Source organism: Nicotiana tabacum, chromosome 19, assembly GCF_000715075.1.
Source record: "Nicotiana tabacum cultivar K326 chromosome 19, ASM71507v2, whole genome shotgun sequence".
Taxonomy (NCBI): Eukaryota; Viridiplantae; Streptophyta; class Magnoliopsida; order Solanales; family Solanaceae; genus Nicotiana; species Nicotiana tabacum.
The window spans coordinates 126909327-126981415 of record NC_134098.1 but is presented as its reverse complement, the minus strand read 5'-3'; the positions used below and the strand labels follow the sequence as shown (position 1 = coordinate 126981415).

General features: G+C 37.6%; 2 protein-coding genes across 2 annotated transcripts; one reads left to right on the top strand and one right to left on the bottom strand.

Moving 5' to 3' along the window:
• Positions 1–32843: 32843 nt before the first annotated feature.
• LOC107818094 (uncharacterized) lies at positions 32844–37528 on the top strand. Its single transcript, XM_016644029.2, has 8 exons — positions 32844–33021; positions 33912–33998; positions 34476–34671; positions 34794–34948; positions 35190–35333; positions 35468–35568; positions 35659–35812; positions 37168–37528. Exons 2-8 carry the CDS (start codon positions 33927–33929, stop codon positions 37249–37251), a joined length of 906 nt encoding a protein of 301 aa, XP_016499515.2. The 5' UTR covers positions 32844–33021; positions 33912–33926; the 3' UTR covers positions 37252–37528.
• Positions 37529–38827: 1299 nt separating this feature from the next.
• On the bottom strand, positions 38828–44260 carry LOC107818093 (cyprosin-like). Its single transcript, NM_001326015.1, is given in 14 exon segments — positions 38828–39015; positions 39209–39297; positions 39988–40107; positions 40193–40346; positions 40840–40904; positions 40975–41088; positions 41204–41268; positions 41768–41807; positions 41948–42116; positions 42225–42337; positions 42433–42527; positions 42681–42741; positions 42825–43188; positions 44188–44260. Coding segments are annotated over 13 exon segments (1521 nt in total). The 5' UTR covers positions 43176–43188; positions 44188–44260; the 3' UTR covers positions 38828–38930.
• Positions 44261–72089: the final 27829 nt, after the last annotated feature.

The window sequence follows — 72089 nt, the reverse complement described above, 5'->3', positions numbered from 1 at the left end:
AGGTGTATCCACGAGAACTCACAAAAGGACCCATGAAGTCAATACCCCACACATCAAAGATATCAATCTCCAAAATGGTAGTGAGAGGCATTTCATTCTTCTTCGAGATTCCACTGGTCCGTTGACATTCATCACATCTTTTCACCATATCACTTACATCTTTGTAAAGAGTGGGCTAATAGAAACCATAACTTAGCACTTTGGTCGTCATTCTTGCTCCGACATGGTAACCACCATAAGGCGAAAAATGTCAAGCCTCAAGAATAACATTTTGTTCCGGTGCACATCTTCTAATTACCCCATCCGTGCAAATCCGGAAAAGGTATGGCTCATCCCAATAATAATCTTAATAATCCTGTTTGAGCTTCTTCCTTTAATTTGAAGAGAACTCATCTGGGATGATTCCACACACAAGGAAGTTTGCTAGATTCGTGAACCATGGCACCTACTTAATTGAAATAGCCAAGAGTTGCTCGTCGTGGAAGGAGTCATTGATTTCAAGGACATCATACGGCCTCCCCTCCACCTCCAAACGAGACAAGTGGTCCGCCACCTGATTTTTACTCCCTTTTCGATCTTGGATGTCAATATCAAACTCTTGCAATAATAGCACCTATCTCATTAACTGAGATTTTGAATCTTTCTTGCTCATTAGTGAAGTGCCTCATGATCTGTATGAACAATAACCTTTGCACCCATCAAGTATGGGCAGAACTTCTCAATTGCAAACACGACGACAAGGAGCTCTTTCTCTGTAATGGTGTAATTGACTTGGGCCTCATTCATGGTTTTACTAGAATAGTAGACCGAATGAAAAACCTTGTTGATGCGTTTCCCCAAAACTTCTCCAACCGCTACATCACTAGTATCGCACATGAGCTCAAAAGGAATACTCCAATTAGGAGCGGTGATAATGGGAGTGGTTGTCAACTTGATCTTTAGCAATTCAAAGGCTCTCATGCAATCATCATTGAAGTGAAACTTAGCATCTTTATCTAAAAGCTTTCACAACGGGTTCACCACTTTAGAAAAATCCATTATGAAACACCGGTAAAACCTCGCATGACCCAAGAAATTTCGCACGCCTTTCACTGAAGTTGGAGGTGGAAGTTTAGAAATTACCTCTATCTTTGCCTTGTCGACTTCTATGCCATTCTTTGAAATTTTTTGGCCAAGGATAATGCCTTTCTCGATCATGAAATGGCCTTTCTCCCAATTTAGCACCAAGTTCATTTCTTCACACCTTACCAATACTCTATCCAAATTTTCCAAGCAATCATCAAAGGAATCCCCGACTACTGAGAAGTCATTCATGAAGACTTCAAGTTAGTCCTCTACCATATCCGTAAAGATCACCATCATACACCTTTTAAAAGTTGTCGGTGCATTGCATAAGCCAAATGGCATCCGCTTGAAAGAGAAAGTGCCATAGGGACATGTGAAAGTTATTTTCTCTTGATCATCCGGAGCAATAAGGGTTTGGTTGTAGCCCGAATATCCATCTAGAAAGTAATAGAAAGCACGGCCGGCCAACCTATCAAGTATTTTGTCAAGGAAGGAAAGTGGAAAATGGTCTTTCCACTTGACTTTGTTTAGCTAGCAATAGTCCATGCACACTCTCCACCAGGTCACCGTTCTTGTGGGAATCAACTCTTTCTTGTCATTGGTGACCACCGTCATGCCCCCCTTCTTTGGGACACATTGCACCAGAAAAGTCCACGAACTATCGGAAATGGGGTAGACAACCCCGGCATCCAACCATTTGATAATCTCCTTTTTGACCACGTCTTGCATAGCTTCATTGAGTCTCCTTTGATGTTCAATAGATGGTTTGGCATCTTCCTCCAATTTAATCTTGTGCATGCAAAATGCGGGGATTATTCCCCAATAGCCTTCTTCCTCTTGTAGAGCACCGACAATGTGGAGTCAACATGTACGTTAGTCAAACAAGAGGAAAGAATAACCGGTAAAGTAGAACAAGGGCCGAAAAATTCATACCTAAGATGTGGAGGCAATGGCTTTAACTCCAAGGTAGGAGGCTCTTCAATTGAAGGCTTTGTAGGAGGAGTTTTCCTATTCTCAAGATCCAAGGAAAGTTTTCGGGGTGCATAGTTGTATGACCCCATTTCTTGCAAAGAATTCACACATTCCATAAAGTCATCCATCTCGTCATTGTCAAAGTTGAGCAAGAAGGCCTCTAACTTATCACCCACATTAATCGTGGCACTTGTATCATCAATAATTACATCGGTCACCAAGTCCACGAAAGAACACAGTTCATTGTTAATTGGTTGCCGCATAGATTTGCACACATGGAACATCCCATTTTCATCACCTACCCAGAAAGTGAGTTCTCCGGCTTCCATGACAACAAGAGCCTTCCCCGTAGCAAGGAAAGGTCTTCCAAGAATAATCGACACCTCATAGTCCACTTCACAATCAAGAATAACAAAATATGCCGGAAGAATAAACTTATCAACTCGAACCAATGCATCTTCAATAACTCCCAGTGGTCTTTTCATTGTACTATCGGACATTTGTAATCTCATAGATGTGGGTCTTAGTTACCCAATTCACAAGGTCTTAAAAATCGAATAGGGTATCAAATTGATACTTGCTCCAAGATCACAAAGAGCTTTAGCAAACTCGTCACTTCCAATGGTACAAGGGATTGTGAAAGCACCGGGATCTTCCAATTTAGGAGCCATCGAATGCACAATCGCACTCACTTGATGAGTGACTTTGATATTTTCAAAATTCATCGACCGCTTCTTTGTCACCAAGTCCTTCATAAACTTTGCATAACCGGGAATTTGCTCCAAGGCTTCAATTAATGGAACATTTATCGAGAGACTCTTCATCATGTCAATGAACTTTTTGAATTGATTCTCGCCATTTTGCTTGGCGATCCTTTGAGGATATGGAGGGGTGGCTTAGGCAATGATGCCTTAGCCTTTTGCACTACCAGTTCCGGTATGTCAATAACATGATCCCTAGACGGGTTCACTTCCTCTTGAGTGTCATTAATATCAATTTACAATTCATCATTTGCTTGCACCACATTGTTCGGGATCTCTTCTTCTTCTACCACTTGTTCATCATTCACAAGTTGTCTTTGACTTGAGGTGGGTGCATTACCACCTCTTCCACTTCTTGTAGTAACGTCCATGACATGCCCCGTATTTTTCCCACCCTTTGGGTTCACCATCGTGTCACTTGGTAGTTCCCCCTTAGGACTAGAATTTAAAGCTTAAGAGATTTTTCCCATTTGCACTTCTAAATTGCGGATCGATGTGTTGTGTGAAGCAAGTTAGGCATCGGAATCCGCATTCTTCTCCATCATTTGCTTGAACATGTTCTCAATATGGCCTATTTCATTGTTGGAAGAAATAGGACCATGGGAAGGATAAGGAGGTGGGTTGCTCGGTTGTTGATACATTGGGGCCTTTGAATTCCGACCCCCGATTTTCTTGATTGTTACTCCACCCGCCTTGATTTATGCCTCCCCAATTACCTTGGTTATTGTTGTTATGCCAATTCCCTTGATTATTACTTCCACTCCAATTGCCTTGATTGTTGTTGTTATTCCAATTGCTTTGATTGTTTCCACCACTCCAATTACCTTGGTTGTGAGAATTCCAATTGCCCTGATTATTTTGAGGTCTCCATTGTTGTTGGCTAGGGCCTTGGAAGTTGTTTCTTTACCATTGAAATTTGTTCAAATATTGGACCTCTTCTTCTTGGTCATTGTAAGAGTCATCTTGATCAAATCCACTATCATTTTGCACAAAAGTTTCCACTCTTCATTGCACTTGTGGACTTCTTGTTCTTTGCTTATTCACCATCATACTTACTCCCTCCATTGCATTGACTTGCCTCGGGTTTTGCAATTGTTGAAGTCGAGCCTTTGCCAATTGGTTTATGGTGGTGGTCAACTCGGCTATGGCTTGTCCATGGTCATGCAACTCTTTGTGAAGAAGAATCACATTGGGATCACCTTGTGGAACATTAGCCTGAGATTGCTACGCTGATAACGTATCCGCCATCTCATCCAAGATATCACATGCCTCCTCATAAGGCATCGTCATATAGTTCCCACCGGCAAGTTGATTCACTATATATTGGTTGGTTGTATTGATCCCCCGATAGAAAGTTTGTTGAATTATGTTCTCCGTCATATCATTGTTGGGGCACTCTTTCACCATTGTTCTATACCTTTCCCATATCTCGTGTAGTGGTTCATTAGGATCTTGGTTGAATGCTAGAATTTCATGCCGAAGAATAGCCATGTGCCCGGGAGAAAAGTACTTAGAAATAAATTTCTCCGCTAATTCATCCCAAGTATGAATGGACTGATTTGACAAACGTTCCAACCAATCTAAAGCTTTCCCCCATAAAGAGATGCGAAAAATCCTTAGCCTCAAAGCATCCTCAGAGACATTTGTTTGTTTACTCCCCCAACACATATCTACGAACCCCTTCAAGTGTTTGTATGCATTTTGACCCGGTGCATCGGTAAAGAACCCTCGTTTCTCGAGCAAAGTGAGCATTACGTTGGGTATTTGAAAGTTGCCTGCCCTAATATGGGGAGGGACTATTGCACTTGCGTACCCTTCATTCAGCAACACCCGGTGTGAAGCTGCTCATGGTGGAGGTTCAAGCTGCTCTTGAACCTCGTCTATTGGCTTGAGGTTCAAGAGGGACATCATCCATTTGATCATCCTCAACGTCCACATCCCCCAAAGTTATGTTTACGAGCTCATTGTTTGCCATGATTGCACCTACAATAATTCAACATGTTAGGTACAAGAAAGGAAAAGAAGATATTCCCAAAAACACACCTAAATATATAGCTAACACCGTTTTTAGCTCCCTGGCAACGACACCAAAAATTGATCTTATCCAATTTAACACCTCGATTCAAGGTTATGAAATAGTCGATTGCAATAATAGTACCCAATAAGAGTCGGGACATTTCCACAGGGAGCTATATATTGGAGTTAGGAGTATATATATTTTAGCATGTGAGTTTGACTATCTTAATTTACTCTTCCACAAATTTGGGTTGTTTCTATGTCTAATTTAAAACTAAGATTGCAAAGTTAAGAAATAAAACTAAGAGAATTGTTTTTGTTATTTTTCAAGTTTTGTAAAAAGCCTAGGGCTATGACCATCACCTAGGTGTTTGCCTTATGGGATATAGACCTTAATGCTTGTTTTGTTGATCGGGGATATTATAGCTATCAACTCTCAATTACACACTCAATACCTCTCGGTTAAAGAGTGGTTTTTCCCAATTTGGCTTTCTCAAGTCCAAATGGGTATTGCACACAATGGTTGATAAAAGCTCAAGTCGGGTTATTACTATCTCTAGGTTGAACCCTTTAATCGGGATTATCAATCTCTCGATTGACCCAATTTATTATTAGCCAAGTTGTCCTAGACTAAGTCTCTCTTTCTCAAGTAGAGACTAAGTCAAATAGGCATGAACTAATATTTGTAACCATTAATTCCACAAATTAAAGCATGAACAAGGCTAAATAATAAACACTCAACCATAAACAAGCATCAAATTAAACACCATAAGGTTTACATACTAGGGTTGGGTCACAACCCTCATAAAAATCTAGATATTTATGCTTGAAATTGAAGAAATAGAAGAAGAAATAATAAATAAACTCATATTGTGAAATCAAAATGATAAAATCTATGTTAAAATATCCCAAAATATGGAAAACTACTAAAAGAAGTAAAAAGAAGTGGCTACTGTAGCTGCTCATGTCAAAAGGTTGACTTAAAATTGGGAAACTCGTCTATTTATACAGGGATGGAAATTTCTGACAAAAATGCCCTTTTGGACGTTCTGCGGCTGCACAATTTCATGTGTGGTCTACATATTTCTTCAATCTTGTCAGGAAATGAAGGTCTGCAGCTGCATAATTCTGATATGCAGCCGCAAGGCATCCTTTCTGAGGTCCGCACTTGTCACGCCCCAAAACCGAGGAGCACGACCGACGCTCAACCGAGTGAACCCGACCGAGCAAGCCTGTTAGATTTTCTTCTACCCAAACTCATCCACGAATGGAGATAATACGTATTTCCATTAATTAGACAAAAAGGTGTTCATGTCTACAATACCAATTCATTGCCAATAGTTTTATCATTTTTAACGTCTTAAATAGAACAAGTAATACAACCACAACATAACGTAATTTGTCTTTCCCAGCACCAATACACAACCCACAATATGTCTACGGAGCCTCTATAGATAAAGAAGAGTACAATGATAATGCCGGCAATAAGGCCCCGGCTATACCTCAAAACGAATACACAAAGTACAAAAGATACATGACTCCGGGGTGAAGTGAGGCTCACCAAGTCAGCTAAGAAAAATGTGTACTCCTATCACTGATCAATATCTCATGCTGTGAAATCAACTGCATCCATTTAAAGATGCAGCGCCCCCGGCAAAAGGGACATTAGTACTGTCGAATAGCACTAGTATGTATAACTAAACACCCTCTCAATAGAATGACAAATAATACAAACAAAATTATCATAATATCAATGAAAGACTTAATCAACATCAAATGCCAATTTAGGATCAAGACAGTGTTCAAATTAATTTCCATATCTCATATTGGGAGATTTTTAGTATCGATATACCATTGTCTACAATACCATTATTCATAAAATCAATACCACCGTACTCTCAGCACGGAGTCCGATCACGACCCGATCGGCTAGGTTATCCATTAGGGACATTGACCACAATCACAATTTCAAATTATAATTTCCAGCACAATCACCACCATGTGTGCAGCATGATTTCCGATCACGACCCGACCGGTTAGGCTGTCTTATTCGAGACATCAACCTTTTTATATCAATCATCACATTTCATATTACTTTCACATCTTTTATTTCATTGGCATTAATGGCCATAATTATAAGATCATTCTTGGCATGTTGGCCATGTTTAGTGTTTCATGCTCACCTTTTCAATTTCAAATATCATCACTATCATCAACAATGAGTACAATTCAAATCAGGGTATATAGTACACATGTGAGCAATTTAGAGTCTAAAGCACATAGAGATATTTCACAAAATTTGGCATAATAGCCTTCGTTTGAACTTGACTTGAAGTCGAAACATTATTAATGCACAACCCATATTTTAACACATCCTCAATTGATAACATAACATAAATAAAGCATTTGGAATTCTTGTTGAACATATATCTTTCAACACAGTCTTACTCGGAATAGCCAATTTTATAATGAACCACTCGGGACTTACATAATTCACATAAATATCGTGGGATCCAATTCTAAGAGAAGAGTTTAGCCAACATACCTTAATCGAGCTTCCTTAAACTCTAAAACGTTCCAGAATTCTTAGCAACCGCAATCTATTTTAAAAATATAACAAATTGAACCAAAATTAGGAAGATGATTATGGTTCTAGCTCATTTAAGTATTTTATCAAACACTAGGTGTGCATTAAGGTTTCAAGGTCCTTTTATGGAGGATATCATCATCCCACAACCCAATATTTACCATTTTTAGCTCAACAATCTTCCTACACCCTTTGATAACACATGCATATAAAATAAACAACTCTCATGCCAAAAATATTATCTTGTTAATTACCCATTTTCTAGACAAAATTCGAAATTGAGGGTTAGGGTGTAGAATCTTACCTCTAGGATGAAGACCTAGTGAGTTTTCCTTCTTAATCTTCCAAAACTTGAGCAAGAATTAAAGTACAATTATTGAAGAACACCTTCTCACTCTAGGGAACTCTCTCTCACTTTAAAATGTCACATTATAGCTCAAAAATGTGCCAAAGAGTGTATTTAACGAAGTAGGGTCGAGTTTTAAAAATCCAAAAATAGAGCTCCGGAACAAGGTCTGCGATCGCATAGTCAATATACGGACCGCATATCGGTCGCATAATTGCTAATCAAAATGACCAAAAATCTGTCTGTGTCTGCGGTCACTATGCGGTCTGCATAACTATTTTGTGGTTGCATAATACACCGCAGAACAATTATGCGGTCGTATAGTCGACCGCATAATTGCTTCCAGTATGACCCTCTCCTGCCTCACTTCTACGGCCATTATGCGGCCCGCGGAGTGATTCTGCGGTCGCATAATGGACCGCAAAAATGCACTTTTCTGCCAAAAATTTTTCTTTACTTTTCGGTGCATAGTTCAACCCAAAAGGTCCGAGCGTTCTACAATCTACAAACACGTGAGCCTAATCCTGCACCATGAAATATTATTTTTCCTTTGTAAAATTTTACGGGGCCTTACAATACTTTTACATCTGCGGCCACAACTAGGTCTTCTGCGGTTCGCACTTTTACACCTGCGACTGCAAGGCGCTTCTTCTACATCCTCACAATTCTTGTGCGGTTCACACTTCTGAGGGACTTGAAGTGCACATTCTATGAACTTTGTTCCTAGCTATCATTTGCGGCCGCACAATTCATGTGCGGACCGCACTTTGCACAAAGGTCTGCTGGCATTTCCTTCATTATCTGCAGCCGCATATGATATTCTGCGGTCCGCACTTGTGAGCTTCTGTGCCTTTTATGGCCTTGAGTTTAGATTACTTCTTTTTGAGTTGGATTTCATCTCGGAAGTCCATCTTCCAATATTCCTACAATTTAGCACATTTCATCAATTTTCGGGAACACATTTAAACGCTTTTGGACTAAAATAAAAGCTAAAAGTCGTTAATAAGTAGTCAAAATCCCACTTATCAGTTTTGGAAACCCAAACTAGCTTGGGTCCCTTTTTGTTTGAAAAGGATAAATCAGATCCCTTCTTGCCCAGAAGGGAAGAGGATTAAAAGCTACTTTCTTGTTTACCTTAATCCACTTAGTATGGACAGGAGGATTAACATTTGGCTTCTCTTCCTTCTTCACATTTTTTGCAATACCAAAGGTGTTTCTAAACTGAGCATGAATTAAGGCAGGACAGGTGTCTCTAAAACGTCCTACTCTTCCACAATGAGTGCACATTTTATTATCAGAAATTCCTACATACTTTGGATCAAACTTAGGAACAGGTTTTCTGTAGCCAATTCCAGATTTATTAGTGCTACAGTTTTCATTCAACCAATTCAAGGCATCAAAAGATCTATGTCATTTGCTTAGTCTAGAGAGTTCAAAATTAGCCTTTTCTAGGTTCTCATGTAGGACTTTATTTCTACATTCAGCTTTACAAAAATTATCATTAGTAATTTTTAATTCCTTTTCAAGCTTATCCTGCATATCACCCATTTTGCCTTTGCCATATGTATCAGGAGACTTCTCATTCTCAGAATTTAATTCAAGAACCTGGTTCTTAAGGTCTTTGACTTGTTTCTCTAAACTGGCTTTGTCGGATTCAAGCTCTTTGATGTCAAGTTTGACACAAGAAAGATTACTGATTAACACATCATTTCCATTACTCATTTTATCCATTTCATTCATTAAGGTCACAATTATGGCCATCAATTGCTTTTTGGATATAACATGAATATTTTCTTTCAAGTCAGATATACTTACCTGGTTTGTCTCATCTTAAATTTCTGAATCACTCATGGCCATTATTCTTATCACTTCTTCCTCTATTTTTTATTCTTCAATCGCCACCAGAGCCACTTCGATGTCTTTATTTTCAAAGTTAGTTTCCAATGTCCTCCATATATCATGAGTAGAGATGCAAGAGGACACTCTGAAGAGGGTGTTTCTAGATAGACTTCTGTAGAGCAAGTCCTTTGCTTTGGCATTTTTCTGAACTAGCTGACAATCTTCCTCATCGTATTTCTCTTCTCTTTTGTTGCACGTGTTACCTTCATCATCCAATTTGGTTGGGAGAATTGGTCCATGACTAACGATTACCCATAGATCAAGGTCAGTCGCCTGAAGAAATGTTTCCATACATAGCTTCTATTCATCATAGTGGAGTTCATCAAACAGAGGAGGTCTTCCAATGTGCATCCCAAGTTGTACTGGAGGTTCTGTCTTCACATCTTGATGTTCATCGATCACAACATAGAGACTAATAGCCTCATCCTCCTTTTCTTTCTCTTGATCACTCCCACTATCCTCATATTCTACCAAGAATGCATGTTTCATAGCTTCAGTAAATCCTTTGCCTAGGATTTTTCCTTTGTTGGAACCCTTCTCTCTCATCTTCTCCCATTTTTCTTTTTCAGCTCGTTCTTTCCTCCGCTCGATTTCCCACATTGGGTAGTCCTTTACCATGTGATCTAGCTTGCCATACTCGTAGCACCCATCATAGTTAGCTTTGTCGATCTGTTTGTGCTTACTACTGGTCTCTCTTTTAGATGCATTTTTGGAATTCTTCATGAACTTCTTGAATTTGGCAAATATTGCTAGATCAGGATCATCATAGTCAGATTCATCATCCTCAGATACTTTAAGGACCAAGGCCTTATCCTTCTTTGGTTCTTCTTTACGCAGTTCCATCTTTCTCAATTCATGAGTTTTTAAGTTTCCAACCAACTCATCAAGTGAGATTTTATCTAATTCCTTGGCTTCCTGGATTGCAGTGACTTTTGATTCCCATGAAGATGGAAGGATTCTTAGGACTTTACTAACCAACTCTTCTGAGGTAAAACCATTTCCAAGTAATTTTAGTTTATTGGTTATTACAGTGAACCTAATCATCATATCATGGACGAGCTCAGGCTCCTTCATGGAGAAAAGCTCATAGTTTCTCATGAGTAGTTCAATTCTTGATCTCTTAACTTGATTTCTTCTTTCATGATCAGTTTGGAGTGCATCCCAAATCTGCTTCGCATTAGAGCACACAGAAATTCTATTGTACTCATCAGGACCAAGTCCACGTATAAGGATTTTCTTAGCCTTTGCATTCTTCTCCATCATTCTGAAATCTGCTGCAACAAATTCGGAGGGGTCCTTAGTAATTGTTTCACTTTGTACATTTTGTTTAGTAGGAATCAAAGGACCTTAGTTTACTATGGTCCATAGTTCAAAGACTTCAGCTATCAAGAAATCTTCCATTCTTGCTTTCCACCAACTGTAATATTTTCTATTGAACATGGGTGGTTTGGTAGTTGATTGTCCTTCGTTAATTCTAGGTGGAGCACTCATCTTTCTTCCAAGATCTATCTAGGTGTTAGCCGTGTAAATGAGAGAACCTGCTTTGATACCAATTGTTAATTTGAGTGCCCATATGAATTACTAAGAAATTGGTTCTTTACTGTGTTCCTTAAGCGAAAAGTAAACAAGCAATAAAATGAACACAGTGATTTTTACGTGAAAAATCACTCGGCTCAAAAGGTGCAAAAATCACGACCTACCAAGTAGGATTTTCATCTCTAACTCCACTAAAATAATGAGCCAAAAATATATCAATTACAATGTTGTAATTAAATACTCTCCAGTACTCCTACTACTCCTATTTGATCCACAAGTAACTCTAACTTGTAAAACTAAACACTCACTCTAATTCACTAATTGTTTATAACACTTGATTACAACTCAATTTCCTAAAATACATTTACTAGACTAACTCGGGAAGAGTACAAGACTCGACACGAGGGAACCACTTTATGACTCTATTGTTGATGTGTAAAAGGATAGTTCAGAAGTCCAAACTCAATCCTATTTAAAACACGACTTGAGATCTTCTAGGAGTCATATTCATAGTCAGCTTCCTCTTTGATAGGACTTCTATTGTTTCAAGGATTCCACAAGCTTTGGGACTTTTGTCTCTGACGGACTTATCCATATCTTCTTGAGCAACGACCTTTATCACTTACAGCAGCCATCTTCCACCAAACTCGGACCTGGTAACTTTGAGATAATTAAAGTTACACTGTCTTGTACAAACATACAAGTATCAATCATGAGGAGTTGATCCTTTTAACCTGAGAAACTGGTTCTTCACAACAGTTAAGCAGCTACATTGAGGACCAGAATCTTTGAGTAATTAGTTATATTTTGTTAATCATCAAAACTTCAATACTCAACAGAAACATATAAGTTTCACAAAACTAAACGATTCCTAGGAATTACTGGACCTAAAGTAAATCTACTAGCATAAATAAAAATTGCATGTTATATGGGATTACTATGTGTTTGTCACACATTTTGATTGATTTGATTCGCAACTATTCCATAAATTTCACAATCTAGTGGGCTACCATTTTTATAGGTAGTCCGGTGTACTAAGTTACCGTTATGCGTGGGGTCTGAAGAAGGGCCGGATCACAATCATATATAGGTAATTAAAAGAAAATAAGAAATCCGGATAATTAAACCCCAACAGGATCAGATGATTCTGCATATGGCCGTCCACAGCCTCTCTTGCTAATGTAGATTATTTGTTTGATTTTAAAGCGATCAGAGGCAAAGCGTTGGTAAAACGTGTCCTAGAGAAGTAATTTATAGATCAAACACTTAAAAGTTTAAACAACACATGGCACTAGATACTTCAATTCGGGTTAATGATTCTTTACATACCTTCTTTTTGGTGATTAGACTGCATTATATCAAAATACAAAAAACGTAATACTATTTGTTAATTATTTCATGCCGTGTTATGCAAAAAAATATACATCACAAACGTACTTAAGTATCACATGTTAATAAATCTAAAGCTCCACTAATATTCTCACTTAATGGGTATCATTAAAAAATTTACAAACCGGTGCCAAGTGGATTTAAAATAGAAGCATTATCCTTTTGAAAAGGCAATCTTAATACGGAATCCAAAATTTTAAAAAAAGAAACATCATAATACCATGCAGGCACCAAGTCACGTTCAGCCTCGCGAGCAATAGTTTTATTAATTGTAAGAGTATGATTTCATTTAGCGCGAGGAATCTAAAAGAATAAATAATTAATGATTTTAATTAGCGTGAGGAATTTAAAAGAATAATAATTAATTATTTTAATTAGCGTGAGGAACCTAAAAGAACAATAATTATATCAAACGTGAAAACGTATAGTTGTATTTTTGGAGCATATATGTGTATTATTATTATTATTATTATATTCTTTTAGGGCAAAACCAACGTGTTAAGCCGGAAACAAGAGATACTTGGTGAACTTAACAGCATATATGTCGACATTCCTAATTTGCTATCCTTTTTTCTTTGAGAAATATCATTATTCATTAGTCCGACATACACTCATGATCCTTTTACTGCATTAGGAAACCCTATGCAATTTGCTAATGGGTGTAGAGGGAATAATGACTAGGCTTCCCATTCTCTTATTTCTCCCTCAATTTCTGGGACAGACGTTTAACCTACCATGATATTTTGTGACTATAACAGAATATATTGTGAAATATGAAATTTAAAGGTAAATTATTTTTAGAGGGAGTGTTTGGAGATGATGCTTTCTTCTGGAGGCCTTGAATTCGAATGAAGAACTAAATTTGTGATCAAAATTTATTCATTCATCATATGTTTAATTAAAATCAGTCATGTGTGTCTCAATTCCTCTTAGATTAGATATGTTTAATTAATAACTAGTTCAAATCCTTCTTTTAGACAAACATTGTGAGAAGTTAAAGCCAATTTACTTTGCAGGAAAGAATCTGCAGGTACAGTGAAAGAAAAACAATAGGTACAAAGGGTGTGTTTGGTACGAAGAAAAATATTTTCCTGAAAATATTTTTTAATTTTCTCATATTTGGTTGGATTAAATGTTTTGGAATTTGGAGAAAAATATTTTCCCAATCAATATGAGCATAAATTTCAACGTTGTTTTGCGTAAAAAAGTAAAGCAGCACATTAGTTCCTTGCGGTTTGTGTGAATTTTTAAAAGAATAATTAAATTGTTGAAGAAAATAGAGACATGAAAATGTTGGATATTTGGAGGGGGAGGTGGGGGAGCAAAAAACCGTGGGGACTTGGGGGAAGGAGATGAGGAGAGTAGCATAAAAAATATTTTCCTAAAAAAATATTTTCTATTCTCTAACCAAACACTAGAAAATATTTTTCGGAAAAAATTTTTCACTCACCAACCAAACAAGAAAAAATAAGTGATAAAATTACTCATTTCCCATGAAAACATTTTCCTTCCTCCCAAACACACCCAAAGTAGCCACCATTTAAGGTGAAGCAATGTTATAGTGCCCTATGTTTTAGTTGCTCTTTGCTTCTCCTTTTATCTTTCTTTTGAACTTACGGAATATTATTGGTCAAGTAGAGAGTGGAGGCTGGGCAAAATCTTTTAAATTGTTTTTTTTTTCTTTTTTAAATTGGTTTAGATCGTATTGCTGCTGTGTATATTTTTCGCTTAATTTTTCTTTTTATCATTCGTTCCTTCCCAATCCCCCCATAGGGTTATCATCCCTTGCCAACAGCCCAAACAGAGAAGGTACGCCAACCAAAAGTTCAAATCAATTGTAGTATTTCAAGTTGTTAGTAATATTATAAGGAAAAAAAAAGGAACAAAGCCTCATCTATAGTCTATATATATCAGAAAGAAAAAAAAAGAATTTAATCTTGTCTTCATAATATTGACAAAAGGGAGAAAATGATAGTTAAATATTGCACCAATGATTTGGCGTGATCAATGGACGGGTGAAAACTTTGGAGATCGGAGTTCAAATATGAGAAGCTATAAATAAAAATAAAATAAAAAATAGGTTGTCCTTTTCCTTTAACTTTATTCAATTTGCTAAAGAACCCAAATTCTTACTCAACGAAAATTCTAAATGAATCTTGAAAACCCCACCAAGGAAAAAGTGCAAACCAACTCCTGAAACTTACATAGTGGACTGGAAAAGTGAAAATTGGTGGGGTTCAAATCTTGAACAAGAAAGCACAAGAAAGAAAGAAGAGACACTTCATAAATGGGATCAGCAGAAATTGGCCATCCTTTCTGAATAGAAATCACAGCTGTATAAGAGAAAATGGAGAAATCTAAAGAACAAGCCTAGAGCACTAAAAGTCTAAAGTATATAATACTTGTAGAGGTATCTTATAGCCTATCTTAGGTTTAAAAATTAGACAACGTTAAATTTGTGTATGGTTCTAAGGACATGTGATACAATTTGATACAAATCGTATGGAGAAATAGAAATATATATATTCTTAACTATGAGAATGTGAATAGTGAGAAAAAGAATAAATAAGATAAAGTAAAACAAGCACAAGGAGATGTCTTTCAATATGAGAAGTGACCTTTTGTTACAGTGTTTTTCGTCCCTCAATACTTACAAGGATTTCCCATTTTATAATAGAGGGATCATAATAAAATAAAGCATATAGTGGAGGACCCATGATGAATTGTCTCTTCATCGATTACCGCCAAAATTCTCTCCCTTAGTGCGATTGTAACGGCTCTTGTCTGTGAGCTCGATACTGGCTCGAACTTGTTGTTGGGTCGAGCCCACGGTTTTGGCTTGAGCTCGACCTTCGGGGTGGGCGTAGCGCATTTCCGACCTCGAAGCAATGCCTTGCAGCTCGATTTGGTCACGGGCTCGATAAAAGTATCGAGCCGACTCCTCGATCAACCTTAGGCCTCGAGGCTCGTTTATACTATCTTCGGAACTCGATCGAACGTAGGAAGGCCGAAATCTATTTCGACCGTATACAGATAGTCCCATCGTTTCTCAGGAAGGATGTGGTGAGAATCGATATAATTTTTGACGGTTCGATCGGGTTATAAGCTAACATTTTCACAGGGCTCGATCATGACGTATGTGATAGATGTCCCATCGATTTAGTCTTTTAAGGTATTTAATGCATGTCAGACGGTTGTCGGCCACCTCTGATATTGAACCGCCACGATGCAAGCCTATAAATAACTTCTCCATCTAACATTTACCACTTTTACGTCTTCACTCTTCCAAATTTTCTTACCCTTTCTCTCTATTTCGCCGCTTGTAGAGCCATCTATACCAGCGTTTGGTGCCATCAACTTTTCATTTTCATTTTCCTTTCTTTCTCTCATATCATTGGCCAAAATTTCAAAAATTGTACCTCAGAAGGAGAAAGCTTCTTCTTCATGGCCGTCCGGCGACAAGGCGCCGGTGAAGCCGCCTACCTATGAGTATGTTCCCGGCCCGTGTACCTTGAAGATCGATTTTAAGGTTGAGAATCCTTCATCTATTCCGGGTCGATGTGAGCATGTGTCGATGTACATGTGCTCGATAATGGAGGGTAATCTCGTGGCGGTGAGGAAAGACTGCAACTGGGGTTCCTAGGTTGTGTTGTAAATTCCCTCCCCCGAATAGAGCGTCATCACCCATGTTGAGGGATTTTTAAGTGTTTACTCCTACGCCTTCACGTTAGGTCCTGTCGACCCGGTGATCATTGATTTTTGCAAAAGATATCAGGTCACCCTTGGTCAAATTCATCCCTCTCTATGGCGTATAGTGACCTTACTTCGCTTCTTTTCCAACAAGGCCGGGGGGCTGGATTTTTCCCTGAATCACCTCATATGATTGTATTGGCCTCAAATCTTTCAAGGACTAATCTGGCTTCATCGTCGGGCATCGATGGCTTTGATGTCGAGTATCGACGAAGACAAGGAACAGGGTTGGATGGGCTGTTATATCCGGGTGAGGACCCGTGACCTCATTCCGTAAGAGAAGATACCATTCCCCGAGGAATGTAATTTCGACCGTAAGTGATTTTCATAAGACGTTGCTTTCCGTATCTTTTTCCAATTTTATCTGATGTCTTACTCCGATATACAGCTGCCTCTTGGATGCTACAAGTGGTACTCGACCTCGAGGATTGGGTTCGGAAGTTAGCCTCAACTTCCTCTTATGCTGAACACGCTTGGCGTGATTTGGCAAAAGGTAGATGGGAGGCCAAGAATCATGGTAAGGGTTACTTCTCGTGTTCTTCGAAATATTTTTTATGCTCCATTCGTTACCGATTTCCTTTCATGCAGGTATAACCAAGGATGTCGTTTTGAGGCCTTCGAGTGGTGAAGAAGGAACCAAGTCCCCGGTCCCGGAACTGGGGAAAGATAAGAAGCGAAAAGCTGTCTCTCAGCTAGAGGACCCCAAGCCCAAAACTCGAAGGGTGAGGAGGAAGGTAATCGCTCTTTCGATAGACTCGGTCCAACAACTGAGAGAAGAAGAAGAAGAAGAAGAAGAAGAATAAGAAAAAGATGATGCCTCGGCTTTGGTGATCCGATCTGCGAAAGCTATCGAGGTTGCCAGAGCTTCTGAGCTGATGGCAGCTGTACCGGTCGGGGTCGGATCCGGTACCCCGAGACTCGATCAGAGCATCCCGAACGATTCGCTTGGGACTATGACAGTGGGTCATTTGCCTTCTCTTCCTACCTTTTCTGAGGAGGCGTTAAAGGAAACTCGAGAATTGAAGACCCCCGATATGGGCGGAGGCTCTAGTGTAGGGGACCCTTTTCGGGATTGCTTTACTGGAGTCGATGATGCCTCCGACATTGGTGACGCTTCTCTTCTCCTATAAGAGGCCCAATATTTCATTTCTCGGGTAATGATTTTACTATACTTAGTTTCTTCGTTCTTTTCCAAACTTGACTTGTGTTCTTTCCCTACTGTGTAGGCCATTAGTAGGTTTTGAGTCGACCTCAGCCAGTATGAGGTCGAGCTGTAAAAGGCCTCGGGGGAGAGATATGCCCTGCGGCTTCTTTGCAGCCAAAAGGACGAGGCTATAAAGGACCTCCAATCAGATCTGGCTAAGGCTCGTGAAGAGGAGTCCGAATTAGATAAGCATGTGAGCCTCGTTCTGTTAGAGTATGGGTTTGACTCAACTGTGGAGGTTAACCCTTCGTTATCTCAGCTGCAATAAAAGGTTGAAAAGATCGGGTTACTTCGGGAAGAAGTTGATCAAATCAAGGCTGAATGTAATCGGTGAAAGGAGACTATCGACCATGTGGCTGCGGAAAAAGAAACCATTTTGGCCAAATTATTATCGGCCGATGTTCAGCTTCGAAGCGTCAAGCAAAAGGGTTTGGCTCAGGCTAAGAGGATCAAGGAGCTTGAAACACGGCTTGCTGAGGCCAAGGCAGAGGTTGAGTCGTCGAAAGTCATGGCGGACAAGTCCATTGCCATGTATCGGGCAGATGCCGAAGCTGCTCAGATGGAGGCACGAGAGGCGGCGGATACTGCCGACACTCGAGCACATTGGATTGCTGAACTTGCTAAGTGTCAGTCTCGGAGGGAGACCCTCGAGGAAATACACGCTCGAGGTTTCGACCTTGCTGAAGAGATAAAAAAGGCTAAAGAGCTCGAAGCTGAAGCTGAAGCTGAAGCCTTGGCTTCTGATGGCGATGATGATGATGATGATGGTAGCAAGAGTGGATCCGAGAATGGGGGGAGCCCGATAGAGAAGAAATAGCTCATGAGGATGACCAGGAAGCTTAGTCCTTAGTTTTTTCGTTTGTAATCAATCATGTAGATAATTTTGTATATAGACAACTTTGCCGACTTGCTTCTGTTTTGTGAAGTCTTTATACATGCCTTATAAATGTTTTCACAAAGATTTAAACAACTCAATCAAAAATTGGATTTCGTAGCCTCTATAATCGGGCTAGCGCTTATTCAAATTTGAAGTGATGTAGCCCTTATAGGCTTATTAGTCGAGTGAATGATTCGACTCGGTATAAAGTGGCCCGTAGGCGTAGTGGTCGAGTGAGTGCTTGCTCGAACTCGAAATGAAAGTAGCATGTGGGCTTAGTAGTCGAGTGAATGATTCGACTCGGGATAAAGTGTCCCGTAGGTGTAGTGGTTGAGTGAGTGCTTGCTCGAACTCGAAATGAAAGTAGCCCGTAGGCTTAGTAGTCAAGTGAATGATTCGAAGTCGAAGTAATGTGGCCCGTAGGCGTAATGGTCGAGTGAGTGTTTGCTCGAACTCGAAATAAAAGTAGCCCGTAGGCTTAGTAGTCGAGTGAATGATTCGAACTTGAAGTAAAAGTAGCCAGTAGGCTTAGTAGTCGAGCTTATCTTAATTCTGATTGCATAATAAATCTCAAAATAGAGTCAAGTGAATGATTCGACCCGGTATAAAGTGTCCCGTAGGCGTAGTGGTCGAGTGAGTGCCTGCTCGAACTCGAAATGAAAGTAGCCCATGGGCTTAGTAGTCGAGTGAATGATTCGAACTCGAAGTAATGTAGCCCGTAGGTGTAATGGTCGAGTGAGTGCTTGCTCGAACTCGAAATGAAAGTAGCCCGTGGGCTTAGTAGTCGAGTGAATGATTCGAACTCGAAGTAATGTAGCCCGTAGGCATAATGGTCGAGTGAGTGCTTGCTCGAACTTGAAATGAAAGTAGCCCGTAGGCTTAGTAGTCGAGTGAATGATTCGAACTCGAAGTAATGTAGCCCGTAGGCGTAATGGTCGAGTGAGTGCTTGCTCGAACTCCTAATAAAAGTAGCCCATAGGCTTAGTGGTCGAATTTATCTTAACTCTGTTTGTGTAATAAATCTCCAAATAGATGAGTTTTTCTTGGATATAAGATGTCGGTGAAGAGGAGAACTTTCTTTGCAAGTCACTATACATGTGTTCATGTTTTGCGCCTGGGTTCGGGCCAACTACATGAGCATGGTTCGTTTTGACCATTTGGCTCTTACAACTTTCCCTATTGGAACCTCGTTGTTGCGAAATAACTTTCTTGCATCAGAACTTGATATATTTGAAGGCTAATGCCCTCCCAGTATTCGAGGTCAATTGTAAAGAGGCCTCAGATACTGTTGTAAGTGTAGCACGATCTTTGGTTGCCTCGTTAAAAATCTTGCCGAAAAACCCATTTGGGATAAAACCGGTCTAAGGGAAAAAGAGTGAAACGCATGCTTTCAGATCTATGGCTTCGTATCGAAGGTTCCATCTTAGCTCTTGATCGGATTTCTGCAGGGGCCAATTTTGAAATGTAAATGAATATGGAAGGGTTATACCTTAGCAGTAGTATCGTTTTAGATGTGACACATGCCAATTGCTTGATAGATGTTTGCCGTTTATAATGCCGAGCTTGTATGATCCCTTTCAGGCGTTCTTGAGAACCTAATATAGTCCTTCCCAATTCGGTCCTACTTTTCCTTCGTTTGGATTTCGGGTATTAATGGTGACTTTCCTTAGCACTAAGTCCCCAGGCTTGAAATGGCGGAGCTTGGTTCTTCGATTAAAATACCTTTCGATTCGTTATTTTTGGGCGGCCAATTGGACGAGGGCAGTTTTTCATCTTTCGTCTGATAATTCGAGGCTGGTGTTCATAGCCTCGTTATTTGATTCGTTCGTCATGTATCGAAATCTAGTACTGGGTTCGTCAACCTCGACTGGTATCAATGCTTCGGACCCATATACTAAGGAGAACGGGGTCGCCCCCGTACTGGATTTTGACGTCGTTCAATATGCCCAAAGGACTTCGGGTTAGATTTCTCTCCACTTTCCTTTAGCGTCATACAGTCTCTTCTTTAGGTTCTGAATGATGGTTTTGTTCGTTGATTCGGCATGTCCGTTCCCACTGGGGTGATACGGTGTTGATAATATCCTTCTTATTTTTTGATCTTCGAAGAATTTCATCACTTTGCTGCCCACAAATTATTTCCCATTGTCACATACTATTTCGGCGGGTATCCCGAATCAGCATATGATATGATCTCAAATAAAGTCTATAACTGCTTTCTCTCTTATTTTCTCGAACACATATGCTTCAACCCATTTAGAGAAATAGTCAGTCATAAATAAGATGAATTTGGCTTTACCTGGGGTCGATGGGAGAGGGACGATGATATCCATTCCCCACTTCATGAATGGCCATGGGGATAGGACCGAGTGAAGTTGCTCTCCGGGTTAATGGATCATGGGTGCAAACCTTTGACATTTGTCACATTTTCGAACAAATCCCTTCGCATATTTGCCCATATCGATCCAATAATACCCTGCCCTGATTATTTTTCGGACTAATGGATCGGCCCCGGAGTGATTCCCACAAGTACCCTCGTGTACCTCGCGTAAGTTGTAATCGGCATCTCCTGGACCCAAGCATACTGCCAATGGTCCATCGAATGTACTTCAGTATAACATTCCATCTGAAGCCACCGTGAATGGAGCAACTTTAGATTATCGGGGTTAATCTCGATTCTCCGATTTGACACCATGAAGCCGAGGAACTTGCCCAAACCGACCCCAAAAGCAAATTTTTCGGGGTTGAGCTTCATGTTGTATTTTCTCAAAAACTCGAACGTTTCCTGCAAATGGGTCAGATGGTCCTCTGCGCGCAGGGACTTAACTAGCATGTCATCAATATTAACTTTCATTGATTTACCTATTTGTTCTTCGAATATTTTATTTACTAGGCATTGGTAAGTAGCCCCCGCATTTTTTAGCCCGAAGGGCATCACATTATAACAATATGTTCCATATTTGGTGACAAATGAAGTCTTTTCCTGGTCCTCCGGGTTCATCCGGATTTGATTATACCCAAAATAGGCATCGATAAAAGTGAGGATCTCGTGACCGGCCGTGGCGTCGATCATGCGATCGATGTTAGGTAGCGAAAACAAATCTTTGAGGCATGCTTTGTTTAAATCCTTATAGTCCACGCACATTCTAAGTTTGTTTCCTTTTTTAGGCACTACAACTATATTGGCTAACTATTCAGGATATTTCACCTCCCGAATGGACCCTATCTTGAGAAGTTTGGTTACCTCGTCTTTCACGAATGCGTGTTTTACCTCGGACTGGGGTCTTGTCTTTTGCTTCACCGGTCTTAACTTAGGGTCCAAGCTTAGCCGATGCGTCGTTATATCCGGTAGAATCCCTGTTATATCTAAATGGGACCAGGCAAAATAATCAATGTTATCGATAAAAAATCGAACAAGTTTCTTCCTGAGTTCGGGGCCCAACCCCGTTCCCAGGTATAAATTTCGTTCGGGCCAGTGCTCAATTAGTGTGACTTGCTCCAGTTCCTCAATTGTTGATTTGGTGGCATCGGATTCATCGGGAATCATGAAGGATCGGGGGACCCTCTGGTCATCATCTTCTTCGATCATCTGGTTAACCGGTTGGGGCGAAACCGATGTCTGTGATTGCTATTTGGTGTCTCGTTCTCCTTCTGAGCCCGATCCCTTTATTGGCGAAGGCGAGGATATCGGTTTAGCTTCCTCGACGACGAACATTTCTTTTGCGGCTAGTTGATCTACGTACACTGTTTGTACTCCTCTCGATCTTGGGAATTTGAGGACCTGGTGTAGGGTCGAAGGTACAGCTCTCATGTTGTGGATCCATGGCCTTTCGAAAAGGGCATTGTACCTCATGTCACCTTCGAACACGTGAAACTTCATTTCCTGGATGGTTCCGGCCACGTTTATTGGTAGAATTATCTCACCTTTGGTGGTTTCACATACCATATTGAATCCGTTCAGAACCAGGGTTGCAGGTACGATCTGGTCCCGCAGGCCGAGTTGCTCTACGACCTTCAATCTGATGATGTTGGTTGAGCTACCTGGATCAATCAACACACGCTTAATTTTAGTTTTATTCATGAGTACGGATATTACCAGCACATCGTTATGAGGTTGTACGACCCCTTCTGCATCTTTATCATAGAAGGACAGATTTCTATGGGTGTGTAATCCTGAGTTCGAGATCGCTTTTCTCTCACAATCGATGTTTTAGTGCGTTTAAGCACTGGTCCCTGAGGGATATAGGCACCACCGATGATCATGTGAATGACGTGCTGTGGCTCTTCCTGCTCGTTTTGATTGCCGAAATCCCTGTTTTTAAAATGGTTCCTCGCCCTATCGCTCAGAAATTCCCGAATGTGGCCTTTGTTAAATAACCGGGCTACTTCCTATCTTAGTTGCCTGCAATCTTCCGTTCTGTGGCCATGAGTGCCATGATATTCGCACATTTTATTGGGATTCCTTTGGGCAGGATCGGTCTACATGGGCCGAGGCCATTTAGTGTCTTTGATGCGTCCGATAGCCGACACGATGGCGGATGCACCAACGCTGAAGTTATATTCCGATAACCGAGATGCTTCTATAGGATCGGCATATTTATCAAACCACTCTTGCTCATAAGTCCCCGAGAATTTTTCCCTCGATCAATCCTTCAATTGTTCTGAGTGGTATTGCGTGTTGAACCGTTGTTCATCCGATCTGCGATGTACAGTTGATATCGGTCTCTGTTCGACCTTTTCTCTCTGTTGATCTCTCTTTGGTTTTTAGTAGTTGTACTGTTCTGATGCATGGATCCAGACGGACCTCTCAACTGGTCATCTTCGACCCTAATTTTCGACTGATATCGGTTGTGTATATCTGCCCCAGTTATCGCTGGATACTCGATCAGATTTTGCTTCAGACGATGTGATGCTATCGAACTTTTGCTCGTTCAACCCTTGGGTGAAAGATTGGACGGCCCAATCATCTGTGACCGGTGGCAATTCCATGCGTTTCATTTGAAATCGGGATACGAATTCCCTCAGCATTTCATTACCCCTTTGCTTTACTTTGAAGAGGTCTGATTTCCTTATTGCAACCTTTATGGCACCAGCATGTACCTTTACGAACGAATCTGCTAACATGGCAAAAGAATCGATAGAATTTGGCGGCAGATTATGATACCAAATCATCGCTCCTTTCGAGAGGGTCTCCCCGAACTTTTTAAACAACACGGATTCGATCTCATCGTTCTCCAAATCGTTACCCTTAATGGTATATGTGTAAAAGGTGACGTGTTCGTTAGGATCGGTCGTACCGTTATATTTGGGAATTTCGAGCATACGGAATATTTTGGGGATTGGTTTTGGGGCCGCACTCGAGGGAAAAGACTTTTGTGTGAATTTTTTCGAATCCAGCCCTTTTATCATTGGTGGAGCACCCGGGATTTGATCGACCCTGGCATTGTATGTTTTCACTCTCTTGTCGTTGGCTTCGACTCATTTTGTGAGTTCCTCGAGCAATTTAGTAATTTCGGGAGTGATCCCCGATTCTTGCTCGTTTGATTTCACTATGGCGGGCTCCGTTCTGGGGGTGATTTCTCGAAGCGGATTGGGATCTGGCCTGCTTTGTATATGAGTTTGGCTCTGCAACTGAGTTATCACTACTTGTTGGGCTTGTAACATCTCGAAGATCATACGTAAGCTGACTCCGATTCCCCCCACATTATGGTGTCTCGAGCTACGGATCGAGTACCGCCATGAATGCTTTTTTTCGGTTCGGAACGTTGGTTCACCACAAAAGCAACTTGCGAATTGACATCTAACGATACTTCAACTCGAATTTCGGGTACTTTGATTCGAGCTTCAGTGCCATCGTCAAGTGGCCTTCCGGCCCCGGGTATCAAGTTGTTGGTTTCATCTTGAAGGCCGGCTTCGTGGTCGATTGGTAAAGCCATTGCTGATTCGAAGTTGTAAACTGGTGTGTACTGTAGATTTATATCAAACAATCACTGTTATCCTTAGCCCCACTGTGGGCGCCAAACTGTTTACCCGAAAAATCAGATAACGTTAAATTTGTGTATGGTTCTAAGGATATGTGATACAATTTGATACAAATCGTATGGAGAAATAGAAATATATATATTCTTAACTATGAGAATGGGAATAGTGAGCAAAAAGAATGAATAAGATAAAGTAAAACAAGCACAAGGAGATGTCTTTCAATATGAGAAGTGACCTTTTGTTATAGTGTTTTTCGTCCCTCTATGCTTACAAGGATTCCCCTTTTATAATAGAGGTATCCTACTTTATTTATAATAAAATAAAGCATATAGTGGAGGACACATGATGAATTGTCTCTTCCTCGATTACCGCAAAGATTTTCTCCCTTAGTGCGGTTGTAACGGCTCTTGTCTGTGAGCTCGAACTGGCTCGAACTTATTGTTGGGTCGAGCCCTCTGTTTTGGCTTGAGTTCGACCTTCGGGGTGGGCGTAGCGCATTTCCGACCTCGAAGCAATGCCTTGCGGTTCGATTTGGTCACGGGCTCGATAAAAGTATTGAGCCGACTCATCGATCAACCTTAGGTCTCGAGGCTCGTTTATACTGCCTTCGAAACTCGATCGAACGTAGGAAGGCCGAAATCTATTTCGACCGTACATAAAGATATATATTAGTACAGATATTTCACCTTCTCTGTTTTTTTTCCCCCAACTTTCTGTGGGCTTAAAGAAATTTTTTCATGAAACTGTTTTCCAAAAGCATATACCAAAACATTGATTAAGGACACAAAATTTTCTCTAATCTTGCTTTATCTTCTGTGATTAGCTGGACTCATGATTATACGCCTTTCCACAGATTCTTGAATCTGATTTTATGGAACAACAGGATTCTAAATATTAACAAATAATTCAAGAGAAATACCTTCCATCATTTCATACAAAACCCCTAGTTCCTAGAAGAGCGGTAAAAAAAAATTATGCTCTGATCTGTCATTCGGTTAGTAAAAGAAAGAAGAGTAGGGGCCAAAGATGAATATTTATTAAAATCCATGCATGCTACCTGGATATCTATAAAAATTTAGAGCTAAGGCATCTTGAACCTAACCCAAATTGTACCATTCTAAAATCTAAATTCGTGGAAAGAATAATCCCATAATTATAGGACAAAAAAGGAATATAAAAAGATCTTGGCAAGACACTCTTAAGTCTTGAGGGCACCAAGTCCAAATACAAATGGCGCCTATAATGTCACTTCACTTGAAACATTGGTGGAAATTGCACGTTTACTTATATCAAGTGATCAAATTCTCCATGATTTTACTAACTCAATTTTTTTTTGGTATCAACCACTTTAGTGAATTCAATACAACTCTAGTGATTTTATTCAATCATATCTTTCAGTTTTAATTTCTTTCAATTTGATCTCCTTATATCACACTGTTCAGCTAATTAGTACTATTTAATACCATCATATATATATATATATATATAGTATACTATAGTGCGATTTGATTTAACAAAAATATGAATATCATAACAAAATGAATCTTCGAAAACCTAATGTCTTCTCCTTAAGTGATATTGAGGAGAAATACATTTGGGGACTTTGCAAAAACTACTAACCCTTAATCCCAATTAAGTTGTGGCCCATATGAATTTTCATTGTCAATGTCACTCCATTTAGGCATATTGTTTCAATCTAATATTATAAAATAAATAAATAAGTTTCTATTGCACTAGAATATTTGGGGAAATTGAAGCATGTTCAAGAATTGCAGCAAGAAATGACCACCCTTCATCTTGGAAGGAAGTCTATTAGCTATTGGATTCAAAAAATTCAAAGGGGCATGCAACTTGTAATATTCCCCTTTTTCTTTTTCCCTGTCAGGAAGTTTCCTTTGGTCTCATGCTACTAAATAATTAGAAAGCTTACAATCTGCCCAAACCGTACCATTATTATATTGCTGTAATGTCTCCTCTAAAAAAAAAATCAACAGTACTTTCAGGCAAAGTGCAAACTGCAAAGTGATGTCAGAGTATTCAGTATTCTCACTACCTATTCTGCTTTATTTGAACGAAATTAAGAAGAAGAAGAAGAAGAAGAAGAAAATATGAAGAAATGCTCGCCAAATTCCCATAATGAACCAGTATGAAAAGTAAAAAGAAAAGTAGGATTATTGAACTTTCAAGTTTATTTTGCTGGTAGTTACTATCTTATCCTAGAGGAGGAAGCAGTTTAAGAGAAAACTGAATTAAGGCATGAATTTTCGAACATAAACAAAATATTGACATTCATTTATTCATTGTTTTCTGTTATTTTGCAGGTTCAATTTCTAAATAAGCTTTATTAGTTAAACTTACATGCACCTGGTATTTGCACAAGACTTGGTTAATTTTAACTTTAAGAGGATCATCAGTCATGAGTTGGTATGAGAATATACATATTACAGTGATTAAAAATAGTTAAATACTTGAAAGTTTATGTAAATGATACATGCATTTGTTGTTTTGGTCGTATAATTAAGTTCTTCAACATAGAGCAAGTAGTTCTCAATTCTTATGATACTGCAAAAGGGAGGCTTAAACTATTTATCTTTATTAATTAAAGTCTTCGTCATTTTGTTATTATATGCAGTTTCAAATTAATGCTATGGCTAATAATAGAGAATTAAACATCAACAAGTTTTATGAGTATATCAATTATAAGAAAACCAAGAAGATCGGAAGAAGTATATAAGAAGATCAGACTAATTATGAAGAAGAAGACAAGAAATAATAAGGTTTTGAATATATATAAACAAATCTTGACTACATTATTCATCATATATTAATTATTTGCAAATTCACATACGTACAAAGCAAACTTAGTTGATCACTAACTAAACAAAAAAGAAATAAATTACAATAAGCTAGCCTTATGGAACATAATGAATGGGTTGGATATATGAGTAGTAGTGGATATTTGATGTTTATGGAGGAAATCAAATATAATAATCTTTTTCTTCTTCTTCTTCTTCTTTTTCGTGCTTCTTGGGAATTAGCTTTCAGGGTTGCTCCACTTGGCAGTCCTGTTAGAGATGAAAATAGAAGCCTTGTTATCAATACCTGGCTCTGCTACCCATTTCCCTCTGTCTTCATCACTTGGCCATACTTTGTATGCCTTCACAAAGTCGTCCCTTGAGTAATTATCTTGATCTCCCCTTCTACTGTTTTTCGACCCCTTCGATTTGAAAAGGCCGAAGAATGAAAATCCAGACTTCTTCTTCCCTGCCATAGCTTCTATTTAATTAGCTTGTTGAAGATCAAGAAAATGAAGAACTTTAAGCTAGCTAATAGTAGTACTCCTACTTATTAGTGCAGCTTGTTTGAAGTGTGTGTTTGTTGGTTTGCAAATAGGAGTGAAGGCTCTATTGAATTTATAGTTGTAAGGGGGTTTGATCTAAGGGTGTAGAATTTTGAGGCATTAATCTACCGTTCATTCCGATTAATGGTGGTGATTAAATGAAGTGAAATTACAGACCAAAATACTCGCTGTTAAAATAACTCGGACAAAAGAACAAGTCATGAGAACCGCTGCTTCCAAAAGCTGACCAAACATCCTTAATGGGGTACCCATGGTTTTTTTCTTTCTTTTTGGATACCACAAAATCCAAATTTGAGGAAGTTGTGGGTCAGGGCTAGAGCTATATGGTTCGAAAGGCCCATATAAAATCACTTTTTTAAAATTATACGGGGTAAATAGAGTAAAATATTTTTGTTTGCTTACATATCAATTGCAAAATCTCCGGAAGCTTTAGCTTAACATCAAAGTTGGTTCAAAAGTCTCTTTAAATTAAAATTTCAAAAAGTCTCTTTAGATAATTTTTTTCATTTTATGCATATATATTAAAGGTGTATTTAATTTTTTTATATTTTGATATCTTTAGAGAACATCATAGCTCCGCTATTCCTTTTCACTTTCTTTTTCAACCTTGAAACAAATCATTGACGACCCCTCTTTTTCGAATTTTCCCCGCTCGGAAATACACCTTCAAAAAGATTCTTGCTTTTGTGGGCGTTTTTACCGGTATGCAGTGAAGTTGAAGTCAAAGTTGCTCGACAAATTCAATGTTCTTTACCCTATTAAAGGCTGCATCTTCCTTTTACATACTGCAAAATGCCTAACCCTTGCTTCCCAAGTTTTGGTTTTCTTCTTTCTACTCATTATATTATAATAAGAGAAAAATATAAAGAAAAAGTTTAAAAAGAACCTTTTAGTAGGCGTTGGACATAAAAAAAAAATGTGAGACGTGAAAGAAGTAGTTTTTGAAGTTAAGTTGGTATGGATATGCATTTCACTTTAGAAAACATTGCAGTTTTGTAAAAGAAAAATATTATTTACTTGAAAAAGAGGTAAAAATTACTTTTTAAAATTTAAAAATCATCTTCATTTTTTTTAAACTCTTCTAAAATTTAATGAAATGTATAACCAAATAATATTTTGAAGATTAGTTTCGAAAAAAAGCAAAAAATATGTATGGACAAATAGGTCCTTAATATTATTTTACCTGTTACGTTGCTTCCTACATAACTTTCTTCTCGCTCTTTCACTATTCATGACTCCTCTTCTGTTGATTGTACCTTATTGTCCTCCTTCCAGGGAAAAAAAGAAGAAGAAGGTGTGGATCTTATTTACCAATTATAAATGCTAGTATCATCAATCATTATAATAGTGGTTTTCTACCAGGAAAAAAGTGTGGAAGTATAAGATAAAAAATATTAGTAACCAAGGTAGGTTTTCTGTACCTGACTATACAAGTTTTACTTATATGTCAATACACGAATATAAACAAATTACTAGTTTCAGCAAAAGATAATGTCTCCACTAAAAAGAGTTCTCGATTTATATCTCTATCTGGGAAAATTCTAGAATGGACTTCAGAGATGTACCAAGTACAATTCACTTCAGCTCATTAAGTGCCAAAAAGGTTTTTCACGAAGTGATACACTTTAACATAATCCAGTAAGGTTTAATTTTAATTATAAGTTGTAAAGACAGGCACATCTGGAAGAACTATATCATTCAATCATTTAAGCAAATGTAACAATCACAAGAACAACAGTCGACAACTTTTGCAAATTTTACCGAAGTCCTCAATTTATAATTTTTTGCCTTTTCTAGTCAATAATGTACCTAACTAAGTAGATGATACATACGATTACTTTGACAAGTTATATTATTCAGTCGCAATCTTCTTTCCAGATAATTGTGAATTAGTGAGTGTCAATAATAATATACTTGTGAAAGGGAAGAAAACAAGGGATATATAACAATTAAAAACTAAAGGCAAAACTCCAAAGAGGGAAAAATAGTCAAAAAGGAACTTTAGGGAACCTTTTGAATGTTTGAACTTTGAATACATACATTGCATTGGCTGATAAGAACCCTTCTAATTATTGGAAATCTAGAAATAAAGCTTAAACACATCTTAAGAACCCTACAAACACTAATTGCTTGCAAGCTGTCTAGCTTTAAGGATTCTTCTTTAACCCTAAACGTTTATTATCATGTCCTGTCCATCACCACCATAATTCCCCCTTAATTGTACTTCAAACTATATACGGACCCCTTTTTCTTCATTTCACTTTCTTTTCGAATGTTGTTTCCATATTAGACAAGTAGCTAGCTGTGTTTTCTTGCTGTCTTCACTTTATAACTTTGATGTAATTAAAATTTTATTTTCTTGAGAAAAAAGACAGAATAATCTTTTAAATAATCAATGTCATGTACGTTAAAAGTGGAGTTTTGTTAGGATATAAATAAAGATGGGCGTGAAAGGTTGAACAAGAGCTTCGTTATGTGACACGAGTTGATAATTAGTTCTTTTATTAGTTGGAAATTGAGAATGCAAGAAGTGTGTGTAGGTGAAAAACCATGTTCTCTCTTTGAATTTTAATCTTTTATTTCGTCAAATAATTAACCTTCGAATATATAGTTAAGTCGGTAGTGGAAGCTCCTCGTTCGTTCTAATAATGGTGCTTAAGAATTCAAATGACAATAAATTAATCCTCTAGTTTCATCCTCTATTCTCTAATCGGTTTTGTTGAAGCTTGATTTGTGTTTTCAGGGCGGAGCCAACATGTCGTCGTACCGCTTCGGCCGAACCCAGTAGCTTTGGTTCAAGCCCTATATTTATTTTCAAAAATCCATTAAGTATGTATAAATTATTAATTTAAAACTCAGTAACTTAAAAGAATTAAAATTTTGAACCCATAAGATTTAAATTTTGGCTCCGCCTCTACGTTTCCTATTGCTCATTTAGTAATGAATGAGCTTAAGAAATGCTTTTCATAAGAAGAACAGCTCGTTTATTAATTTAAATTGAAAAAGACGCCAAATTTTCATATATTACTTGTGGAAAATTAAGGATTAGTGTTGCTACAGAAGAGGTTTAAAAAGGGGTCCATAATCCTTTCATGGGATTTCATATACACCCTACTTTGGTCATGTTCATATCTACAAATATTTATTTAATCTTAAAAGCTGATACTTTTTCATATTATGGTAGATAACGAGTAGAGTTGTGCCTCATAAGCTACATCAAATCTTACTCCTAAAGAAAAAAGTGGATACACAAATATCCCTTTTGCATGCAAATGCCAATATATTTTTGGACCACCACAAACATAATGAGGATTCGACATCAACCATAGGCTTAATTAAAGCTTTTTCTAGTTTAAGCACTTCAATTTAATAAAATTTTATCAAGAATCATGGAACTTTTGCATATCAATGGTAATTAGCATGTTTGGCATGAGTTACGTGCATTAACTTGAAATTTTATTTTCTAGATGGGCATCCTACCAACTTAATTTTGATTAGTCTAGTTAAAATTATCAATTGCCATTGATGCCACACTTTATTTGATTCTTGAAAGTTAATTTTCTTCCTATTATTTATTGTAGAATATAATTAGTTGAGATCGCATTAACGATAAATTACATTATAAATGATTGTAAAGTTACTTGTCTTTAAATATAAAAAAGGATATATTTCCTAACTCGCGATTTTTTTGTAACATACGGAAATCGACATGTTTATTTTATAATATATGCAATGAGCATGTAGTTTCACTCAAAATATCTTTTCGGATAATATTAGAATATAAATTACATCTAGAAACTTCAACGTTCTTCTTTAGCATGTATTTAAAATACCTTGATCAAGTGAACTGAACAAGGAAACAATGAAAGATAACTAGTAAAATAATATTCTACTGATCATAAATAAGGAAATTGAACCAAAAGATAATAACAATGTAAAAAGCAAGTAGTGGTCCATTCAAACTGTTATTAAACTGTATTTGTAAAATAATTCTGGAGAAGATAAAATAACATATAAATAGAAATGTAAAAGTGACAGAATTTAATCCGAGCCCACTGAATTCACAGTGTTTCCTTAAGGAATTTAATCCCCTCATATTACCCAAGGTTTTGGATTATTTCTTCCCATGATAGAACGTATTACACACTGGTGTAGCGATACTTCAAACACCAGTGTTTCAGCGAACACAAAGATCAGTAGCAAATCACACTCACTGTTGCTTTTTTTTTGTAGTCAAAATAATGCAGAAGAAAGGAGGAGAAGTCAGAAATTCGTATGGAAAATCTGAGAGAATGGACTGGTATTTTATAGCCAATATTGAGCTCAAACTGAAGAAGTGCAACTCTTCAAAACTTAAGAGGTGCAACTCTTCAAATCCGAAGAGGTGCAAACTGTTTCTTCAAATCTGAAGAGGTGCAAACTGTTCTTCAAATCCGAAGAGGTGCAAACTCTTTCGGCCATATTGTAAATGTCTTTTACAAAAAGCGAAGAACATATACTATTCCGTTGGATTTAATATTAATATCCCGTTTACAAAAAATCGGATATTTAATAACATTTCTGTTAAATTTTACTATTAACAAATAAATTTTGTCCAAAAAATTAATCAATCAATCATTTGACCGAATCCGAGCGAGCGAGCGAGCGAGGATTGCCTTCTTCCTAACTCTTTAAGAGCTAGAAGAAGTGCAATTGTATATATACCCATTAAAATCTTTTCCTCTTCCAATATTAATGTCCCTTTGTCAAGGAGTAAAACTCAAATATTTTCAAATTCCCTCAATTTCCCATTCACCCTCTTTTAAGTTACATTTAAGCTTAAAAACCCAATAATTTTAAGCTACATTTAAGCTTAAAAACCTAACACAAACAACACTTTCAAATTTTATAAATGTAAAGTTCGATTCTCATTACACATTTCCCTTCTCTTCCCCTTGGCACTTTCCAAATTAAAAAGAAAAATGAAAAACAATGCTTTCACTGTTCTTGTTTTTTTTTTTTTTTGGATGTTTTCCGGGTATTCTTTCCGGTATTGATGCGGGTCAAAATGGATTGAACTTGAACCGCCCCAAAAATATCTCAGCCATGAGACCAACAACGTGGCAAAATCTCAAGGCACCAGTGAGACGATTGGTCACTCTGAGGGTAGCTTATCAAAACCCTAGACTAGATCCTCGCTCTTTCTCTTTCGATCAGACCAATCTGAATCCTGAGTTACCCACAATTGTGGAGCTAACAAGTGATTATTCTCAACTACAAAACCGATTTTCTTTCATCAGGTACCGATTTCTTCGTTATTCGTGCTTATTCGCCTTCGGTTTTGATTCGTAGACGTTAAAAATAGGCGCAAATTCTTAGTTTTTTAAATTTATCAGAGACCTAAACCTAATAAACCATTAAAAGGTTAGGCCGTTTAATGAAGATCTTTTACGTATTTGTTCAATTTGTACCATGTACCAGCATATTGCTACTGTATGGACTTTTGTTACCGTGTTAGGTTTCTGGTGTATTATTGGAATCTTACAATTTATAGGAATATTTTGTTATGCAATGTTCTGTTGGCGGATTTTGATTGTTTAATGAATTTGGTGGTCTCTTCCATCCAACAACAACAACAACAACCCAGTATAATACCATTAGTGGGGTCTGGACAGGCAGTGTGTATGCAGACCTTACCCCTACCATGAGGTAGAGAGCCTGTTTCTAATAGACCCTCAGCATCCTTTCCTCCAAGAACAACCCACCTTGCTCTTGGGGTGACTCGAACTCATAACCTCTTGGTTGGAAGTGGATGGTTGGAAGTGGAGGTTGATTACCATCATATGCAACCCCTCTTGTCAAAGGTGGTCTCTTCCATCCAATTGATTTATTATGTCTTCAGTGAAAATGATTTAGCCAGGAAACCATTTTCTGAAATTACTGTTTCAGTTGGCAAAGAGTTGAGCTTACTTGTCAAGGAAACGTATCTATTCAACTATATGCCATTCGAAAATGGTTTCGTCATAACATTCTATGCCATAATGAAGCATCCTATGTTATAGACTGCATGTAATGTTCTTGGTTTAGTTTTGCTCCTCTCTCACTTTGTTTACTTATGTGCAACAATTTCTTTCTTTGTACACTAGTTGTGCTGGTAAGTAACTTTGTTGTTTGCTTTCTGTGTGAATAGCGTTATCGTGTAGATATGGATGATAGATGGTTCAATGGTCGGCCAGAACTGCGCATGAGAGATAAACGCCAGCAAGAAATGGAACAGGTAATAACTAGAATACAGATTATACCTACTTGCTTGTTTGGCTTATTCCTCTATTCAACATAATGAGGGATCTTACCAGTTAAAAGTAACTATCTACTTAATATATAGCATGGATATCTCATTTTATTTCCCCCCTATTGCTTTTTTCCTTTTACTTTCTCTTCGATCTAACTTAGTAACTCATTTAGGATGACTTCTACCATATGAAGATGCTTTTGTAATTAGGATAACTCATATTAATGCAGTTCAAGCCTTTTCCTTTTTCCTTTTCTTTGGTTTTTAAAAAAGAGAAGTAAGATAAAATATCATATGTACTTTTGTAGTCAGCTTAATAAGGAACTAAGGATGCTTAAGAATTTCAGTTTATTGCGATTCTGCTATGGTCTCACATGACTTATGAAGTTTTACTACATGGACTAATCTTGATCATCAGCTGCTTTAATTAATAAAGCTGTGTCTCAACTTTTCGAAACATAGGCAGACGAGGCTTCTGTTCTAGAGGATCTCGCTGAAGATTTTCGCCTTCCTATTAATCATAGACCAACAGAAAACGTAGACCTGGAAAATGTCGAGCAAGCATCTTTAGAAACACAGTTGCCATCCTCTAATATTGGATTCAGGCTTCTTCAGAAGATGGGTTGGAAAGGGAAGGGTCTTGGGAAAAATGAGCAAGGTAAGGTTACATGTGCAAAGTTGCTTGACATATTGACTCTTCTATCTTTTTAAGTTACAATTACTGCAATGTGTCAATGCACATTAAGTAGTTTTGATTAATTTCTTCCTTTTGGAGACTAGGAATTACTGAGCCAATAAAATCGGGGATGCGAGACCCAAAGTTGGGGATTGGAAAACAAGAGGAAGATGATTATTTTACAGCAGAAGAAAATATTCAAAGACGAAAGCTTGATATTGAGCGTGAGGAGACTGAGGAACTTGCTAAAAAGCGGGAGGTATGCCTTTAACATTTTAGGTAGTTGGTAAATGTGTTGCACTAGACCATTTGAGTTTGATACTTTACTTTTCCTGAAACATACATCTAATAACAGAAGGCAGCATATAGCATATATGTGTGTCTTTTGACGGGAATGGTATATAAGGGAATACCAACTTTGGAAGATCTTGAGAATTTCGTGCAGTTTTTATTACCTGGTGGCTTCTACTGCCTGCTTCCTGCACATTATGAAAATCCAGGTTTTAGCAGAACGCGAGCACAAAATTGAAACGGAGGTGAAGGAAATACGCAAGGTTTTCTTTTGTGAGCTATGCAACAAGCAATATAAATTAGCAATGGAGTTTGAAGCCCACTTAAGTTCATATGATCATAACCACAGAAAGGTAAGTGTTTTCTTAAATCTCCAAATATTTTTCAGTTCTTTGATATTATCTTCATCATTATCCCTCAGAAAAGCTTATTATCTTCATTGCACTCTTCCTTTGTGCCTCATCTAAACCTTCGATTACTATTCTAGCGCTTCAAGGAAATGAGAGAAATGCATGGAAGTAGCCGTGACGATAGGCAGAAAAGGGAACAGCAACGTCAAGAGAGGGAGATGGCAAAATTCGCCCAAATGTGTGATATTTCCCTTTCTGCATTTATTTTATGCCGTGGTGGTATGCATTTTCTTGCTGATGAACTGTCTTTGCTTTCACTGATTACTAGGGCTGCCAATAAGAAGCAGGAAGAATTGCAAACCCCGGAGGAAGCAGGAAACATTCCAGCCCCCTCCATGGTTAGAACTGCAACTGCTCTCGCCGATCAAGATCAGAGGAAGACTTTGAAGTTCGGATTTTCTGCCAAAGGAGGCTCATCAAAGGTATTTGCAAGTTAGATTACTGATTATTTCAGCTATTTTTGGGTCACTTTATATTTCCTTTTTTTGCTTTTGAACTAAGTGCAAGGAGATATAATATGCTTATAATGCCTAATTAGAAATGCTGAGAGAGACACAAGATTCTTCATGACTTTGTAGTTCATTTTGTGGTCTGAACTCCAATTCCTTCACTATTTCAGGACACTGAGTATAACAATAAGTACATGAGTCCTAGAGATCAAAATAGAAAACACCTATGTGTGTGTGTGTGTGTGTGTGTGTGTAGAGAGAGAGAGAGAGAGAGAGAGAGAGAGAGAGAGAGAGAGCAGGGTCAGGGTTGTTTGTGTGTGTGTGTATTCAAAGCACGTCTTCCTTGAAGTGACATTTAATGTAGGTCTGTCTGACTGGACAAACTTTGTGGTAACGTCGCATTAAATGTCACTTCCACAATGCTTTTTCAAATTTCAGTTTGCATAAGCAACATGGACAGATAGTTACTCTACATCCCTTCTCTCATTACTTCATCATACTATGCTACTTCAAGAAGCATATATGAAACCATCACAGAGGTACCTCCCATGGAAGTTTTAGGACCAACCTTTCCTTAACTGATAAATATTTCTAGGTCTGACTCTTAATTTCCATGCTGAATCAAATAGGATCATGGTTGGGACAAAGGGAGTGCCACAAGTTTTTGTATTCGGGAAGTTATTCTCTATTCTTTCTGAGTTAGCTTCTAAAGCTTGGATATATAGTGAGATTCATAGGTGTAAAAAGTACGAAGGGATACATGCTGTTATGTTTTATGGAAAATTTTACATATAACTGGGGACCACCCAATGTTGTCACATCCTACAGAACTATTATGTGACTCGCACAGGATTTTTCTAGTGGATCATGATTGACACTCATGGGGATTACCTTCAATGAAAAAGATAAGTTATGCTAGTATAATATGAAAAGTATACAGTCCTTGTTTCACAGACCTCTTAGATATGTGGAACGCAGTTGGAGATATACTGTCTGGTTAACTGTCTTGGGGTGTATAGGTTGCCTCTCCCGCTGTCCCCAAAGCATACTTGGAGAGAGGAGAGAAGATGATGGCATCTAATTATCATTTTTTTTTGGCAATTGCATCTAATTATCATTAATGTGAATAGACATGCTTCAAATGCAAATAAGTAGTCATTTACCTGCTTCTGGACTGGGAAGGAGAACAAGTGAATTTCCTTATTTTTCTCCTTTTAGTTCTCTGCGAAGTGATTTGGTTGATCTATATTTATTTTTAAAATGATTTGATGATCTATAGCTGATCCTGCACTTCTTCCCCCCCTGCACTTCTCTCCCCCCTCCATTAGGTGACGACCTTGGTTAACAAAGCTGCAAAGAAGCCAAAAGTAACTGTTGCATCCGTCTTCAGCAATGAGAGTGACGAGGAGTGACTGCATCTACACAAGATTGGTGTTAGTGAGAAGACCAAAGTATGAAAGATATTGAACCTGAACGAATTTTTCTGCTGTTGTGTGAGGCACTGGCTTTGTATAATGTCGACTTGTACATTGTAATCCTTTTGAGCATTTATTTGGTGACTATGAGAGGGAGATATTTGTCCCCCTGAGCGGACATGATAGATAGTTAGAATACCATGTACTTTATTTTGTTTTATTTTTAACATGTTAGACGAGAGATTATGAGCCAAAAATTATGTTTTACATCGAATTTCTGATTCTGCTTTTGGCTTTGTAGCAGCTAGGATGCAAACACCCCACCTAGCTTTCCCTTTTTGATTCTGCCATTGTGGGCAACGTGAATATTACAGTAAGGGAAAAGAGGCTTGACAAATCAGTGACTTCGAGTGGATGAAGTAGGACTCGGGACTATAATTAATTCTCAAAGGGAAGGAGAGGTGTGCGATTGTAATTTTGAGATTAACATCCCCACTTTGTTGGCCTTTTTTTCTTCTATTTCGTTTACTTTTGCTTGCTCTATACGTTTTTCTGAAATTTTCTTCCATAATATCCCAAAAATTTTGCCTTCCCTAAAACAAAATTCAAGTTAGAGTTTTAAACTATTCAAGGAGATTATTGTTTGAGGAAGGTTACTGGTAATTAGAAGGGACAAAATGGATGATAAAGAAATTATTAACAAGGAACTTTTCTCCTTTAAATAATTGAACTTGTCTAAGGTATTATTTCCGCACTAAAAGTATTCTGCAATGTTTTATGAACCGTTGGACTAAATTAGACTTGAAAACTGTTGGGTTATCTAACATCTAATCCTGAATACAAACACTGAACAAGGATTAGTCTGGCAATCAATATATCCCCTCGTTATATCCTATCGATAGGGATTAGACCAAACAACTCCTCAATGAATGCTGTTAACTGTCATTTAATTGATCGCTCTCCCTTGTTTCAGTTTCACAAGAACTAGTCTCTTGTAGAATATGTACCACAGTCCATGACATTTTGCATAGCTGGCCGGTGTATGTTTCATCCCAAATTAGAATATAGTAAGCGTTTGTACAATATTTGGTCGAAGTTGAAAAACAAGTATTTAAAGTTGAAGTTTAATGAAAATATTTTGGAAGTTATTATTCTGCTTTCTTAGTTTTGACCATCCCAAAAACTTAAACCTATGATTTCAAACAATTATACAAACAATCTCATACCACATTCGACTTAATAATCTATTCAAAGTATTTACTCTTTGAACTCCAAACGAACGTTTGGATTATCCTTACGATGAGATACCATCAGTATATCATATCCTGATAAGAGAACAGACTATATAGTTCTATCTTTTTAGGCCAAATTGTTCAAAATATCAGCTAATCCCGTGCACTAGTTAGAAATTGAAACAAGGGAAGAGTTGTGTATCTTGCGTTTTATCAATTCTACTTGTCATTGGAGCAAGTCATGACAACTGCGACTGAGCATATAGCATTTAGACATGCACAATAGTCGGTAAGTAGCACTTGAAGTAGTCAACAGAAAGAAGATTAGTATGCCATATTATGGTCAGATACAACACAATAACATAGCAGTATCATTCATCTCTTTACAATACTTCCATCAATCTATGAAGTAACTAGTGGCGTAGTAATTACAAAGAAAGGCTATTACACTGCTTCAGCAAAACCCAGTCGGGAATTACCATAGTCAAAGACAGTGTGATATACCCCCATGAATACATCTCCGAGAATCCTGCAAGTAGATATATGCACATATGAATATCACTTTAGGATAGGAGTAGCATATATAGCTACATGAAAACGTAGTAGAAAGTGTTGTGTTTGTTTTTACTAACACAGCTCTGTATCTTTGCTTAGAGTAATGTTTTAGTACGGGAGTAGTACGCATTCACTCTTTGTTGCTTGTAAGCACAGGGATAACTTACCAAAGAGGACCACGAGGTGGTGGCACATCCAAAGCAGCAAATCCACTGATGCAAATTGTAGCAATCCCTTCTCCAGTTTTAAGAATATACTGTCAACAAAAGGTTTTAGTTAACAGGTGTATTAAAGGCATTTCATAACAAATGTTACACAGCAAGTTCATTTACAGCACTTGGTCTTGATCAGATTTGTCTACTTAATGTCTAGTAAAGTTGCTTATTTATTTTTCCATAAGAAAAAAGTTGCTCATTTAATTTCATGTCTTAGATGGAGTCGCCTCGTGTTAGGGTGGTGAAGTCTCTCTACTTTTGCAGTAGTTTCACTCATGTTCCTGGTTCAATCCTATCCTGAAAATTTATGTTACATGCTTTTGGGATGAACCCAATTGTCTTATTCCTGTAATATAAAAATACAAGTTCTTGTTTCTCTCCTATTTGCAATCTTGTTCTCTCATATTCCAATGTGTTATTGCTAGCATATCCATCAAAATATTAGAATATTTCCCTTTTTTTTTTAATCTTCAGAATTGGGGGTATAATTACTAGTAGCATTTTAGGGATTAGTAAGTTTGAAGCAAATTACAGACTTTGATGGTGATACTAAAATCTTTTGTAAACATCAGATAGTTCAGAACTTCAATTCTCTAGTTGCTTTCGAATTCACTGAAACTCATATGACTAAAATGGGGTGTAATATTTAGGTTGGATACCACAGATGTGCATGTTGATGTATCTCGAGTACTCGGTGTAAGAACATAAACTGAAAGCAAGAGGAATGCAACCTGTTCTGGGGTGAGCACATAAGCTTTATCTTTAATAGTGAATGTAATATTTGGCATGGCTGAGATCATACTGCAGTCGATTACAGATTCTCCCATTGGACTTGGTAATTTCTCACAAAGCTGTATAACACCAAAGCTTTGATATTAGGATGATGTGATGTACTACTTATTGGCTTCTAACAGCAGATTAAGTTGTGACATTTACCTGATTCACATATTCTAGTACTCTCTCCTTTGTTTCCTTCTGTTTGAGCTGGTTCTGCATCCAAACAACTGCCATCTCACAGGCAGTGCACAATGGTGCTTCACCAACAGAACTTCCTTCAGTTTCCCTTTCAACTACAGTTCTGATATTAGAGCTGCAAGGAATTTGGTTAAAAAATTAGTGAAATCACATTTGACATAGCAATTAAAGGACTAAACAGTTAATATGGAGCCTATACAGTAAAACAACATTCTCAAAACTTTATACTGATTGTACTAAAGATAATCCTGTTGGATTGCAAATACAAAGAGCCGCAAGTGCCACCTTTCACGCCAAAACAGATGTTGCTCAGTATTCAAAAATCGAACAGAGACAGTGCGGAAATCAGACAAGACGTTGAGTGCCTAAATAAAAATAATTCAAGAACTCAGAAATCTCCTGTTATATTGGCATCTGCAACAATTTCAGCAGTACTCTTTTTCTTCTTTTGGATTCGAAGCCATAACAGCAAATTCCAATTATGGGAAGAAATTTTATCTCCTAAACAACTTTGCTAAGGACTCCTCAATGATATGACCTTCAATGACACGTCAAGTCAAGTGCGTTGTCACAAGAAGAGCAAATAATTCCAAAGGGGGAGGTGATACCTGACATGTTGAGCTCCATTAAAATAACATAGACCTGCTTGTGAACAAACTTGATCAGGTTTCACCTGCAAATTACAATAACATCTTATGCACACTGAAATGTGAAATTAAGAATAAGAGGGAAAGAGAACATACCCCTGATACTAGTAAATTCCAGATCATCTCTCCATACTGGGAAACGATAGTTTTACATTCCATGCTAACTATTCCTTCTGCTCCAATGGCATGGTTGATTTGTGTCACAACAGTCTGGAGTTGATTTGTCATAAGTAATTTTAAAGTATTGTTTGAAATAAAGAGATAGTCCAACAATCCAAAATTCTTACGGGAATCAAATGAGTAAAATAAAGAGAATAGAACATACTGTTGGACCAGCAAGAAGAGATGTTCCAGAATCCACAATAGCAGCACAACCACCTGCACAAACACCTGAAATGGAAAAGGCAAAATGGTCAGAACTTAAAATACTCATTCTCTCGATAAGAGTCCTGTAAATTTTCCTCTAAATATAGATGATATACCTCATTTCAGAATGACAGTATGTTTGTGGCCTAGTGGGAAGGGGGGGGGGTAGGATTACATATATCTCTACATGTCTGTGTATAACTCTTTTTTTTTCTTTTTTGAGAATGATCTGTGTATCTCATGAAAACTGGATAACAATAACTACCTACCTTAAAAGCTACAGAGCTAGAAAGAAACAGATGCTTTATTGCATATTAGGAAACTTTCCACATGTATTGCAGTAGATGACTAAGTGGGCAATATATAGTTTCCAATATACAAACTGAGGGAAATATCCAATCTTGTATGTGATATGCTACTCTCTATTAGCAGTTGTTTAGATGATTACAAGTGATTAGACGGGAAATACATGTTTCTCAACATTAGAAATTGAAGGAAATCATGTGTTTGCAGCCAGACTCACCTGTTGATGCGTTCCCAATAAGGAAATCTCCCATATTAAACTGAAAAGGTAAAAGGAAAAAAGTAGATGAAGGATAGTATAACCAAATGAACTGCTTTTAGCTCCCACCACCAACCTCCAAAAAATAGCATGCAGTGATGTAGGAGAAAAGAGCCCCCCCAAAAAACAACTTTCAAGTACCTGCCAGTAGCCCTTCTGAGTCAAAGGAACATATGTATGATTACCCTTGAAGTGATTTGAATCAACTCCACCAAAAACAAGTTCACCCCCCTCTTTTGCAGTTGCATCACGGTTAATCCAGAAAGAGAAGACCTGCTCTTTCACAAGACCTTGCCCCACCATATTGTACCTGAAAGTAGATCCGAAGTAAGACAGGCAGTTTCCATAAGCTGAGAAGAAGATGAAACAAGTAAGAAATGGTACAACTGAACTGAACACCTAGAGTGCAGAGAACTACCAGACAGGTGTAGCATTTCCAACAGAAATTTCCTGGAAACCAAGCCCTAGTATACCATCAAACTTTGCAATTATAAATGTAATACTTGGTTCTCTCGTCGCCTCAATAAACACCTGAAAAAAATTGATGTAGAATTGTCATCAATTGGAAAACCAGAAAGGGTCATATTATGATATGTTGAGAAACCAGTTGCCAAACAAGAATTCACCTGATCTTTAACTACAAGATCACCAACTTGAACATTGTCTTGACTGAAATGGCCAGAGATTGATCCAGTTCCATAGCGGATTGAACAAGATTCCCCTAGATCGAAACAAACAGCAAAATACATTCAGAACCGTTAAAGGAAAAACCACATGATAGCTGGATCTGCAACTTGAATTAATTAAAAATCTCTTGGTGAACAATAAATATGAATAACAAACATACTAAGTTACAAAGGAATATGATGATCACCATTTCTTGTATATGTACTGGACTTGCCCGCCTTGTACTTGGAGTGGATCCAGCAAGCAATCTGAAAGAATTTCAATTTTAAGGAAAAAGTTCCAATAAACCAGTGAAGGGATAAATAACTTAACGAAAAAGAGCACAACTTACAGAGAAGTAGCATCTTGATGATGGAACCCAGAGGTTAGAGCTCCCTGTATCAAAGATAACTTTGAATTTCTGAGGAGGTGAACCAACACCAATCTCTCCATAGTACTGCGCATCCAAGTAGTTCTTTAAGGAGACTATATCCAAATCTGAGTCACCCAATTTCTTTTCTATGCCATTCACATTCTTCCCATATCTGTCTTGTAGTCTGGCTACTCTTGCAGCATTTATGCTATTAACGTCAAGGGATTGCTTCTTCAAACCAACTCTAAGCAAATTATCAGAGGAAACAGGAAGTACAAAGTACACAATGGCCCATAAAAGGAGAGCAGCACAAAGATGTTTCCTTTCCATATTCGCGGAGTGCCTGCACAACCGGAACTTTCATCCTTAGCTTAGTGGACAGAAATCAAACCATACCAAAGAACAGACAGCAAGATGTGAAGACAGCACTACACAGGGATTTTCTGCTTAATAAAAGGTGATGATCTTGTCTTAACAGAAGAGAAATCTTAAGTAAAACCACCATAGAAAAGAAAATAGTTCAATAAAGATGCAGAAATAGAACCAGTGAAATCTGTGTTCATACATATATGTTTGTCAGATTTTTGCAGACACTACTCTCTTGTTAAAGAGAAAAGATCAAGCACATATTTTTCTTATTGATTTTTATTAACTCTATGCACATCCAATATTCCCACATAGTGCTCACACGGCATACAAAGCGGAAAACATCATATAGCCCATATAGTTTTCTTTTGAAGTTAATGGAAGCCCCTGCATCAATTTTCAAGTCTTTATACACTATTTAAGAAGCTAAAGTTAGAAACTAGTGCAGAAACTTGCGTTTTTTTTCAAATGAAGCCTTAGGATATCACAAAAGATGCCTCTTCTACCCAGAATTTCTGTTTTTTATTTTTTTATTTTGCATCACTGCCTTAACCAAGCTTAAGAAATACTAGAAAATACCCATCTTTCTTCTTCCACTATTTTTTTTTTTTTTTTGGGAACAAAAGTATAAAAGAATCCTCTTTCACAAGTTCCAAAATTAGAATAAGAAACAAGCTATCAGAAATACCCAAAAAAAAAGAGAAAAAGAACTTTGTAGCTCAAGAACAAGGATGAAAAGAAATGAAAAACCAGAAATTGACAACATGGGTACAGAAGAAGCAAGTCAAGCAACTAAACTCTCAAGAAAATGAAAAATTGAAAAAGAAGAAGTTAAACTGCTAAACAAGAACTAAGTAGAAGTACAAACAAGTTGAGTAACAGGAACTTATCTACAAAAAAAAAAAAATCAGGATCCAACTAGAAAATCACTAGCTGATCATCACCAAAACATGAAGATAATTAATAAGGGTCAAACCTTAAAGATGAAACCCCAGAAATGTAGGAGAAGCTTTTAGAGAGTAGAAAGCAGCAACCAACAGGTATGGTATGGAGAAGAGAAGTACTTATGGAGAATGGATACTGCTATTTGTCCATACGCTACTGGCCAACAAAATAGCCAATGGAGTACAAAGATAGGACCACGCACTGTTTGGCACGTGAAATAAACATTATTTCCATGTGTTTGGACTTTGGAATGAGAAGGAATAAATAAATAAATTATCAAATCCCTCACCTTCATAAAGAAAAAAAAAGAAAACTTTCTTTTGCAAATATTTCTCATTTGCACGTTGAATTTACATACTTCTATTTTTTCAAAAAAAAAATTAATTCAACGTCCTGCAGGAAAAAAAAAAACTTACAAAAGCTTCATAATTCGATGTATTTTCGTTTTTTACATCTTGTGAGTTTTTTTTTTTTTTTTTTTGTGGTCAAAGAAGCATTGTTTGGTGAAAGAAATAAGTGATGTTTAGCTTTGTTGACGTGTATGCAAGGATGCCGCAGCTCCCCTATTTGTTTTTGTTTTTCCTTTTAATTTATCTTTTAGCATTAAATAGATTAATTATCCTAAGAAAAATAGAATATATTAATGTTAAAGGTTTTCCAAAAGATAATACCCTAATGGCGGATACTGCCTATAGTCTAGTGGTATTAGTGTAAGTTGATCACATCTCACTACCCTTTTCCCTTCCTCTTTTCTGATCCTCCTATATAATGTACATATTGAAAATCCCTTTGGTCTTGTTTTGACCAACTTGATTTGTTTGAAAATTTTGCAACTAAGTGAGAGTTAATTAAGTGAAATACTTAAGAGAAAGATAAATAATAATTTAATTTAAACAAATGGATTAAAATTATTGAATGTCTTTCTTAAATGGTGTATAAATACTTAAAAAGATAGACATCATGGATAGGAGTATTCAAGATTTTATATTTAGCAAATTCTTTAAATAGGATAGGGATGTACATTTTACAACATTATTATATTGGGAGAATCGCACTTCAAGCATTCTCTATCTAATTAGCAAAGAAATCTATAAATTTATAACTATATTTTGGACTTCTTTTTTAGTTCTTTGTTTCATTTTCGTATGCAACTACTTAAAAAAGTAAAACTTTGGGGATAAAATGACTTATTGAAAGCTCACGCGCTTGCTTTAGTGAATGTTCTTGTCAATAATACGTAGAGCTTAGGAAGATGAGGTAGAAATTTCCTCCAAAGATGTTGACAAAGGGAAATCAATCATGGTGCATTGTTACGTATGAAGTGATGCTAACGTTTTTTCTTCAGAAAGTGAACTGACAAGGAAAATACAAATGTATAATATGTATAAAATTGAAGAAAGACACCTCTCTCTTCTAACCAACCATCCTCTATATAAAATTTCCAAACCCCCTTTGTAAAATATTTCTTATGTATACCCTAGTATTATCTATCCTAGCAGAATAAATAAAGTTGTATAGTTTTAAGTGTGCTAAGTTTTTAAATTCCAAATCAAGAAAACTCTTTTGGGTTCTGAAAATCTCTCTTGTAAGCATGTAAGTTACTATTTTATAAATTATGGTACTGTTTATTACCCCTATTTATCTATAATTTTATATTATGTTGTTAGATTGTAAATAATTTAAATAAGTGTAAGCATGTAAGTTACTATTTTATAAATTATGGTACTGTTTATTACCCCTATTTATCTATTTATCTACAGTTTTATACCAAAAAAGGAGGGGGTAATAAATTCAAATATGAGGGGATAGTAAAAGTAAATTCAAGTTTAAGAGAACTACACTTATGATGTAAAAATCCTACTCAGTACTCTCTCTCTCTTAATTTATAAATATATATTGGTTATATTTTATTTAAATTATGAACTGATAGTACCCCTTAATATACTTTTTTTTAAAAGCTTTTTAATACTCTGTTCATCTCTTCTTCCCAATTGTTTAAAGATCTGAATCTTTTCTTAACATCTCTTTCTTTAACCACACCATGGCCTTAGTTAAACTCATTTGCCCATTTTGACGTCTTTGTGGCAATATTTTGGGCTTTTTAACTAGTTTCTCCTAGAAATTTACATGTTAATCCATTAGAGCTATTAAGAAATTGGAAAGATAACAATATAATTAGAGTGATTTTATAATTATTTACAAACTAACAACATAATATAAAACTGTAGATAAATAAGAGTAATAAACAGTACCATAATTTATAAAATAGTAACTTACATGTAACGACCCGACCGATCGTTTTGGGTATTTATGCTCTTTTATACTATTTAAAGTCTTGAATACCTTCATACGATGTATTATGACTTGTGTGAATTGTCAGTTTTGGTTTTCAGGTATTTCGGAGTTAGTTTGGAAGAATGAAATCCAAGGCTTAAAGCTTATGTTAAAATAGTGATTGGATGTCGACTTATATGTAAACGACCCCGGAATAGAGTTTTGATGATTCCATTAGTTCCGTATGGTGATTTTGGATTTAGGAGCGTATCCGAAAAATTATTTGAAAGCCCGTAGCTAAATTAGGCTTGAAATGGCTAAAATAGAAATTTAAGTTTGGAAGTTTGACCAGGGAGTTGACTTTTTGATATCGGGGGCAGAATCTGATTATGAAAATTGGAATAGGTCTATTATGTCATTTATGACTTGTGTGCAAAATTTGAGGTCAATCGGACTTGATTCGATAGGTTTCAGTATCGAATGTAGAAGTTAGATTTTCTTAGTTTCATTAAGCTTGAATTGGGGCATGATTCATTATTTTAGCGTTGTTTGATGTGATTTGAGGCTTCGACTAAGTTTATATGATGTTTTAGGACTTGTTGGTATATTTGGTTGAGGTCCCGAGGGGCTCGGGTGAGTTTCTGGGTGGTTTTAGACCATTTATAGGACATTTTTAATTGCTGTTTTTTGTCTACAAAGGTGTGCATCGCGATCGCAAACATTTGGTCGTGTTCGCGAAGAGCAAACAGCAGTTTGGAGCCTTATGAATCGCGATCGCGGAAACAATCGCGTAGAACAAAATCTCTGCTGCACTGACCCAACTTTGGAAGCTTATATCTCGCAATCTATAAGGAATTTAGAAATGATCCAAAAATAAAAGTTGTAGCCCTTGATGTTTAGTTTTTAGAAAGGCAAACCATTTTCATTTGGAGTTATGTACAAAAAGTTATGACCATTATACTAGAGGCTATCTGGAAGAGTTGGGGAGTTTGTTATTCGTGATCGCGATTGGTTTTCCGCGATCACGAAGGACAAATTTTGGGTTGGAAATTTTGTGCTTCGTGATCGTGAAGAATAAATGCCTGGACAGAAGCTATATTTTGAGGTTTCGGCCATTTTAACACATTTGGAGCTATGGAGCTCGGATTGAAGCAATTTTTGAGGCGATTTTCTCCATATGGATTGGGGTAAGTAATTCTAACTCGGTTTTGGTTAAATTATACGAATCTGTTGTTATTTTTATCAACATATTAGTGTTTTGGGTTGAAAATAGTAGAAAATTTCATAGACTTTAATTTGAAGATTTGAGGGTCGAGTTGATGTCGGAATTTGATAAAATTGGTATGGTTGGACTCGTGGTTGAATGAGCGTTCATGTTTTATAAATTTTGTCGGGTTCCGAGATGTGGGCCCCACTGTAATTTTTGGAGTGTAATTTTAGATTTTGTAAAAAAATATTAGCATTTTGATATGGAATTAATTCCTATAATTGTGTGGATTGAATCAAATTTATTGTGACTGGATTCGAGTTGTTTAGGAGTTGATACGCACAGAATGGAATTTCTGGAGCATTGTTTAGCTTGCTCGACATTGGATTCGTCTTGTTGGAAGTAAGTAACTCTTCTAATCTTAGAGCTGAGGGTATGGACCCCGATTATACGCGGTATGTGTTTGGTGTTGAGGTGACGCACATGATAGGTGACGTACGTGTGGATGTGCACCGTTTGAACTGTGACCCCGTTATTCCTGTGGTACTGTGTAGTTACCCAAACTTATCTGTAATCATGAAATCTCTACGTACTAGAGTTATCGAGTTGTGACTCATGTCTGAAATAATGCTTAGGCAAATGTTGGTATTATTAGGACCCACGGAGGTCATTTCTACTGTCGATTTATTTATTTAAATTATAAATTCATACTCATTCATGTTCATTCATTTCATATCATCTCTCAGTCTCTGTTGCTATTTATTGATTCATTATATCATCATTTTGGGCTAGTTGCATGATATTGTGATCCCGAGAGACTGGAGAGATTGATAACTGAGTGAGGCTGAGTGCCTGATTGTGAGGATAATTATGGGATCGGGCTGCACGCTACAGCAGGCCATATTGGCTTTATATACTTTATTATTATGGGATCGGGCTACCCGCCGCAGCAAGCCGGATTGGCTTATTATAACACATGAGTTGTCCGTGCGGATACATATATTAATACTATAGCACGTGAGTTGTCCGTGCAAATTATATCGCTTGGGGTGAAGGAACCCCTCCGGAGTCTGTACACACCCCCAATGAGCACAGGTACCTACTGAGTGCGAGTGCCGAGCGATTGGGGGGACTGAGTGACTGGGAGGACTGAGTGATTGGGAGGACTGAGTGAAATGATACTCTAAGAGTATGCATATTATTTTATCACTGAGTTGCATCACATTGACATGGACATTTGGCATACAGGCATAGAGATGCATTTTTCTCATGCTGTACGGTATCACGTCACTCATGACTTCTCACACGTATTGGCATATGGGCATAGTGATGCATTTTTCAATGGTTATCTGGAAAGAAAATAAAACATCTTATCATCGTTGAAAGGATTTTTGAGAAAAATTACTGTTTTCAAACTTACATATATTTTTGGTAAAAGATTTGGATTTTCACTGATACACTGGAAAGGCAGAATTATTTTCAGAAATTATGATGTAGCTGAGCATTTATTCTTTGAGTTACTTCTTTTATTACTCGTTTTATGTTATTATGAACTGTTGTTGGTTATTGGAGCTGGACCCTGACCTTGGTACAATCTCGCCACTACTTTCAACCTAAGGTTAGGTTTGTTACTTATTGAGTACATGGGGTCGGTTGTACTCATACTACACTTCTGCACCCTGCGTGCAGATGTTGGCTGTTGATGTTGCTGTGTTCGTTGGGAGATGGATCTGAAGGTGTACCTGCGTTCCGGTTGTAGCTGCCTCTTGTTGATGGTAGCCTTAGATTCATAAAACTTTGTTTATGTACTTTTCAAACAGATGATGTATTTATTTCATACCAGCTTTGTAAACTCTATTGTTAGAAGCTCGTGATTTGTACTACCAGTTCTTGGAAAAATGTATTGGTTTCATATATTTCTTTTAGTTAATTGCCTTATTAAATTCATTGGAATTGGATCGTTGATAATTGGTTTACCTAGCGGGTTGGTCTAGGTGCCATCACGACTAGTCGGATTTTAGGTCGTGACAAGGTGGTATTAGAGCTCTAGGTTCATAGGTTCTACAAGTCATGAGCAAGTGTCTAGTAGAGTCTTGCGGATCGATATGATGACGTCTATACTTATATTCGAGAGGCTATAGGGCATTTAGGATAATTTTCCATCTTTCTTTCCTTATCGTGCGGAATTGATTCAGCTTGAAATATATCTCTTTGAATTCCTTTCACGCATTCGTATGTGCATGTGAGCGCTCGGTATCAGTTGTGTATCGTCGACTTGTGATTTCAGGGATGATGTGCGAGATGTGTATTCTGTATTTTGGTGATAGGCCAGTCTGGAGGACTTTAGGCTAGGTTTGGACCGTAGCTTATGCTCGGTAGCTTTAATTGTGACTTGTACATTTGGACTCATATGTCTAGTAATATCCCTATGAGTGGAAAAGTTTGTGGCTCGATGAGTGGTCGAATGGCTATATAACGAGGATGATACGATTACGGGATGTGTTAAGATGGATTGAATGTGACGAGAAGTGTTTCCTTGGAATGTAAAGTGGGCCATTGGGTGCTTGATTTTCGTTTGATGTGACGTACAGTCTCGAATTGTGAGTGTGTTGAAGGATCTGTCATGCAGTTTAATTGTGGAGAGAATTAGATTTTCATGTCTTGTTAATGAGTTTGGACTCAGGAAGATTAAATGATTGCGTAGTAATTGTGGATGCGAAAGGGTATAACAAGATGCCAATTTAAGGCTAAGTAGGTAGGTTATCTCCTGCAGAGTAAACTACGTAGGTGTGTTTCTTATAATGTTGATTGGAGAGTTTCTTTTCTACCAGCGGGTTATATGTGTTGAGATTTGAATTTGAATCTAGTTTAGAAAGTTGACTTGACTGTCAAGAGAATGAATGTGAGATTAGCTAATGATTGGGGTATTTTATGGTTGGTGTTGCATGTGCCTGAGAAGAATTTTCGTTGAACTGACTGCGGTATTAAGGCAGTAATAGAGTATGGGTATTGTGAGTTATTGAGTATTTTAATCTATGTCTTTGAGCCAAGTGGGGGAGCCTGCTATTGACAATTCAATTTCATGGTTATATGAAAAGGTTTAGTTTTGGGTTAGTTATGACTTGCAGAGGTTGAGATCGAGGATGACTCGAATAAGAAAATTCCTGGATACGGGTTATATTGCACTTATGAATATATAAAAATCATGGAATGAGTGAGTTGTTATTTGTGAAAGAGGTAGTGCGCACAGAGTATGAATTTGATTGGTGGTGTTAAGGCAGAGGGTACTTCTTTGGGTGTTGTTGTGCTAATGGGCCATGTGTCTTTCGACCCGTTTGGGCAGTGTAATTGATATTTGAGTAGAGTGGATGACTCTCGAGAAAGTTCTAATGGATTCAAGATTAATATGTAACAATTGAGAATTTTTGGCGGATTTATTTATGGCTAAAATCTGAGATTTAAGTTGGATGGTGTCGAGACTTGTGGAATTTTTGTATTTCATTATGGATTTTATATTTCGGTATCAGGAAGGTGAATGAAACGGCCTTAGACTCAAATAAGGTATTTTCAGAGTGGGTGTTTCGGTTGTGGTATTTATAGGGGTAATTATGATGTGGTGAGACTCTACAGATGTTTTAGTGGCAATATTCTTGGGTTTTGGTGACCTACGCGGTTTGGTCGAGTTAGAAAAATTTAGTTCTAATAGCTTGGTTATGTGCAAATAGATTTCAAAGTGTTCTTGATGGTTTCTACCATGGTTTGAATTAAATATTTTCTACTGGTGTGGGAAACGCACTGTGTATTGTGATTTCCTCTTGGAAGGAAGCAAGAGGAAGGTTTCTAACTAACCAGGTATGTAATTTGCTGGTGAATCAGAGTTGATAATGGGATTCTTGTTCTTGTCACATGATGACATAATATATATGGTGTGTTGTGTGGGATTAGGATTTACATGTACAAGGTGATAGTTCAGTCTTGAAGAGAAGGTAACGAATGATGGATAACATGGTCAGTTTCAGATATTTCGATAAATGTTATAACTGCTCGGTAATTCCTGAGAAGGGTGCACATTTCAGAAGGCGCGATGTGTTTTGACTTACGGATGTTCATCGGTATTACAGTACTCACCTGGTTGATAGACTGCTGATATTAAAATTATTGCTATGTGGCACGAAAGAATTATGAAAGTTTTCCTCATATGATTATCGTGAATGGAAGATGTGTTAGTCATTCTAGTGCTGGAGTTGGGATCAGTTACGGTGATTCATGTGTTCGATGAATTTGGAGACTAGGAGTTTTAAGAAGTATATTGTTTCGGGTTGCGGCCTATTTGAGGTGAGTATTTTATTTTAACTTAGTGTAGGCACTAGTTGCGTTAATTATTTGTGATAGCTACACACTATAAGTGTGCATATATGTGAGATTTGAGCCAATGTGCGCAATGGGGCAGGTATTTATACTCGAAAGAATGCTTAGGCTATGATATACCTAGAGTTGACTGTTAAGCGTAAAGTTATAATGTTTCTCGTGTTCTTACCTTTGAGAACTATCTGGGCTACACTTGAGGTTACAAAGAAGCCAATTCCCTGAATAAACGGGGTAGTTACTATTTCTGCATTAAATTGCCGATTTGAAGTGTGATATCAGACTTTGCACATGCTTACACTATGGCGTGTTATTTATACCAGTCCAGGAGCATGAGAATCTTATTTCATTATCATATACAATTGTACTTGTTTAATTGCTCCTGTATGGTATTCTGGGACTGGAGGCCTGTGACCATGCCGGGCGATTCATATTATTGGCACGTGAGTTGTCCGTGCCGTGTGTGGGAATTTTATTTCTATGATAATTTATCTGATTCATTAATTTCCTTCCTCTACAATTTTGCACATGCGCCTATAGTTATCCTCTTCACAAAATTTGAGGAGTTGGTTGTAACATTGCGGTTGTGGTGGTGCATGTTGAACTTGCAATATGGTTCTCTTCCTTGAGACATCTCCTATATTTGGGTACACGGATTGTGCAGTTGTGGCTTGAGTTATATTTATGTGGCGTGTCTGTGGGATAGTTGTGTTTAATAATATAAGGTCATTGGACCTAGAATGGTTACTATCAGGCTTGATTGTGGTATATTCGGGAGATTAATATTGAAAGTCGTCTTAGGAGAGGATTATGGTTCTGGTTGGGGAGAGAGAGCTCCATGGCTAGTTGATATGATGAGTGGTTATGAGTTTTTGATTGTTTCTTTCATCATTGGCAGTGTACGAAGGTTTTGGAATAAGGTTCTGTTGAATGCGGGGTTTTATACTAGTACTTGGTTGGTTTTGGGTAGTTACTGTGATCAGAAATGATGCTACGAGTATGCGAGTTGTGTAGTATGTAATAGGATTATATCTGGGATTATGGTTATGGCTGGATATAGCTTGTTCAGTCTTATACATTGTGTATTTGTGAGATTCGGGTCTTGAAAAGAATCTTGGATGTTAGAAATTTGGCTCCAAGATTTTTGGGCTAAGGTTAAATTAATAATTTTCAGTTATGTTGTGTGGTCAGGCCTATATAGAATAGGGTGACTTGAGATCACCCCCGGGTATGTGCGTGGTAAGGTGGAATAGTGATTCGATGGCTTGGAAATAATTCTTGGCACGTTTGAGGACAAACGTATGTTTAAGTGTGGGAGAATGTAACGACCCGACCGATCATTTTGGGCATTTATGCTCCTTTATACTATTTGAAGTCTTGAATACCTTTATATGATGTATTATGACTTGTGTGAATTGTCGGTTTTGGTTTTCAGGTATTTCGGAGTTAGTTTGGAAGAATGAAATCTAAGGCTTAAAGCTTAGGTTACAATAGTGACTGGATGTTAATTTATGTGTAAACGACCCCGGAATAGAGTTTTGATGATTCCAATAGCTCCGTATGGTAATTTTGGACTTAGGAGCGTGTCCAGAAAATTATTTGGAAGCCAGTAGCTAAATTAGGCTTGCAATGGCTAAAATAAAAATTTAAGTTTGGAAGTTTGACCGGGGACTTGACCTTTTGATATCGGGGTCGGAATCCGATTCTGAAAATTGTAATAGGTCCGTTATGTCATTTATGACTTGTGTGCAAAATTTGAGGTCAATCAGACTTGATTCGATAGGTTTTGGCATCGAATGTAGAAGTTGGAATTTCTTAGTTTCATTAAGCTTGAATTGGGGCATGATTCGTGGTATTACCGTTGTTTGATATGATTTGAGGCTTTGACTAAGTTCGTATGCTGTTTTAGGACTTGTTGGTATATTTGGTTGAGGTCCCGAGGGGATCGAGTGATTTTCGGGGTGGTTTTGGACCATTTCTAGGCCATTTTTAATTGCTGGTTTTTTATTACAGAGGCATGCATCGCGATCGCGAACATTTGGTCGTGTTTGCGAAGAGAAAACAATAGTTTGGGGCCTTGTGAATCACGATCGCGGAAGCTCTTTCGCAATCGCATAGAACAAAATCTCTGCTACACTGACCTGACTTTGGAAGCTTATATCTCACAATCTTTAAGGAATTTGGAGATGATCCAAAAATGAAAGTTGTAGCCCTTGATGTCAAGTTTTCAAAAAGTCAAACCATTTGTTATTTGGAGTTTTGTACAAAAAAGTTATGACCATTATACTAGAGGTTGTCTGGAAGAGTTGGGGAGTTTGTTCTTCGTGATCGCGGTTGATTTTCTGCGATCGTGAAAGGCAAATTTTGGGCTGCAAATTTTTGTGCTTTGTGATCGCGAAGAGTAAATGCCTCGACAGAAGCTATATTTTGAGGTTTCAGCTATTTTAACACATTTGGAGCTGTGGAGCTCGGATTGAAGCGATATTTAAGGAGATTTTCACCATATGGATTGGGGTAAGTAATTCTAACTCGGTTTTGATTAAATTATACGAATCTATTGTTGTTTTTATCAACATATTAGTGTTTTGGGTTGAAAATAGTAGAAAATTTCATAGACTTTAATTTGAAGATTTGGAGGTCAAGTTGATATCAGAATTTGATAAAATTGGTATGGTTGGACTCGTGGTTGAATGAGCGTTCATATTTTATAACTTTTGTCAGGTTCCGATACGTGGGCCCTACGGGAAATTTTTGGAATGTAATTTCGGATTTTGTGAAAAAATATTAGCATTTTGATATGGAATTAATTCCTATAATTGTGTGGACTGAATCAAATTTATTGTGACTAGATTCGAGCTGTTTAGAAGTTGATACGCACAGAATGGAATTTCTGGAGCATTGTTTAGCTTGCTCAACATTGGATTCATCTTGTTCGAGGTAAGTAACTCTTCTAATCTTAGAGCTGAGGGTATGAACCCCGATTATACGCGGTATGTCTTTGGTATTGAGGTGACGCACATGCTAGGTGACGGGCGTGTGAGCGTGCATCGTTTGAACCGTGACCCCGTTATTTCTGTGGTACTGTGTAGTTACCTAAACTTATCTGTAATCATGAAATCTCTACGTACTAGAGTTATCGAGTTGTGACTCATGTCAGAAATAATGCTTAGGCAAATGTTGGTATTATTAGGACCCACTAAGGTCATTTCTACTGTCGATTTATTTGTTTAAATTGTAAATTCATACTCAGTCATGTTCATTCATTTCATATCATCTCTTAGTCTCTGTTGCTATTTATTGATTCATTATATCATCATTTTGGGCTAGTTTCATGACATTGTGATTCCGAGAGACTGGAGAGATTGATGATTGAGTGATGCCGAGGGCCTGATTGTGAGGATAATTATGGGATCGGGCTGCACGCCGCAATATGCCATATTGGCTTTATATATTTTATTATTATGGGATCGGGCTGCCCGCCGCAGCAGGCCAGATTGGCTTATTATAGCACGTGAGTTGTCCGTGCGGATACAGATATTGATATTATAGCACGTGAGTTATCCGTACAGCACATGAGTTGTCCGTGCAGATTATAGCGCTTGGGCTGAAGGAGCCCCTTCGGAGTCTGTACACACCCCCAGTGAGCGCAGGTACCTAATGAGTGCGAGTGACGAGTGACGAGCGATTGGGAGGACTGAGTGACTGTGAGGACTGAGTGATTAGGAGGACTGAGTAAAAAGATACTCTGAGAGTATGCATATAATTTTATCATTGAGTTGCATCGCATTGACATGAAAATTTGACATAGATGCATTTTTCTCATATTGTACGGTATCATGTCATTCATGACTTCTCACACATATTGGCATATGGGCATAGTGATGCATTTTCCACTGGTTATCTGGAAAGAAAATAAAACATCTTATCATTGTTGAAAAGATTTTTGGGAAAAATATTGTTTTCAAACTTACTTATATTTTTGGTAAACGATTTGGATTTTCATTGATACACTGGAAAGGTGGAATTATTTTAATAAATCATGATGTAGCTGGGCATTTATTCTTTGAGTTACTTCTTTTATTACTCGCTTTATGTTGTTATGAACTGTTGTTGGTTATTGGAGCTGGACCCTGACCTTGGTACAAGCTCGTCACTACTTTCAACCTAAGGTTAGGTTTTTTACTTATTGAGTACATGGGGTCGGTTGTACTCATACTACACTTCTGCACCTTGCGTGCATATGTTGGCTGCTGATGTTCTGTGTTCGTTTGGAGCTGGATCTGAAGGTGTACATGCGTTCTGGTTGTAGCTACCTCTTGTTCATGGTAGCCTTAGATTCATCAAACTCTCTTTATGTACTTTTCAAACAGATGATGCATTTATTTCATACCAGCTTTGTAAACTCTATTATTAGAAGCTCATGATTTGTACTACCAGTTCTTAGAGAAATGTATTGGTTTCATATATATATTTTAATTAATTTCCTTATTAAATTCATTGGAATTAGATAGTTGATAATTGGCTTACCTAGCGGATTGGGTTAGGTGCCATCATGACTAGTCGGATTTTGGGTCGTGACATTACATGAGAGAGATTTCCCTTTCGGTGAAACCGAAAAAGTTTTCTTGATTTGGAATTTAAAATCTTGCACACTCAAAACTATATAACTTTATTTATTCTGCTAGGATAGATAATACTAGGGTATACATAAGAAATATTTTACAAAGGGGGTTTGGAAATTTTATATAGAGGATGGTTGGTTAGAAGAGAGGTGTTTTTCTTCTGATTGCTCTTCAAGTTGTGTTTCGTCCTTCAGTCTTTCTTCCCTTTTATAGCCGAGCCTTTGAGCGGATTTATAAATGGACTTCAAACTCTTTTCAGAATCCTTCTTTTTCAGCCTTTTCGGGTACTTCATTGGGCCCCCATCGTCACATGGCTTGAACATAAATGATTCTTCTTTATTTGTCGCTTTATAATTATTTCTTCCACTCATAGATTCTAAAGTCTGTTGCCAGTCTTTTTCAATGATACTTTAACATCTTTTCTTCTTTTTTCACATGTCTACGTATTGCTACTTTATGTTGTTTCTATTTTTGCTGGTTGTATTATTGTACTTCTTGTATCAGATAGCAATTCTTCATTATTTGTTTCTTATATTCTGTTTTGTTCTTCTATGTATCGAGATTATGTAATGCTATTGAATCAAAACTCATTTCTGAATCGTTATTTGGATCTTGAGCATCTTGGTAATAATTCTCATTTTCGTAATTACCGTCTTCTCCTGATCTTTGGGACATTTCTGGACTATGATTTATTTCTGGACTAGGATTTTTAATAATATGTTTGTCTTGTTTGTTTTTGTCTTGAAAGAAATTCTCTAATGTTTGTTTAACGATAATTTCTTTTTTTTTTCTTCTTTTTTTTTCCTTTTTGAAGCTATTCCTTTCTTTCCTTGTATCAATGTTCTTGGTAGTATTCTTCCTAATTGGCTTGATGCGCCTTTTTCTTCACTTTTTGGCAAAGTGACAGCCATAAACGGATTTGATAAGCCTTTACCGGCTACCGTTTGAATCAGACTAGCTGTATCTTTTTGCGATACAATGGATTTTATTGCATTCAGTGGGGAATGCATACCCTTCTCATCCATTTTATTCTGAGATGGAGAACTCAATTGAGGGACTTGTTGAGTATGAGATTGTAACAGCTCAAACTTTATTGCTTGGAGTCTATGCTCTAATACTTTTATCTGTTCCGTCAATCTTGATTTTTTCTTGTTTTAGAGATTCATTCTTTTGGTTGAGTCTTTTGAAGGCTTCAGTCATTAATGAACAATGATCACAAAAAAATATCTTGTCGGTGTCTTTTTGGATATTGTATTGAGGGTTATTTTCTGGATTTTGTCTAAGTGCTGAGGAAATATAATAATTTGGTCCTAATATTCCTCTTGCATAATCTAATGCTTTAGTAAAATCATTGAAACCTTTGAATAAGGGTTTTTCAAAGTCTTTAATGGAATCTAATAGTTCTAACCATGTTTGAAAAATACCATTTTTCTTACCATGTATAACTACATAATATTTAAATTATTTTTCTTGGTTTTTGTCTGTGAAAAATTGTCCTAAATCATTAAGAGCTGCTATAAAGTATTTAGTGTCCTTTTTATTATAAGCTATCCATAAATTATCTATTAAGCACATTTGTGGTCTATCTATGACACATTCTGGTAATACTTTAAAAGACATGTTTGAAGGTGGAAAAAATATTAAATTGTGTTTTCCAAAATATATTCTGTCTTGTCACGACCCGGAATTTCCACCGTCGGGATTGTGATGACGCCTAATATTTTACTTGCAAGATAAGCCAACATTAGAGAATCATTAAGCCAATTCTTTCACATTTCAGTAATTAACAACAAATAAGCTATAACCAGTTAAAAATGAGTGCGGAAATTTATAACAGCCTCAATATATACATACTACTACCCGGATCTGGAGTCACAATTCACGAACTTCTAAGATTTTTCTACAAGTAAAGGTTTGAAAGAGATACAATTGTTTTCGAAATGAAAGAAACAGTAACTGTAATGTATAGAAGGGGACGCCAGGGTCTGCGGATGCCGACAGATCTACCTTGGGTCTCCTATCAGACGAATCCTGCAGCCAACCTCACGATCAGCTCGGACCAACACCAAAATCTGCACAGGAAGTGCAGAGTGCAGTATCAGTACAACCGATCCCATATACTGGTAAGTGTCGAGCCTAACCTTGACGAAGTAGTGACGAGGCTAAGGTGGGTCACTCACACTATAACCTGCACGCAGTATATATAAAAAAAGCAGGATAGGAAATGCAGAATAGAAGAAAGTAGTAAATTGCAAGAAATATGGCAACTTCCGGAGATATATCAACAGTGTTCAGAAATTACCAATCCTTAAGTGCAAAAGAGAATACCATAAGGCTAACACAGTTCAGGGAAAATATAAACACATAGGTTGTTGCGGTGCGCAACCCGATCCCACCGTACATCTCATATTCCTCCCTTATTTCCTCATAATAGCATAAATGACAGTGAATATAAGTAAAAGTGTGGCGGCGTGTAACCCGATCCCACCATATCACAATAATACAATCATAGTTCACCCTTATTCCACCAAACACTCCACCCTTATTACACATGTTGCGGCGTGCAATCCGTTCCCACCGTTCAGTATCAAATCACCCTTATTCCACCTCAATATATATCACCCTTATTTCTCATGTTGCGGCATGTAACCCGATCCCACCATATCAATATTAATTACTCAATATGTACAAAAATTTCACACTTTAAGTCACAGAATGCTTTCACAAAACTTAAACCTCAAACTGAAACAAATAGGAATCTTGTACACCATGAAAGTTCACATAAATAATACTACACAGCGAGACCAATTCAGAATATACAGTAGAAAGGTACCGATAAAACAACTTAAGAAAATAATAGGAGATAATGGAACTATGGAAAGAACAATATCATGAACAAGGGAAAACAATGTCTAACAAGTAGCAATTAGGCATGGGAACACAGTTGGAGTATGTAACAATTAAGACGGGGAAAGAGATAATGTGAGAAAATGGGGAAACAGGGAAAAACAGATAAATTGGCGGCGCATAAGTACTCGTCACCTCCCATATATGCCTCTCAAATGAGTTTCACGTAGCAAATAGTCTGAGGGTTCCTAATTCCCTCAAGTCAAAGTTAGACACAACACTTACCTCGCTCCACAGGCCACTGAATGCTCAATTACAACTTTTTCTCTAGAATCCACCTTCAAACCACTCGTATCTAGCCACAATTAACTCAATAACATCAAATATTGCTAAAGGAATCAATTACAATACATAAATTTTGATTTCCCAAACTTTTCCCCAAAAAGTAAAAAATCGACCTCGGGCCCGCTTGGTCAAAACTCGAGGTTCCAACCAAAATCCATTCATCCATTCACCCCCGAGCCTGACTATGCAATTAGTTTTGAAATCCGACCTCAATTTGAGGTCTAAATCCCATTTTCCCAAAAATTCCTAATTCTACCCAAACCCCCAATTTCCACCATGAAAATCCTAGATTTTATGTTGAAATTTCATGAAATGTGATGGGTAATTGAAATAAAGTGGGTTAGGATCACTTACCAATGTTTTAGGGAAGAAATGGTCTTGGAAATATCGCTTCTAAGGTTTTAGGTTTTAAAAATTTGGAAAATGAACCAAAATCCCATCCAGGTCGCAAATGTGAGCCCCGTAAATGCGAAAAACATATCGCAAATGCGAAGGTCTTCCCATTCCTGCTATCTTTGCAAATGCGAAGAAAACCTCTCAAATGCGAGCCTGACCCTTTCGCAAATGCGATCACTGCCTCCCCCCTTCCTAGTTCGCAAATGCGAAGAACTTGTTCGCAAATGCGAAAACTTTAAGGCCTGCTATTCTTCGCAAATGCGAGAAATAGCTCACAAATGCGGAACCTGCAGGGGTCGCAATTGCGATGCCTGATCTCGCAAATGCGAGATCAGAGGACTGCACCAGATATTGCAACACCAACTATATTCTATGTCCAATTTTCACTCCATAGCCTATCTGAAACTCACCCGAGCCCTCGGGGCTCCAAACCAAACACACACACAAGTATAAAAACATCATATGAACTAGCTCGCATGATCAAATCGCCAAACTAACACCTAAAACTACGAATTGAACACCAAATCGAATGAAATTTTCAAGAAAACTTTGAAATTCCTATTTTCACAACAGGACGTCCGAATCACGTCAAATCAACTCCGTTTTTTCATCAAATTTCACAGACAAGTCATAAATATGGTATTGGACCTATACCGGATTCCGAAACCAAAATACGGACCCGTTATCCAAAAAGTCAAACTTTGGTCAAACACTTCAATTTCATTAAGCTTTCAACTTTCAAATTCCGACATAGTCCGATATCTTGGGCTAGGGACTTCCGTTTTCGATTCCGGACATACGCCCGAGTCCCAAATCACGATACGGATCCACAGGGACCGTCAGAGTACGAATCTGGCTCCGTTTACCAAAAAGATTGTCCGAAGTCAACTCAAATGAGGTTTTTAGGCAAAATTTCTTATTTTATCAGTTTTTAGCATAAAAGCTTTTCGGAAAGGTGCCCGGACTTCACACGCAAATCAATAAAGGTTAAAATATGACTTTTAAAGGTTTCAAATCACAAAATTAGGTTTAAATCATAATATGACCTATCGAGTCATCACATATCTATACTAGTCTGTTCTACCGATGCTTGTGGCTTAAATAATGTCATGACCCAAACTAACCCCTGTCGTGATGGCTCCTATCGTTGAACTAGGCAAGCCGACTCATTTCCAAAACAAACCGATATTTTTATTTCAAAGATAATTTCAATGCTATTTAACATAAAAACCTTCGTAAAGGAGTTTAAATCAAAACAAAAGTGCGGAAAAGAAAAGCCCGACATCGGGGTGTCACTAGTCATGAGCATCTACTACCATTTGTCTCACAATTTCAAGACTAACATAGTTTGGAAAATAGCTAAATACAATTAAAGGAAGATAAGAGGGAGAAGAGCAGCGGCTGCGATCGCCAAGGAGCTACCTTGCTATCCTCGAGAAAATCTGCAACCAGAATAATCAATAACCGCTACCGTGCCCAGCTACACCTGGATCTGCACACAAGGTGCAGGGAGTAACGTGAGTACGCCAACTCAGTAAGTAACAACAATAAATAAAGACTGAGCATTAGTGACGAGCAATAAAGCATATCAAGTTCATATCACAAAAATTCACTAAAGTACAACATGCTTTAAAAATCAGTGTTTGAATCAAATTATCTCGTTTAAACCCGGTTCCAGTAAAAATTATTTAAAGATATTTTTCAACAGTTTTTCAAACAAAGGCTCAATGTAAAGGTGAGCAAAAATGATGAAATCATAAACAACCCCTCAGGCAAAACATCACTCATATATAGCCCCTCGGGCAAACCTCACAGTCACTCATGCCTCTCGGGCATACCTCACAATCACTCATGCCACTCGGTCATACCTCACAATCACTTATGCCTCTCAGTCACTCAACACTCGCACTCAGTAGGTACCTGCACTCACTGGGGGTGTGTACAGACTCTGGAGGGGCTCCTTTAGTCTAAGCGCTATATCAAGTCAAATCATGGCATAAATCACTAAGGCCCTCGGCCTATATCGAACAGGTTGTGGCGTGTAGCCCGATCCTAAAAATATTCTCACAAATCAGGCCCTCGGCCTCATTCAGTCATAAACCTCTCAAGCCACTCGGGCATTTTAGTAAAAACAGGGCATTCAGCCCAAAACAACATTTATATACATCAAAATAGAGTCATAAAACTGAGTTATGTAGTAAACAAGTATAACCATGACTGCGTATAGATTTTCAATCAAAAGCAGTGAGAGGATAGTAAGAAAAGGCCCCTAAGGGTCCTAACAACACTAGCACAAGGCCCAAAATATGGCATTCGGCCCAATTTACAGAAACTCTTTCTAAAACATATAAGTATCATATAGTTTCAACAAAATATGCAACTTTACAGTTGCTACGGGACGGACCAAGTCACAATCCCTAATAGTGCATGCCCACACGCCCGTCACCTAGCATGTGCGTCACCTCAAAATAGTAGAATGTTATTAAATTCGGGGTTTCATATCCTCAGGACTAGATTTACAATCATTACTTACCTCAAATCGGTCAAATCTCTACCCCGCAATGCTCTTGCCTCCCGACTCGGCCTCCAAATGCTCCGAATCTATTCACAATTAGTACAATACCATCAATATACGCTAATGGAATGAATTTCACAAGAAAAACTATCAAATTAGCCCAAAATCCTCAATTGGCTCAACCCGGCCCCCGGGCCCACGTCTCAAAATCCGACAAAATTTACAAAACTAGGAAGCTCATCCACTCACGAGTCCATACATACAAAATTTATTAAAGTCCGACATCGTTTGGTCCCTCAAATCCTTAAATTAAAATCTCCAAAATCCCAAGCTCTAACCCCTCATTTTCACTAATTACATGATTAAGCAACGAGAAATCACCATACATGCGAGTATTAGGGCTCAAGCAACTTGTCTCACTGATAGCCCTTGAATCACCTTTCAAAAGCACTCCAAAAGCTCCAAAAACCGACTTGAAAATGGTGGAAATGAACCAAATTCGCAAAGGGTTCTATTTATGGTTTCTGCCCAGGTTTTTCGCACATGCGGACAATTTCTCGCTTCTGCGCCACCGCACCTGTGGTCCAAACAACCGCACCTGCGTAAGTCACCTAAACGCCCAGGCTCCACACCTGCGCTCCATTTTCGCATTTGCGACCATGCAGGTGCGGAAAATACCTCGCACTTGCGGCCACTGCCTGACTTCCTCACTTCCGCTTCTATGTCACCCATCCGCATCTGCGGACTCGCAGATGCGACCTATCCTATGCACCTGCGGATCCAGCCTACCTCGACATTGTCCGCTCCTGCGACCTATTGTGCTCTTCTGCGGCCTCGCAAGTGCAAGAACTTCATCATACCTGCGCCTTCTGCCCATCTCCTCCAACCTCGCATCTGCGACATCCCGCTCGCTTCTGCGGGCTCGCACCTGCGCTGAGACATCCGCAGGTGCGATTGTGACAGTTGAGTTCCAACTTCAGCAAATCCTCAAATATCCAAACTTGTTCCGTTAATCATCCGAAATCACCCCGAGGCCCTCGGGACCTCAACCAAAAATACCAATAAGTTATATATCAACATACATACTTAGTCGAACCTTTGAATCACTCAAAACATCAAATTACCAAATTACCCTCGGATTTAAGCCTAAGAACTTCTAAACTTCCAAATGTGACATCCGAATGACCTCAAATTTTGCACACACGTCACAAATTACACTACGAACCTACTCCTACTTCCAGAATTCCATTCCGACCACGATATCAAATTTTCCACTGCCAATCAAAAATCGCCAAATTTCCAATTTCGCCAATTCAAGCCTAATTCTACCACGGACCTCCAAATCACATTTCGGACGCACTCCTAAGTCCAAAATCACCTAACGGAGCTAACGGAACCATCAGAATTCAAATATGAGATCGTTTACATATAGGTCAACATCCGGTTGGCTTTTCCAACTTAAGGTTCTAAATAAGAGACTAAGTGTCTCATTCCACTCCGAAACCACTCCGGACCCAAACCAACTAACCCGATATATCATAATATAGCTTAAGAGCACAAAGGAAACATAAATGGGGGAAACATGGCTATAACTCCTGAAATGACCGGCTGAGTCATTACATCCTCCCCCTCTTAAATAACTGTTCGTCCTCGAACGGGTCTAGAAACATACCTGGAGTCTCGAATAGGCGTGGATATCTGCTCCGCATCTCCCGCTCGGTCTCCCAGGAGGCCTTCTCCACATGCTGACCTCTCCACTGCACCTTCACTGAAGCTATATCCTTCGACCTCAACCTTTAAACCTGCCGATCCAAAATAGCCACCGGCTCCACATCATAAGTCATATCACCCTCCAACTGAACCGTGCTGTAATCCAAAACATGGGACGAATTTCCAATATACTTCTGGAGAATGGAAACATGAAACACTGGGTTCACACTCGACAAGCTGGGTGGCAAGGCAAGCTTATAAGCCACCTCCCCTATCCTCTAATGCACCTCAAAAGGCCCAATGAACCGGGGGCTCAACTTGCTCCTCTTCCCAAACCTCATAACACCCTTCATGGGTGATACCTTCAGCAAAACCTTCACCCCAACCATGAAATATACATCACGGACCTTCCTATCCGCATAACTCTTCTGCCTAGACTGCGCTGTGCGAAGCCGCTCCTGAATCAATTTCACCTTATCTAATGCATCCTGGACCAATTCTGTACCCAAGAGACTAGCCTCACCCGACTCAAACCATCCAACTGGAGATCTACACCTCCTCCCATATAAAGCCTCGTACGGAGCCATCTGAATACTCGATAGATAATTGTTGTTATATGCAAACTCCGCGAGCGGCAAAAACTGGTCCCATGAAGTGGTCTCGGATATAAATCTCAGCCAACTGCTCTGAAGTGTTAGTAGTACCGACTGGAATGAAGTGCGCGGACTTGGTCAGTCGACCCACAATTACCCAAATAGCATCGAACTTCCTCGAAGTCCGTGGGAGCCCAATTACAAAGTCCATGGTGATCCGATCCCACTTCCACTCTGGGATTTCTAATCTATGAAGCAAGCCACCCGGTCTCTGATGTTCATACTTAACCTGCTGATAGTTGAGACACCGAGCCACAAACCCAACTTTATCCTTCTTCATCCGCCTCCACCAATAGTGCTGCCTCAAATCCTGGTACATCTTTGCAGCACCCGGATGGATAGAATACCGCAAGCTGTGGGCCTCCTCAAGAATCAACTCTCGAATCCCATCTACATTAGGCACACATATCCTGCCCTGCATTCTCAACACGCCATCATCACCAATAGTCACATCCCTAGCATCACCTCTCTGAACCCTGTCCTGAAGAACGAGTAAGTGGGGGTCATCATACTAACGTTCCCTGATATGGTCATAAAGAGAAGACCTGGAGATCACGCAAGCCAATACCCAACTAGGCTCCGAAATGTCCAATCTCACAAGCTTGCCCGCTAAGGCCTGAACATCCAATGCCAAAGGTCTCTCTGTTGCTAGAAGATATGCTAAACTCCCTGTGAATAACTAATTTTTGACCACACTCAAATTCTATACTATTTCAGTGTAAATATTTTTTCTAGGTCTAATCTTGATATTTTAAAACTTTTATCTTATTTTTAATAGGTTTTATTTGAGAAAAGTTAAAAATTAAAAAAAAAAACATTCACATGCTTATAGTATAAATTTTGTTCCTATTTATAAAGAGAATAAAAATATTTACAAAAATATATTGTTTCTTTTAATTAGAATTATAATAAATAAGTTAGTTTAGCTTTAGTATATTTTGGGTGTCATTTAATTATAGTGTAAATATTTAGTTTGCCTATATTATTTTAGTCTAAATATTAGGTAGTTAATTTTCTTATCTCTAAATTTTATTTTTTTTAAAGAAAAAACAAAAAAAAGAAGAAGAAAAAATAAAATAAACCAAAAGATTAATTCCTATATAATAAAACTAATCACTACCTCACGTCCCAACCCCTATGTCCCCAATTCTTTCACCCCCCACACACGATCCCACACTCAGCATATACACGATGTTACACCACTTCACAATCACTAGTTTTTTAAGCACTATAAAATAAATCCGTACACTACACAAATGAAAAAAAAAGAGAGGGAGGGCAATGAAATGGAGAGGAACAAAAAATTGAAGTGACGGAGAGTAAGAAAAATAAAAGGAAAGAAAAATGAGATTTTAGAAAAGGGAGGCAATTTCATAAGACAAAACTAGCAACGAAGACAAAAGAACATCGTTCTTGGAGTACGAATTTACTGAAGATATAGTTTTGGCCGAATTCTTGTGTTCGAAGTCGAAATTCGGGATTGTTCGAGGTTCTGAGTTTGCGGATTCGAAAGTTAACTATTTTCAACTTTGAGAATCAGTAGATTGTAGCTATTTTATCTAATGTGAAATCTTCGCAAAAGGTAATATTAAATATCCTTGTTAGTTCAATGATAATGTCATGATTTAAGCATGAATGTGTGTTAATATTTGTATTAATTTTCATAAAAGTTTGCTGAATACAAATATGTGTGCTTGTTTGGTGTCTGATTTATCGTCATCTATCTCTATAATTTAGTATATATAGTGTTCTTAAAATATATCTCTAGTCTTAGTTGATTCAAATCATCTTCGAAGTTCAGTCCATAAATCCGTGATGAATAAATTTAGGTTTGAACACTTGGTTTAATTAATCCTTGAAGTCATCTTTCTATTAATTTTGCCCAGTCACTCTTGTAAATAGGCCATAAATTACGATGTTATTTTTTTTATAAGATTATGATAGGTTTTTCTCTTAAAAAAAAAAGATTTTGTTCTTCTTGGAATACACGTTTATAAATATTTGATTACTTAGCCATGAAAGCTGAAAATTATCGAGTGTTAATTTAGTAGGAATACTTTTACTTTTTTTAAAAAAGAAATCTCGTAAATTAGATCACATTCTCCACGTCTCAACTTAACTCTAAGTTAGATTACAGTGAAGTTGTTTATTGTATACAACTTCATATTTTATTAGTTAAATTTGTTTTAGTATGATGTTACATGTTAGTTACTTAAAGTAGTCTAAGGATATAGATTCTTTCTTTGTTTCACTATTGAAGTATAAGTTAGAATTTTCATGAGTTATTATCTTCATTTATAAATTTTATTTGATTTTCTGTTAGCATAAATATGTTTCTTTGTAAATAAATATGATGTTTGAGGCTAGGCTACTAATTACATTTCTTTCATATTCCCATTGAATGCGGGGTCATGGGAGAATATAATTAATTGGGGCTAGATATATTTCAAGGCCTATTACTAGAAAGTAATTGTGAGGGAGCAAAATGAGTCATGAAGTAACTCACGACTCGTTCTAATAAGTAAAATAATAATAATAATAATAAAAATGAGTCATGAAGTAACTCACGACTCGTTCTAATAAGTAAAAAAAATAATAATAAAATACACAAATAAATGTCTCGAATCGGAAAGAGACAAAACAAATGAAATACCCTAAAACACTAGAAAAACTTTAGATGTACTTTAAATATTAGCTCATGTGTTCATACCCGAACCTTGGATTTATATGCTTAAATAATAAAAGGATCATGTGCACATTCCGCGTCTCGATACCTTTAGATTTAAAATAATTATGTTATAATCATGTGTATATTCCGTACCTTAGTTTAATATTTAATTTTATATCTTGTGTGCGTACCGCATCTTGGTGAACATAATTAATAAAATATAATAATTAATTAAGCGGTAATAAATAAGCAATAATCACTAAAATACAAGAATAGCTAAAAATTGATTTAAGCTTTACATTAGTCAATAAAGCGACCGTGCTAGAACCACGGGACTCGAGGGGTGCCTTACACCTTCCCCTCAGTCAACAGAATTTCTTACTCAGTCTTCTGTTTTCGTAGACCATAAATTAGGAGTCAAATCTTCCTTTTGATAAGGGATTCAATAAAAGGTGACTTGGAACACCAAAACTCAATTCCAAGTGGCGACTCTAAATAATAAATAATCCCTTTTCAAAACGTCACTTTAATTGAAAAAACTCTTCTAACTCAACCTCGTAATAAGGGTTGCATGGGAAAAAAGAGGTGTGACAGCTCTGGCGACTTTGCTGTGGAACCAATTAATAAGAATTCGAGCTTTGTACATTGATTCGTATTTGGCTTTTATCATGTTTTGGATATTGTTGTGTTTGGGAGCCTAATGTGCTATTTGTCGCTTATTTACCACTTTAATATTTATGTGAATTGTGATATAAATTGTATCCTCTCTCGCACACCTTTGAGTTTTCTGATAGGTAGTTATGTTGTGTTTGCCTACCAGCATCACAAAATTTCTGTCTTGAGATAAAGTCAGTTAGCCTACCAGATTCTGGTGAAGTATTTAGTTACATGTGTTTAGGAGGGAGAGCCGTTAGCTAGCCAGTGTTGTTCTACTACTGGTGACGCTTGACGCTCCTCGGCTCGGGTCGTCCACCCGGGTAAGTCAGGTCTAGATACCATCTCCTTTAGGATTTGAAAACTTAGAAGAACAAGCCACCAATAATGAATATCCCTAGTAGGCTACGCTTTATTTGCATCATGTGTATTGGACTTAGCGGGACTCGGCGCAGGGGTCGTGCCCGTCTAGGACAGGTACCAATTTTTCTGACCAACATGTTCATTTTTCTGTGCTATATGTAACATTATTTGGTAGGCTTTACTGAAATGTTGACCGGCTTTAGGATAGATTGATTGAACATGGAAGAGAAAAAGAGAAAATTTCCTTAAAATTTCCATAAAAAACCCATTTTTTTAAAATAAAATTTTGAAGGGTACTAATGTGTAAAATCACAATTTTCAAAATGGTTTTATTTATTTATTTATTTAGACCGAACTACGCGGGTTTGATTTTCACCGAATGTGAGATACATAGGCAACCTTCATCAGGTTCAACCCCCCAAAAACAAAAAAAACAAAAAAAAGTGTCTATAAACTATTATTGTTTTTTTTTCAAATAATAATAATAATAATAATAATAATATAGTCACTTTGTCAGTTTTATCTCTTTTGACTAGTTTTGTCCTTGCGTCCGGTCCTTTTGTCGAAATAGCCTTGAAACCTTCCTTAGAAATGCGAAATGACCGTTTTAACAAAAGAGGCCAGTTTATTTTTCTGTTCACTTGTTTTTACGAAAAAATAGTCATTTTGAGTCTTTTATTTTTTAATTTCATGATTATTTTACTAATGTAATTAATTTTTTTGTCCCACAGTTTGGCTTTTATTTTTTATTTTTATAGAGTTAAAACCCAAAAAATTAGATTTTTTGTGTCAATAATATATTTGATTAAAGCCTAACCTCGTGTCTGGGTAAACAGGTACACCATGAGTGGGGAAAGAGGTAAATCTAAAAAGAGGCCCAGATCAGAAGGGATACCGGATTTTCTAATTGTCGATTAGATACCACAGTTATTGTGGGATTGGTGGAGAGACTTTAAGGAATATGAGTGAAACCAAATAAAGAAGTACTTGGGGCATTTGGTTCACATGATGACGATTAAAGCCCAGGAGGAATGTGATCGAAGCTTTGATTCCGCACTGGGATCCTGAAAATAACGTATTTCGTTTTACCAACTGTGAAATGACTCTGACCTTGGAGGAAATCGTCCATTTTCAGGGGTGGGGCCGCAATCTTCGCCGCCAAAGGCCCATAGTACCACAAAATGTGAATGAGGGTAAGTTTCTGAAGCTCCTGAACATAAATTACGGACAATATGAAGGTTTAGGAGGCAAGTGGGTTAAGTTGGGATTTCTGTTTCACTTGTATGGCCTAGAATATAATTTCGAAAGGAATATGGAAAAATTGAAAGCAAAGAAAAATAAGGAAACATGGAAGGTTCACAGAAGGTTTGCATTTATTATTGCTTTTTTGGTGCGTGTAGTTTTTCCGGAAAGGGAAGGACGCATTGACCTCCGCTTGGCAGGTGTAGTTGAGGCTCTGACTTCAGAAGGGGATGATTATACTTTGGTCCCTATGATTCTTTCTTGCATTTTTCGTGCTTTAACTAGATGTAAATTGGGCACGTGAAACTTTGATGGCTGCAACATTTTGCTACAGATATGTTTTTTGGAGAATTTTTATCGTCATTCTACGATCACTGATTTTAATGAGCTATGGCCCAATCATACTTATAATCACCAGAAAAGAATTGACGAATGTGACTTACGAGAAGGGATATATGCCTGGAAAGAACTACTTCTTACTTTGTCCGCCAAACAAATCACTTGGAATTACGATTGGTTTTCCTCTAAAGAGGTCATCTATGAGTCTACATACCATTCTTATTTCGTACTCATAGGATTGGATGGTGTTCAGCCCTATGCTCCACTTCGGGTAATGTGCCAGTTTGCACGACTACAAGAGGTGCCACCAACACGAGATATGAGCAAATTCTATTATGATTTTGGTACAGATCAACCTCATGACGAAGAAGAAATTATAAAAATTTGGTATGCAAGTAAAGTCTCGGAATTGAATGAGATGGTAGAAGACCGAGATTATGGAGAGGTGATCCGTGAATATATTACCTGGTTTAATGATCCTTCGTCATTTGGAGATAGGCCTGAGGGGTCGAACAGGAGGAGAAATGATCAAAGAACTATAGAAAGGCTGAAAGAGGAATTGGAGCATGCTCAGATGACCATAGCCAAACAACAAGCCCAGTAGCAAGCTGGAGTCGCTCAAATTCGTTTAAATATTGAGAAAGATTATCAACTTACCTTACGGGTCATGGATAAAGATCTAAAATATGCTAATAATGAGGCGGTCCGCTTAGAAGAAGAACTGGAAAACACGATTGGTTTAGTCAGAAGAGTTGAGGCGAACAAAACTGCTGAAATACATAAGCTGCAAGAAGACTTGAGTATCATTGAAGAGGATGCGCACCAACAACAATTGGAGTTTGATCAGCAGAAAGAGCAGTTTGAAAGAGAAAGGGCCCACTGGATACACTCAAAGGGTCAGCTTCATGCACAATTAGAAAAAATTAAAAGGCAGAAGAGGGGTCATCAACATGCAGATTTTGAGGCAGAGCGGCGTCAGTGGATGATTGAGAGAAGTGTGCTAAACCGTCGCATTGAAGAATATGAGGGACGGGAGGCTCAGATGGGTAACGCCCTCAACACTACCTAGATGTGGTTGTAGAATTGTTACGTGAATACGGGGCAAGATAGAGAGCAAGTACTTCGATTGGCAGAAAAAGCAGCATATATTCATGATGATCATCGCCACTTAAAAAATGAGAAAGTTGGTCAACAGGCATGTGCCCTCGTCCCACAGTTGTCAGTGGTGTTTCAAAATTTGTACGAGACTTTGGGGGGAGAATGGAGGCCAAGAGATGCCGATCATTGATGATATATTTGGAATACTAAAGTTTTAGTGCAATCAATTAGCTTTTAGTTTCATTTTCGTTTGTCACATTTTAATTTTATATTTGGAATCTTTATTCTTATCAATATTTATTTTATTCCAGTCATGTTCATGTCTTTAGAGTCAGTAGAGTCATTTTCTATATATTTTCTTTTCTCTCATTGTATATAAAAAAAATTGGTTGAAAATGAATGAAAAATATTTTAGTCTGTTCTATTTTATTTTAAAAAAAATCAAAAAATCAAAATTGTTATTATTTCTCCCCTGAACTACGTAATGGTCTGATTCATGCGGCGTCATGATACGTAGGCAATCCTCATCGGATGTGATCATAGCCATAATTAATCTAAAAAGAAATGAAAAAAAGAGGAAATAAAAAAAAGAGCATTAAATTCAAGAGGAAATAAATCAATAAGTCGGGATGAAG

What these genes read in the sequence shown, in the direction of transcription:
- LOC107818094 (XM_016644029.2), top strand. Translation starts at nt 33,927, where the DNA reads ATGGATGATAGATGGTTCAATGGTCGGCCAGAACTGCGCATGAGAGAT. An exon ending in AACTTGCTAAAAAGCGGGAG is followed by an intron (nt 34,949 to 35,189) that starts GTATGCCTTTAA and finishes ATGAAAATCCAG; the next exon opens with GTTTTAGCAGAACGCGAGCA. An exon ending in ATGGCAAAATTCGCCCAAAT is followed by an intron (nt 35,569 to 35,658) that starts GTGTGATATTTC and finishes ACTGATTACTAG; the next exon opens with GGCTGCCAATAAGAAGCAGG.